Source organism: Centrocercus urophasianus, unplaced genomic scaffold (genome assembly GCF_019232065.1).
Source record: "Centrocercus urophasianus isolate 14NV4802_14NV808 unplaced genomic scaffold, USGS_Curo_1.0 seq_14, whole genome shotgun sequence".
In the NCBI taxonomy this organism is placed as follows: domain Eukaryota; kingdom Metazoa; phylum Chordata; class Aves; order Galliformes; family Phasianidae; genus Centrocercus; species Centrocercus urophasianus.
The window spans coordinates 47,694,536-47,751,739 of record NW_024884586.1 but is presented as its reverse complement, the minus strand read 5'-3'; the positions used below and the strand labels follow the sequence as shown (position 1 = coordinate 47,751,739).

General features: G+C 40.9%; 1 protein-coding gene across 3 annotated transcripts; it reads left to right on the top strand.

Moving 5' to 3' along the window:
• Positions 1-15,493: 15,493 nt before the first annotated feature.
• PPM1A (protein phosphatase, Mg2+/Mn2+ dependent 1A) lies at positions 15,494-47,309 on the top strand. 3 transcript variants are annotated; one of them, XM_042813548.1, is made up of 6 exons: positions 15,494-15,547; positions 27,874-28,725; positions 30,360-30,477; positions 35,388-35,496; positions 37,586-37,643; positions 39,591-47,309. In XM_042813548.1, exons 2-6 carry the CDS (start codon positions 27,892-27,894, stop codon positions 39,618-39,620), a joined length of 1,149 nt encoding a protein of 382 aa, XP_042669482.1. In that variant the 5' UTR covers positions 15,494-15,547; positions 27,874-27,891; the 3' UTR covers positions 39,621-47,309. The 3 variants fall into 3 exon arrangements, with proteins under 3 accessions (XP_042669482.1, XP_042669481.1, XP_042669483.1); XM_042813547.1 differs by having other exon boundaries at positions 39,519-39,606; XM_042813549.1 differs by lacking the exons at positions 35,388-35,496; positions 39,591-47,309.
• Positions 47,310-57,204: the final 9,895 nt, after the last annotated feature.

Below are 57,204 nucleotides of genomic sequence, written 5' to 3'. Positions count from 1 at the left end.
CAGCAGCTCAAAGTGCAGCACTGAGGCCAACCCCACCCGCATCTGGCAGCTGATGTCATCTGTCTGGAAAGAGATGGGGTTGAAGGTTGGACTGTTACTAGGTGGATAAAGAATTGGCTGGAAGGTCGCAGCCAGCGGGCTGTGATCAATGGTCCAGGTGGAGGCCAGTCACAAGTATGTCTCACGGAGGTCTGTCTTGGGACTGGTACTCTTCCAACACCTTTATCAATGACAAAGATTGAGGGATCGAATGTACTCTCAGCAAGTTTAATGATGAAACCAAGCTGAATGGCGCAGTTGATAGATCAGAAGGAAGGGATGCCACCCAGAGGGACGTAGACAGGCTTGAGAAGTGGGAGCACAGGAATCTAGCGAGGTTCAACAAATTCAAGGTACTACTGTTGGATCGGGGCAATCCCAGCTGTGGGTACAGACTGGGAGAAGAACTCATTGTGAGCAGCCCTGCGGAGAAGGATGTGGGGGTGTCAGAGTGGAGGCCAGTCACAAACGGTGTCCCTCAGGCGTCGGTCCCGGGACCGGTGCTCCCAGGGTCTCCCTTTAGATGATCCCAGTGATCTTTTTCAACAGGAATGATTCTACGATTCCGTGGTTATCTTAATGATAGATAAATATAGTTAAGAAATTATATTAATTATACCCACTCAAGTCTGTGAAAAAACTTCTTCAGAGAGCTCCATCAGCTGAAAAGCAGTGAAGTGACCACTGTCTGTGGCTTTTATCTCTGATTTCTGTAAACAATTTACATCATGCCCAACCACAAGATTTCTTCTCAGCATCAAAACAACAGGCAAAAGATTGACAGGAGTCCCAGGCTGCCAGCTTCCAGTCTTACCTTGATGGCCAGGGGTGCTTTGGCTTTCCTTCCTGGAAATACAGCTTTGAGTACTGCCAGTAACATACGCTCTTTGTGTTGCTTCAGAACCAGCAACTGCTTAGAGAAAAGTTGCATGACAAATTATGAAAGCAAAATGAAAGATTTCTTAAAGATTCGTGTCAACAAAAAAGCCCTTGGATTTGACCAACTCTAAGTTCTCAAGGAAAACAAAAAAACTATCTTTCTAAGGTCTGAGCTCAGTTTCCACATGAGAAGCTAATTTTCACTTTCTGAAGAAGCCATTACTGCTAGCAGTTTTTAAACATGGTTGAGGATTACAGACTCAATTTACCGAAGTCAGCCTGTCCAAAAGAATGAATGACAGACCTATTGCACTTTGTGCTGTGATTTACGCAGATGATACTTTGGAGTCCAGTAAACATTCTGTTATTTGTATGTACTCAAGTACGCAGTGAACTGCAAGAACCAAATGCAAGGCTGAAGTACACGGCTCTGAAAAGAGTACAGTTACCTCTTCAGGAGGTCACAGTCTTGCTCCACACCCTGCTGCCAGCCTTGGTGAGACTCCCTGTGTTGACTATGTGGCAGCAGATAACAGATCAATTGAAGTCTGAACATAGCATGGCAATGTGCTCTATTCCTGTTAGTGCCTGTTACACCTGTGATATTGGCAACAATGGAAATCACAGCAAAATAAGATGCCATAAGCCTCCAAAGCAGTAAGACAGAAATACGTATTTGACTAGATTGCTTTTTCTACATACTTATATGTATTCTGCAGTCATGAAGTATTAGGAAGATCTTGTGCATAAGTGCAATGATACAAACTCTCAAGGGATCTCTATTAATGAATAATGAATGTACAATACTTTTAATGCTACTAAATTAAAAATGTGTCAGTAGACTGAAAGCGGACTCTGCTTGTCCTCTTCAGCTTTATGATTCCAATTAGACCTATTTCTGTAGGGCTTTTTATTTAATACCTACACAGCTTTTTCTGTGTGACAATATTTATAGCATTAGAATTGTTAGGAACAAAAAGAGTAAGAGGAAAAATCAAAATGTTATGCTTGAAAAGTGCATAAAACGTACAAGTTTCAGCTTCACAATAGAAATGAGAAAGTGACATGCCAGCCTCCCGTAAATCCTCTTCCTCCTGCGATGGCTAAGGAGTATCAATGCACATGTTGCAAACAGAGCATTATGGGAAGGACATCCATTCACGGATGGAATTATTTAAACCATGGTTGGCAAGGTTCTTCAGCATCTGTTTCAACCCATCCTTACTCAGCAAAGCACGTAACTAAGCTTTAAATAACATGCGTGCACTTACATGTCTTTGGACTCTGTAAAGTATACGCTTAGCTTTTAATTTTTTTAGGCCTATAACAGTAATTTGATTAAGATGTTTAGCTTTAAGAATCAGTTTTACAGCAGTAAATTATACATATAAGGTTCAGGTAATCTAGCCAAGTTTTACAGTTTACAAGAAGACATAGTTAGAAGTTGGTTGCATTTCTGAAACAGAAAGAATGAATTTTGGTCTACCACCAAAGTGATATTTTTTTTTTGTATGTTCACTACAAGAGACTCACAGAGCTGTCTAATTGTCTTATGTCACTTGGATACATAGGCACTGCCATGATGACAGATCAAGGCTACATGAAATTATTTCTATTGAGTAATGGCTGGCAAGAAAAAAAAAAGAAAAAAGAAAAAAAGAAAAAGAGATTGGAATTTTTCCGTGTACTGCTTAGAGTTGGGTCTTGTAATCCACATTTACATCAACTAGTTGTCTCAAATTCTGAAGACCTAAACATACAAATTCTAATCTGCTCCAATGCACAAAGTTCTCTACTGGTTTAATTAACTGCTTTCCTCTCTGGTTCATTTTAGGTGGATCAAAGTTTTCATGTTTATAGACTTGGAAGTGGAAGAACTAAGGCAAAGCCAGTCGTCAACAAGAATGGCTTGGGCTGGGAGAGACCTTAGAGATCATCTAACTCCAACCCTCTGCCATGCTCAGGGACACCTTCCACTACATTCAGAGCATACAGTATACTATAATAGGTAAGAGCAGTTAGGTTGCCTTAAACATGAGTTACAGCCGACACATACAGAAGATGTGCAGGGCTTAGGGGTTAGTGTGCTTAAGGCTCCTATTTTGTATGCTTTCTGTCTGACAGCAAGGTGCTGCACTTGGGCTGGGGAAATCCCAGGTATTTATGCAAACTGGGAGAACTCCTTGAAAGAAGCCCTGTGGAGAAGGACTTGGATGTCCTGGTGAATGAGAAGCTGGACATGAGCCAGCAGTTCGTGCTTGCAGTCAGGAAGGCCAACTGTGTTCTGGGCTGCATTAAAAAAGGAGCAGCCAGCAGGGAGAGGGAGATGATTGTCCCCCTCTACTCAGCTCTTGTGAGGCCCCATCTGCAGGGCTGCGTCCAGGCCTGGGGCCCCCAGTACAGGAAGGATGTGGAGCTCTTGGAGTGGGTCCAGAGGAGGGCACTGAGATTATCAGAGGGCTGGAGCACCTCTGCTATGAGGAAAGGTTGAGGGAACTGGGCTTGTTTAGCTTGGAGGAGAGAAGGCTCTGGGGAGACCTCAGTGTGGCCTTCCAGTACTTGAAGGGAGTGTATAAACAGGAGGGAGAGCAACTGGTGGATAGTGATAGGACAAGGGGGAATGGTTTTAAACTGAGGCAGGGGAGGTTTAGGTTAGGTATTAGGAGGAAGTTTTTCACCCAGAGGATTGTGACACACTGGCTGTGGTGACACACCAGCAGGCCAGGCTGGATGTGGCTCTAGGCAGCCTGGTCTGCTGGTTGGTGACCCGGCACACAGCAGGGGGTTGGAACTGGATGAGCATCGTGGTCCTTTTCAACCCAGGCCATTCTGTGATTCTACATTGTTAGTTGTCCAAGGTGGTGCAAATTTTTTCCAGTCCAGCTTTTCTTTCTTTTCTCCTTCTTTCAAAGGTCTAAAACCACTTTCTTTGTTAAGTCTGCAAGATCAAGTTTCCAGCAGTACTGACTAGCCAACACTACCAAGAGATCCTCAGTATAAAATGAATAAACTTTTCACAGATTTTTGGGTGAAGTGCTTCCTCTTTGATTGTTCATAAGGGGGACTCAGAAGACTTGCTGCCAGCCCTGGGAATTATACCACAAGCAGGGCGGCGAATATTTTTTGCAGTACTGTGATGCAATTTCTTTGATCCACGTTACAGTAAATAAAGCTCCAGTGCAATTAGCTGAGATTATTTCAGTGTCTGTCTAAAACATGAATTTGAAAAATGCTCTTGCTTCACTAAATTATTTATGCAGGTATGGTAACATTAAAACGAATAGCAAAAAACAGAGAAGCACTGTATTCCCTTTTTCAGTATTTCCTCTTCCACTTTGAGCAAGACGAAACAACTTATATAGATAAATGTTCTTTGTTTTGTCCAGACTTTGTCCACAAGACTTTAGGGTGAGTCCATCATAAAATGAGTACAAGTGAAGTGAGGCCAGCTTTCATTCTATGCTTTTTGCTTCAGAATGTTACCTACTGCATATGCTTAGTGTTCCTAGAAGAGACAAGCAAATGTACATCAAAGCAAAGACCCCTCCATGCAAATGTAACTGAGTGCTGAAAATATTTCTTACACAGGTCTGTATGGTCAGACAATAGATATATCCACTTCTTCCACAATTTCTTATTTATACCTGTTTTAGCTGCAAGTTAATTTAAAGTGCGTTCTTTCTTTTCTAATAAAGCTTACTGAAAACTTAAAAATATACCCAGTGTAAGGGACATCCATTTGAATCTTCTAAATATGAGGGATCATTTATTTTATTCAGACATCAGTTTGAGGAGCATTTCTGCTCTTAGTGTGTCAGTTATGGAAAGAACAAACTCTCTCCTTCCTGGCTCAGAATTATCTTCTTGAGTTAAGTCTCTGATTTTGGGGGCATTTAAGCCTCCGCATTCCTAGCTACCCTAATCTCATTTCAGTTTTCAGTATGTTGTTCAATCTTAATGTTTTGATACACACAGCTCCTTTTCCCTGCCTTCTTACTCTGGCCACTTAGAAACTGGAAGGAAATAACATCCATCTTTTCTTCTTTCTCCTTAATTTTGCTTATTCCTTCCATCTACTTCATTTCAGTCAGTTTAGTTTATGTTTTATGTGGAAAACTTACATCCGTTTAAAACTTGAAGTTGTGGAGCCAGTTCTAAACAGGGCACCTTGAACTACTGTGTCTTTTACTCATTTTTAAAACAAACATTTAAACTGTTGATGCTGTCTTCTTGGCCACTGCATTACAGTTTTGTTCCCAAACAATAAATGGTAAACTAGAGAGATCACTTTTTTTGCCTGTAACGGGTATGGTTACAGGCATGAGCTCTGCCAAGGCATGAGCTCTGCACTCACCCATGACCATCCATAACTTTATCATGGCTCACAGTTTGCTCAGCCCATACACATTCTCCCAAACAGTGTCTGAGGACACTGTCCCAGACAGCATTAGCTACAGGCACAAGCCAGGTCCAGCCCAATGGCATCAAGACTAGAAAGTCAAAAAGTTGTTCTGCCTAGTAGCAGACACAGCACAGATGGTTACAGAAGTCTTTGCAACCATTTGTTTAAGCAAATCCAGCCTCAGACTGATGAAACTGTTAATCATTTTTTCCCTCTTTCTTCGCCCTGTACCTCATTGGTTTCTCTCTCAGAAATAAAAATACGTAGCAAACAAAACATCTGAGAAAGATACAAAATACAAAATAGTCATATAAAATACACAGTGGCAATAAGAAGCACAGGAAGCATCTACAGACAGAAGTAGGTGACTCCTGGTTATTGGTCACTGACTTTTTGTGGCATCCTCTGAGATGGCATCCATACTGAGAAGGAGTATCTCAGCATAAAAACTAGAGATGTTTTCTAGAGTGTGATACTTTCGTTGGAAGCTACAAAACAAAGCAGGGATCCCAGTTACACTTGGCCCTCCCCTTCTTCCAAATTTCAAATCTATGACTTTTCAATTAGATTATGAACTGCTTGGCTTTTTGTTTGTTTGAGAAGTGCTTGGTGTGCTTGTACTAACATCTATATCACCTATCGCAGTGATATCTCCTAAACAGAATATCTGCCTCCAGGCAAAGAGCTCCTGCACATCAAGTTGCCATCACTGCCCTAACTGGATATCTGAATGTGACTTCAGAGTTCTAGGTGTGTTATGCAGGTTCTTCACGTAACAGTGAATTTTATTCAGAGGCTTAAGATCAGGACTGACTGCCTCAGCTATGCTCATTCTTTTAGACCACATACTTTGAATTCTCTTTCTGTTTATTGACATTGAAAGTACTTTTACTTAGAGAAATAAAGAGAAATCCAGGAAAACTCCAATCTCTTCTCCAAGAGATGAACCATTTATATGAAGATTTGTTTAGTATGGTGGCACACCAATGGAACTCAGAGTCCTTATGCTGCATTATTTACTATTCTTAAAATACTTCCTTTAGTTTACATTGAGGGCTGTGACTAAATTGCCTACGTTTATACAAATACCAAAAAACCAGAATGTGTTCAGGTTAATTGAAAAAAATATATCTTTTGTTAATGCTATTTTGTTTCGTTATAACATTAAGTGAGAGATGGCAGGAGGAAACAAACAAGAGGGGCAAATTCTGCAGAGCTCAGTGTCTCTGAGCAGCCTGCTGTAGTCAGCAGAAGCAAACTGTTGTGGGGTGGCCAGGAAGCGTAAATGAAGAAACAGCTCTGAGTCCTGCACTGAAAGATTTCCTCTATCTCCCTACACAGAGGCACCTATGGTTAGTTTTCCTTAAAGTGTGGCACAGCTAGCATTTGAGAACGTCTCCCAAATCTCACAAACAGATGGTTCAGGGAACCTGTCCTTTAGTAACTATTAGCCAATGACTCCATCAGATAACCAAAACTATTTTTCCTAATCAAAACTAATATTTTTTTCTGAATTATTAGTACTACTTTTTTGATAACATCTTAACATCAAAATTTTCCTGGCCAATTATTTTCCTTCTATTTTCATTAACGTTTTGGTTTTCATAGAGCACTAAATTAAAGTTTACATCTTTTTTTACTCCTCTATAGTCAGATTTCAGAACAAATCTGGGAATAGGGTTTGCTTTCTAACTCAGGCACCCTCTGCTGGCCTTCCCAAAGCAAAACACAACATATCAGAGGCACTTCATACACAACAGTGGCTTTTAAGACCAAAAATAAAATAATAATAATAAAAATAAAATTAAAAAAAAAAAAATAAATTGTTTCTAGACCTTTTACTACCAGAATATAAGCTACACAGAAGATCAGCTTTAGGGCTAGTTTGTTTGTTTTTAAAATGAATTCAAGAAAATAATTGCACAATCAAGCATGTGAACCTGTGGAATTTCTCAGGCAAAAAGTCCAAACGTGAACATTGCCTAAAAAGTTGATCACAGTTCGACTTGGCTCTTTGTAGAACGCTGTGATTGGCATTTTAATGAAGGTATTACGTAATGAGCTCCAGAAGTATATTCTACTTGTGGGCTTTTCTTCTCTGTGGATCCTGTTTAGCAAAAATCACAGATAGATTTCCACAGATAGTACAGCTTCTAAGGAGAGAACGAGCTAAGGAAATGCAGTGATTAAATAGCTTCTATTCCAGTGAAACAATAAAACAGAGATGATATAATTATTCATCTGAGAAAATCCCTGGATGTCAGAGAATCACATTGGAGCTCTGTACTTTGTGAACCCGCTGAAGGATAGGATTTACTGATGCTGGAAGAGGACAAGTGTGGTGCACCCAGTACTCCTAACAGTCATTTGCTGTAACCAAACCCAATAAAAAGGTGGCTCTAAGACTGCTCTGACTAGTACCAACATCTAAACAAAGATTGCTGTGCTTCTCAGGATCAGGCAGATGTGTTTGTCAGGAAGATGACAACGTTCCTCTCTGGCACTGTATAGGGTACTGTGCTGCAAGAAGCTTTGAATAAAATCTATAGGAATGTAAATCCAAGATGTACATTTGATCTGATGAATATTTCACCCATTCCACTTTCTGAATTCAACTTTTACTTGACATTAAGCTTCAGAGCAAGCATTGTGGTGCTTTGTTGCAGTTCAGCCTTCTGTGTATGACAAGTGTCAACCCGGAGAGGATCAGCAAGTCACAAAAGACAGTAACATCTTTTGAATAGTAGAGTTTGTAAATGATGTTAAAAAGCATTTTAGAAGTCAGAGCAATGGGCAGGATACTAACCTAAATAAAAGCTCTGTAAGCAGTCTCCTGCTGCCCTTCCTGGATAAGTAATTCTTCAGCATACAGAAGAAAGTGCAGTGGATGAGCAGCATGATGAAGGAAGACAAACTTAGAGAGCCAGTTTTGTTCAGCTGTAAGAAGAGAAGGTTAAGGACATTTTATTGCTGCCTTCAACTGTACGGCAGGAGGATACAGCGAAGACAAAGCCAGACTCTTCTGAGAAATACACAGTGATGAGACAAGAGGCAATGGGCAAAAATCACAGCACAGTAAACTCTGACTGGAAACACTGAAGCGCATACCTAGAGAAGTGGAATTTCAAACCTCAGGGATACCCAGACCTCAGATGGACAAAGACCTCAGCAAACCCATCTTGTAGAATCTGCTTTGAGCTGAGGGGATTGGACTCCCTCCAAAAAGACCTCCAGAAATCTCTTCTAAGCAAATTAGTCAGTGACTTTATGCTAAATGACCACTGTATCGTTAATCCAGTTTAGAGTGATGAAAGTCATTTTGGCAGTGCTAATGCTTCCCCGGGCAAATAAGAAATTTAAACTCAATCCAGGCTCACTGAAGTCAGTAGGAATCTTGAGTTTAACTTGAAAAGCATTGGATCAACTTCAACACTTTTAAGGCTTCTTTCAGAAAAGATCTTAAATTTTAGTTTTGAATAAGCATTAAAAACTGCACCAGGGTGTTGTTTTTTTTCACTGTGGGTTACTCAGTAGGTTGCTGTTGCAGCCAGATGAGATTGAAACATTCCACAACCACTATCTTTGAGTGTTCACAAATTTTACCTAGAGAATGAGTAGGAGAATCAAGTGTTTGCTTGGTGCTCTGAAGGTATGGTACTGCGTTTTTCAGTTTGCGCTTGCAGGAAAACTCCTATTTGCTAACTGTTACTGGTAATGAGTCTCTCATCTAACTTGGGTTCAGCTCAGGTCAACTGCTACATTCATATTGAAAGTGTCCATAATTAATTGAAATTTATGTCATACAATGGCAATCTTGAGACCTCTGCAGAGTGAGCTAATGATTCCAATCCAGTACTCAGCTGACTACTGCAAATTTGCATCACCACTGCTTTCCCATTTTTACCTAATTGTTTTTCTCATCATTACAAGACAAGCTTTTTGCCTCTTCTATACCTTGTCTCTTACAAAGGGTTATATTACATATTTTGAACACATACCAGAGTACAACACCACAAGGAAGGAATTAGAATAAACATGACACGTGTCAGCTACTAGCCAGTTATTTTGCTTATTCCTACAAAAGTTTGTAAATAAATGTATTTATAAAAACACAGCATAATCTTTCATACACACAAATATAATTCAAATACATACTTATCTAAATAAATAGCTAGGTGGCATACTGCAGTGAATGAAAACAAGCAAGAAAACAACTGTATTTTGGGGGTTGGAACTACATGATCCTTGAGGTCCCTTCCAACCCGGGTGATTCTGTGATTCTGTGATTCTGTATTTCAAACACCTTAAAAAAAAATCAGATTACCAAATCTCTTAAGAAGCAGCTGGACTCCTAATCTATTGGATGCACTGAAATTCCCTGAGAAGGGAGAATACCAGCTGAGCAGGGTGGAGACTCGGATCATCTCCAAGTACCATCCATGTTGTGAGTAATACTTTGATATGAAGCTGCACCGCACTGTTTGCAGTAGATATCTTAAATGCTTGGCAAAAGAAAGATAAACCAATGTGTCCTGGTTTATGGGATCTTCTTTTTCTCATAGATTTCTCCTGAAACTGAGCTTGAACTGAACAACATGGAGCTGTCGGTTTACTTTTTTAATAACTGCCTTTATTGCTTTGTTAATATTTCATTCTGCTCAGTCTCAAAGAAATACAACACTGGCACAAGGCTAGAAACCAATACTAATAGAAGTCATCATCACATATGGCTTTGATCTCTTATCCATTTTCATAATGGCCTTCATGCCTGTAGGCATGAAAACGATGTCTTACTTTTTACAGACATACTATGTCTATGCTTATGTAATGAAACTAAATTTAAACCTTAGTTATGCTATCAGTTAAAAAGGGCCTAAGTGGCACAAATCAGATTATCATTTAACCTTGGATTCTCCAGAATCCTTGGTACCACACAAAACCTATTTTGCAGAGCACTGAGCAATGTTCAGATTTCACTGTCTCCAAATGTTGGCTATTTGATTCTGACATATTGGTTTTAGATCAACTGCAGTTTAATGCAGCTAATTAAAACACACACAGAAGAACCTTCTCAGCTGTGCTTCAGATTGTGTTATTTGTTAAAAGGGACAACTGATTGAACAGATTTATGTGAATGAATGCAGGAAGAAGTAAGCTTTTTGGTTGTGCAAAGAAGGCAGCTAGATACGGCTGTTTAAAGAACAAAAGGACTAATAACACAAAAAATGGAGTTCACAGAATATGAATTTCCTTCACATCTGGAAATTCAAATCTTTATTGAATTTCAGAATCTCCTGCTTGAACATTAATAATTATAAAAGTCTAAGAGCATCATTAGAGTCCTGATGACTCAGTATGATGTATTCCTACATATCAACAGTCTGACATGTAGTTTCAGCTGTAATTGCTAAGCTAATTTTTAGGTTAAACAATGAACAATTGTAGCCAGGCCCATTGAAATTGGCTGGGACAACAGCCGTTTTTACAACATGCTAATGACTAAGGGTTTGATCCTGCAACACTGAGGTCAATGGAAGCTTTGTACTGACTTCAGTGAGGATGCAGGCCTTCATGCACAGACTACTAATAGCAAATGAAAAGAGCAACTTACGTGTACCCTTACATTTTTAAAACAAGAGAACTATCCAACAGATGAAATGGCCTAAAACCTAGCTGGTAAAACATTCTGATTGTTCTGTAACTCGCATTTTTGTCTTATAGATAAAAAAAAAATCATCTCAAGAAAATTAAACTTTCAGCAACTAACAATGTCTTGTCCATCTTGTACACTGACAAATGAAGATTCAATAAAGCATGACCCCTTCAGACTGAAAAGAACTGGAGAAAAGTATCAGTGCTGGAGTCCTGTCGTTTTTTACTAATGTCGCTTTATGCCATTTCACGGTTTCTGTGTTGAAGAGTGATGATCTCAGTAGGACCATTTACATCCTACTATCATGAATTTGGCACAGTGGCCTTTTAGGGTCCCTTCCAACTCCAATGTATGAAGCCAGGCTTAAACCTGGTCTTTATATAGTGTAACAAAAATGCATTATTTCGGAAGTTCAGAAAATGTGTTACACCCTGAAAACTAGTTCTAGTTAAGGACAAAGATTTGGAAGCACAGCTGCCACTCTGGCATCTCCAGCAAGATTCTTCTCCAAGTAAAGGAAATTGAGGGAATGTTACAAGACTTCTCAATCTCATCTATTCAGTCAGTTCCCAAAGTAGTGTCCAATGCTACTATTAAATCTGGAAAATACTCTACAGAGCAACTGAATTACAATTTTCAAGAGCAAATCTTTATTATGCAGGTTTCCTACACAAGGCCATAGCTCCCAAGCTCTTCATACCCAAGTTTTGTTGGGAAAACCAACCACATTCCATATCTCAGCACAATCCTCCGAGCAAGCACAGGTATACATAACTTATCAGCCTCGATCTGCCTTACTGGGTAGTAGACACCAATTGATAGCTAAAATGGAAAAGATATTAAAAATATGCTTTTTATTTGCATTTGGAATATCATTGTAAATGTGATGCCTAATGAGTACTGACAAATGAGAAATCTACAGATAGAAAATGAAGATTTGAAGGAAAAAAGGAGAGAAAAATAATTGCAATATTCTATAATAAGCCTTCATATTAATTTTCAAAATAAAAATGGTTTTCCCTCTGTTGACATTTGGGTCTTACTGTGCTTTGCTTTGGCTGATTTTCCAGAACAGCATGTTACTCTTATCAGTAAATTCTCAGTAGAAGAACTGAATCAGTGAGAATTGCTTTCTTTCTGTTAAGCTAGAACCAGAAAACCACAGAGATGCTGTAATGATTTTGTAGACTGCAAAATACAAGTTTTTGTTTTCACAAATGTTTTTTTTATTAATTAACAACAACAACAACAACAAAACAACCCCGTAAAGAGAGTGTAATTTTTTTCTCTGAGCAGGCAAAGTGTGGCAGTTTGTTTAGCCCCCTACAAGAATCTAGCAGAGAGCAAATTCTATCCAGAACTGTGGCACTTCAAGAACACAGGACTTTTGTACACCATGTTCTTAAAACATTCACAGTCTTTGTGACATCTTTCAGATAAATTCAGTTTGGATACAGGATGGTGTGCATTTGATGATTTAAACATCATGTGACTATTAATCATAGCTACAGTACTGGCACTTTATGGAGTTCCCAATGGCACAGCTGCCTGAGCAGGTACCTACGGACGTCATTACTGCAGGGTGTTGCAGCACCAGTACTAAGAAGACGTAAAGCCTGCAGCACAGTCATCCTGCTGGCTTTTACATTCTAAAAATAGGCAGAGCCCACTGGAGAAGACATGAGGTAGAGCCAAGTGTAAGTACCTGGCAAGTTCAAGATCACGGTATTACAAGCCTTATATATTAGTATGAAGATTTACATTAGACAACACTAAATAATTTTAGCCATCAAAAAATTTAAGAATCTAATCTAGGTTGTCATCTCACCTTCTTCTATATCCAGAGAAACTGTAGGAGAGAAAAGTCACCTTCAGCAGGCAAATTGCTCAGCCTGCTTTAGACACCAGGGTAAGCATGGGAGGAACGTTTATCTGGACGTACCTGATTTCCTCCACTGACTGAAGACATCCTTCACCTATATGTTTGATCTTTAGATGAAAATTATTGATACAAATCCTATTCCAAACAAAAATCCACAATCTATCAGCTTTTTAGCCTGCAAAGTAACTTCAAATGTGTTACTTGGAAAAAAAAAAAAAAAAGAAAGAAAGAAAGAAAAAGGAAAGAAAGAAAAGCAAGTTTTCAATTCTGAGCTGCATCGAGAGTATAACTAATTGAAATTCAAAGTAGCGTTGATTAAGGTTACAGGAATTTGTCTGTGACCTTCCAAAAATGTCCATTTCTTTGTGTAACACACTGTGTATCTTCTGTTCCCACCTCCAGTATATTTTCAGAATATTTTTCATTTGGTTTTCCCTAAAGGTCTTCTTCCAACTAAAGAATTAGTCGCATTTAACTGCAATTTAAGGGCCTGAAAGAGTTAAAACAACATTGAGTGCTACTGAGTGTAGTTCATGCTCACACTAACATGACTGGAATGAATACTATAAGACTGAGTCCGAACATACCATTCCATCACAGTCAGCAACGGGAACTGCAGATTTTGAATCACAGAATCACAGAATGGCCAGGGTTGGAATGGACCTCAAGTATCATCCAGATACCTGAGGTCCATATACATAGATGGAGGTGCTCCAGCCCCCTGATCATCTTCATGGCTCTCCTCCGGACCCTCTCCAACAGCTCCCTCTCTTTCTTGTACTGTATTTTGAAGTCATACTGAGACACAATAACTTCATCTATTACAGGAATCCTGAAACCAGGCAGTTTTGTTACATTTATTTCAGCTTTCCTAGACTGCTCTAGGTCTTCTCTGCTTTTATAGGTCTTATCTGTATAAGAACCCTCAATTTATTGCCTTCTGCTGCTGGCACACTCAGGTGGAAGCTACACTGATAATTATAGGAATGGCAGCAGGGAAAGAACCAGCAATTTGAGCACTTTTCAAACATTCAGTTGAGGGAAACCTTACCATGCAGCTGTGCATTCTGATTATTGTCAGAAGCCACCTCAACAACCTTCCTGATTCTTTAGCTAAGTACCTACTTCAACGATTCCTTTTTTGGCATGAAAGGACAGAGCACAGTCCTATAGAAAAGGGCCTGGGGGTACTGGAGGATGGCAAGCTGGATGTGAGCCATCTGTGTGTCCTTACAGCCCAGAAAGACAACCACACCCTGGCTGCATCCATAGCAGCATGATCATCAGGGTGAGGGAGAGAATCGGCCACTCTGCTCTGTGCTGTAAGACCTCACCCGGAATACTGCATCCAGATGTGGAGTCCTCACTACAGGAGTCATGGACCTGTTGGATCCCGGGGATGGAACCTTTCAAGGACAGGCTGAGAGAGTGGAGAAGAGACCTGAGAGCAGCCTTTCAGTATCTCATGGGAGGCTGTAAGAAAGAAAGGGGTGGACTCCTTAGGAGGGTCTGTTGTGGTAGGATAACGGGAAATGATTTCAAACTAAAACGGGAGATTTAGATACAATATAAGGAAAATTTTTTTTTATGATAAGGGAGGCAAGGCACTGGCACAGGTTGCCCAGAAAGGTGATGCTTGTTCTGCCCCTGCAGACAGCTAAGGTCAGGCTGGACAGGGCTCTGAGCACCTGCTGGAGCTGTGGGCATCCCTGCTCACTGCAGGGGGGTTGCACCAGATGGCCTTTAAGGGTCCTTCCAACCTAACTGATTCTATGATAGTTTCAAATGAGTCTGGTCCTAACCCGCTTCTTCCAAGCAGCAATTCCCACATCCGCTCCACTTCCGACGTCCTCAGCCCAGGATGAGAGCCAGCTGCCCACCGCGCCGCCCGCAGAGGGACGTGGGCCCAGCGGAGCAGGGTTTGCCTCAGCGTCCATCGCCACGAGCATTCCCGCCGTTCCTCTATCAGCAAGGCAGCCTTCATCACAATGCTTCAGTTTCCTCCAGCAGGCAACGAACGCCATCAACCGCCACGAGCAGCAGAACAGATACTGCTACCGCCCGGCCCAGCCCGAACGCCTCCCCTCAGCGCGGGGGGCGGAGCCCGATGACATCACCATCCGAGCTCACGCCCTGCGCATGCTCGGTGCGGCTGCGCGGGTCGCACACGCAGGGTGATGTAATACCTCCCCGCCCCCACCTTCGCAGCCCCAACATCCGGGCACTGCGCGCGCGCACCCGCCTCTCCCTCCCCTCACCGCCGCGCTCTCGGCGCCTGCGCAGAAGTGAGGAGGAGGAGGAGGCGGCGGCGCAGTGCGTGCGCGAGCGCGGCCGGGAGACGTTCCGCGGCGCTGCGCGAGTGGGCGCGGAGCTCGGGCGGGCGGGAGGGGGCCGGGGAGAAGGGGGGGGAGGGGGGTCAGCGGCAGCGGCCGAGAGGAGCGGAGCGGGAGGCGAGATGAGCGCTGGGCTCCCCCTGGGCAGCGAGCCGCCCTCGGCAGCCGCCGCCTGTGAATGAACTGAGGCGAGGCCGCCCCCCTTCCTCGTCCTCCTCCTTCTCCTCCTCCTCCTCCCCCGTTCTTCCCCCCCCCCCACTCCCCCATCCCGGCCCGCCGCCCGCCCTCACGCGTCGCCGGGAGCGCGGCCGTGCGTCGCCGCCGCAGCCCGGTGCCGTCCGCGCCGCGGCCCGGAGGGGGTAAGTGGTGTGGGGCCGGGCCGAGGGGGTACGGCCGAGCGGGGAGGGCTGTGAGGCGCCATCCCGGACGGTGGGGGGGAGCGGCGGGGGGCGACCCGCGGCCCCGGAGGGCGGCCTGGCGCTGGGCGGGGGGCTGAGGCGGCGGCCTGGCGCAGGTAGCAGCGCTGCCCTCCTCCCCCCTCCCTGGGCCGCTTCAGAGTTCATTTAATAATGGCTATAAACAGCCTCTTCCTCTCCCATCGCCACCCAAACGCTCGAGGCACGACGCTGGGAGGGGAACGGAGAAAGAGAGAGAAGGAGGAAAAAAAAAAAAAAAAAAGCATCTATTTATAAAGCACCCCACCCTAACGAGGGTCGGAGCACCGGGCGCTCCCCGAGCGGTGCCGTCGTTTCGGAACCCGTTTCGTAGGCATCATCTGTTAGATATCTGCGCGTTTGTTTTGTGCACGTTGAAATGTTTCAGCGCTGTGCCACGGCTGTGGCAAAACCCCGCTGTTGCAAAACCACCTAGAGCTCGTGAGGAACTTATTTTTGCGCCGTACCTTTCCTCGGATGAGGAAATGGTGGCTGTGTGTGTGTGTCACGCTGAAGAATTATTTTCCTCCTTTTAAGCAGATGGCAGTCTTAAACGAAATCCTGTGAGCAACAGGCTTTAGCTCTGTCCTCTTCAGGGGTAGGTGATTTTCCATAGACGGTGATGGGTAATGACAGAATAAGTAGAATTGTCTTGTAAAACAGGGCAGTTCTAACCCTTGTGATTCTAGGAACTTACTTTCCAGATAGGATCAGTGTGACCTTTTCCGGAGTCTCTACATGTACTGCTTCAGTGCCCAGGTGGCTGCTGAAGGATTCATGAAGCCCTGGTGAAATTAAAGATACTGCTGTGCTCAGGGCCCTGTGTGAATTGCCAAATTAACAGGAATTAATTGTGCAAGTTCTACCCTTATTTCTTCTCTGACAGTTTTCTTTTGATGCTATTCATAGGTTTTCTATGAATAAGATCAGAGACAGGGAAGGGGTGGAGGAAAACATGGGTCAAGGAAGTTGTACTCTTTCCCTGTGTGATCAAAGGAAAGATACTGAAGAAGAACAGTTCTGATAGCTGTACGAGTGTTTTTCACCAGGGCAGAGAGAGCTGCTCCGAGAGCTTTTCCCTCCAGGCCTGTCTTCCTGGGTGTGTGTGTTTTGTACATGGGGCTGCTCTAAAAGTAAAAGTCTTGCTGATGCATTATGCCAATTACTAATGTTTTCCTCTCAGTCACATTTATCTGATAAAACCCTCTGATAACTGCAGCTTGTACTGGAGAGCTGGTCGGTGTTCTCTCTCTCTTCAGATGGAAGAGTTTTTCTAGAAGATAGGCACGGCGTTGCTCTGCTTAATACTTCTAGTCCTTTGGTAGTCCTCTGGTAAACGTTTCCCCTTGAGGTGTGGTAGAAAACTATACCTGTTTTCCAAGTACTTACTTAGCTGTCTGGAGCTAAGCTTGAGACACTTTGTTGGAAACAAGAAGGAGAGATGGAAGTGCCAAAGGAATGGCAGAGCTTGCAGGTCTAAACAAGCAGAGCTCACTTGGTGCAATTTGAATTAAAGCAGAATACAAAAAAGCCTTTTCTGTAAAGTCGAGCTGGTTGCTTCTTATCTGGAGTGCATTTTATATGGTGAAGTTGAGTCACTCTTGCTGAGAGAGCATTTTAAGAACTATCGTTAAAAAGCTTAGATACCTCTGCACAGCATGATTTGCAAACTTATGTAACTGGTATGTTTTTGAATGCAGCTGTCAATAAGAGATCTGATTGCACTTTTCCCTTTCTAGTGGAACTAGGAATATAGAGGAGCTACTTTCACTTAATGACCTAAATATAAGTGATTTAAGAACAGCGCGTTTCATACTCAAATATCAACTTTGATATTGGCTTTGTTTTTGCATGCTCTGACGCTAATGTAAAAATATTGGCCAATGCTAATGTAAAAGTACATTTACATAATTACAAGTTATTTACAAACAAGCGAGTTTTGGAATGGGAAGTACTGCGGAAGAACTGTATTTGTTTTGTCTCTGCAGACCTGCAACTCCTTTTAATAAGGCTTGAATAATATTGTTTGAAGTCAAGACAACAGCAGCTTAGCAGAGCTACACCTGAGCTATGCAGCATGCCTTGTTACTATTGCGTGTGGCTGGCTGTTGCTCCTCCTTTCTCTTAACCATACCTCACTTCTTTCCTTAAACAGATCCTTGGTGGATCTGTATAATCTGTAGCTCGTCTTAAATGATTAAACCTGTGGTCAGATCTATTCTTTTGAAAATTGATCTATTTCTGAATGTTGGATTCTTAACTGGTATTGTTTGTGTTTGTCACGTGATCCATATTTCAGTTAAAAGTAGTAGGACAAGAAGAAAACTTCTAAAATTTGAGTACTTTAACTGCAGTGTTCTTCATTGAAAGAATGACAAATTGCAAACTACAAAGTATAGATAGAAATGTGATGGGTCAAAAAACCTGTTCTTAAGATGTTTAGGAAGTCCAGTGTATGTACACAAAGTTCAAGAGCCACTGTATAAAAAGCTGTTCAGGAAGAATTTGTGTTTGAGCCAAGATGTGGTGTGGATCTGTGAGGGCAGCGTTACCTCCTTGGGGCTTCTTGTTGCTCCCTTTCCTGCCTGTCTCTGAAGGAACAACTTCATATTTACAAAGACTTAATACTGTTAGAGTAAATCATTTAAGTCTTTAAAACTAGAAAGAAAATTGTGGTTGGGATAGGAGAACAAGTGAGATACCATGCTAACAGAGGGAGCATGCTAGTTTTTGTTCCTGGATAGAGGCAGTGTCCCACTGAGTGCTGTAGGTGTGAAAGCACTGCTGTAAGGTCTGCCTGTCTGTACTCCATCTGCCAAGCTGTGCTCTTGTTAAGCCACATACCAAGTTCAAGGTATCTGTCGAGTCTGTTGTATTTCTCTTCGTGTGTTTAAGCTGAACAGGCCTTTGTTTAACTGAGTGTTCATTTAATTTTTTTTGTTGTTTTCACATACCAGTAAAATTAACTAATGGTTATTTCAGCTTGCTACCAGAGTCTGCAGAACAAAGTGTGTTTATAAATACATCAAACATCTGCTCTGGCTTTTTTAACAGCTCTTCTAAAAAGGTGTTCATTTGTGACCAAAACAACAGAATAAACACTTCCTCCATCTATAAATCATACAAATAAAGTAGGCTTCTGCTGTTTAGAGTGTAAACTTCAGAGCAGTGTATTAGCAGAAGAGAACGTTAGGGCTAATATGAAGGAAAAACAAAGCTGACCGACCAGGTTTCAGTATGGAAATTTGGAGAAATGCTAAAAGTTTGCACATAAAGGAGAAAGTCTGTTAGCTTCTCGATTGCTAACACCTCAGTTCTTGGTTCAGGTGAGGATATTTTAATGGATTAAAAACATAAGTCTTAAATCTTCCAGGAAAATCATTTATAAACCCAAGAAACTCAAGTATGATGTGACTGTTCTGATAGCTGCAGTTTAAATAAAGCAAAGCACTTAAATGTGCTTACTCTGATATGCAATGTGCAGCTGAATTATGTGGGACTGCTTGGATGTGTGATGTAACTCTCATACTTACGTGCCTTACTGGATTGTGACCCAGGGGATGAAATGTGCTTTCGTGTTTGGGTCTCAACTGTGACTTGAAAGATTTTCTGTAGCTATGCTTACCATTTACACTGTCTGTACTCCTGGTATGGAATTTGCATGGCAGTCTGATTTCTCCTTGGCCACGTATTGTGGCTGTTTGTAACACTCAGCTGGTTTTAGATTAAGGAAATACCCTAAAAATGGGCGGCCATGGGAGCTGTGTAATCTGTGCATAAGCTGTTTGTGTTTGGAGATGATTATAAGGAGTTTGCCAGTTGTCTGCTAAGTTATGTAAAACCAATCTTTAGGAAGGGATTCAGAATACAGAGAAATGTGGGCAGGTAAGTGGTTAAGTATTAAATTGTAGAATATTGGATGAAGGGAGAGTCAGTTTCTACCAGTAAATGATTTTCTTGTTTTCCTAATCAAATACAGTAAGTGTTTGGACAGATCCTCTGTCTGTAAAGAGCTGTTCTGAGGCTGTCAAGTCAGGCCCACTGAGCTTAGGAAATGCTGCTGTTCACACTGCTGGAACTTCTGGCAGCTCAATTCCTCAGCGTCCCAGCTCAGTGAGCGGGGTATTTCAACCTGCAGCCAGCTCAGCTTTGGGCTCAGGAGAGCGACACCTCCCTGCCTCCTTCATCACAGGTAGCCCTGTTAGCTCTGGCTGCGCTAACTGCCAGAGGTGAGCTTGGTAGGCTGCTGGGCTCTCAAAGGAAAGCCTTTCTGTCCTGGAAGTTCTTGTCTGCATGGAAAGACTACAACTGAGTTTTTTTCCCCTTGGATTTCTTTTGCTTTTTTGATGTAGATTTGGGGAAAAATATCTTTATTCTAGCAGTCATTTGCTGTCCTTTTAATGAGAGAGGAATGCTGGGGATGTGAGGGCAAAATGGCTTTGTTAAATGAAAGCTCTCTGCGTGTGCAGATGACAAACTCCAGCTTTTCCTAAGCTTTGAGGATTTGACTTCCAGGTCTTAATGTGCTTCTGGCATCGTTTTGATGTAATTTCCTTGCAAGCAAAGCCAGGTTACAGCTGTGCACTTCAGAACATTTCCCATTTTATTCCCCTTTTATTCTGATGTGTAGTCAGCAGGTTTGAAGTCTCGTGTGCTGCTTTTCATTTATCCTCACCAGAATAGTGGTAGTGTTGCTGTGATTACAACCGCAAATATTTTCTCACAAAGTGAAGAGTCTGGAGAATGGTATCTTACATTGAATTGTTTCGTAATATTGAGTGCTTGGCTTAGCAGGAAAACTTGTGGCCCTCATGGAAACATCTCCTAATCACGAGATGAGTACTCACTGTGTACAACTAGAGGTACAAGGGCTGAAAATTCAGGAGGAAATGTTGTAATGATTCAATGCATTTGATTTTTTTCTTTGTGCTGTATACAACAACTATAACACAGCGTCCTTTGTGGTGAAGGTATCTGTTAAACGGGGCAGCAGCATCCGTGACAGACGAATGGTGGGATTCTGCAGGAATTTGCCTTTACATTTACATAACCACAACTGGCAGTGCTGCACGGCGCTGACTGTAAACGAAAACAAAGTGCTGGTTTCCTGAGTAGGAAACAGTTTCATCATGTGTGCGTGTGGGTTTGTTTTGCTGCATTTCGGGAGCGCTTCAATTAATGCATTTGGTGTTGTGGTGTCTTTTAAATTATTGTTAGCCTCCGATTAGCTGCTCTGGTCTATAGAGGTCAGCTACCCAAGAATTTCACTTTCCTCTTTTGGGGAATGGTGGCATGGGCTGAACTCAAACCCTCTGGTTGTTCTGAATAGGGTTAGCTGAAGTTGATGAAAACAAACGCTGTTTTGTTGTGTTTTGTTTTCTTTCTGACTCAGAAATAGCAGTGAAATAGTGCGGTTCTTCCACTACAGAAAACATTCCTTTGTAGATCTTCGATATATCTTTCTGTAAATGCCAAGTACTGTTTAGATGATAATACTAGCAGGGAACAAAGATGCTGAGACTTCAAGCTGTGAATGAGAGGTCGAAAGAATGAAGTTTAAAGGACAGTTTCATTCAGCTGTTACTTGAAGTGTTTGATACGTTCAGATGTGTTCAATTCTTGGACCAGCAATGGGCTATTTGTACCCAGGTGAGGATTGGATGTTAGGCCCACAGTGTATAGGAATGGGGTAATATTCCTAATGATGGTGGTAGGTGACAGTGATGTTGTGTTGGTATTATAAATACTGGAGAAATTGCAGTTCAGCTTATGTGACAGCCTGATTATTTTTCTGCGTGCTGTCTTTTTCCCTTCCCTCCCCCAGCTCCCTTGTATGTGTTTTTGTTCTTGTGAAGCTGCAGTGCTGTGCGTGGTTCTGCTGCTGTAACCACGTAATGCTATGTGCTCTTCTGAGAAATCTTTGATTTTGATTGAAATTATTTTCACTTTTTTGCTTTGCTATTTCAAAACTGTGGATCTTGCTGCATCTCATTGATTGCTGCATAAAGTGAAGTAGGGCTTTTCTTTCTCCTGACTTCTGTCTCCCATAGAGTGTTGCTTCCTTGGATCTCGCAGTTCCTTTCTACAGTGCTTTCCTCAATGGGGCTTTGAATTTTGGCTGTAGTCTGCAGGAGTTTGTGTGCTATTAACAAAGCGTTTGTTTAATCTCTGTGCCTTAAATGGGTGCCTTTTGTTTATCTTCCAAGGCTTTTCTTTAAAAGAACTCTTTGAAAAACGAGGTATAACCAGAAAGGTGCTGCAACTAAGCAGCGTTTTCTGCTTATTATTTTTTTCAAACGAGAACCTGGGGGTTTTCATTCTTCTCCTGCTGTTCAGACAGCAGCCTATGAATTTATGCAGGACTACTTCATTGATTTTCAGTGTACTTGCAGATGCCATTTTGGTTGTCTATGCAGTTTTTCATAGCGATTGGTCTGCTTGTACTTTGATAATGCTGCTTTTTATGTTGTCCTATCTCTGCTTCGTAGCACAGATGTTAAGAAGGAAGTAAGAATTCTTTTTGGGCCAAGAAATATTCCCTTACTTGTGTTCTGAGGGTGGCAGCTGTGCTAGGATGGTGATGGTTTATGTGGGTACAAGTTGTATCTCCTCTCAAAATCAATTTAGTGATTGTTGTATTCACAGCAGTGGTCCAGGTGATACTGAGAAGTAATTTTCTTAAGCAACTGATAGTAGAGAAAAACAACTCCATAAAGAAATCTTGAAGCTACATCACTCTTTCATAATTCAGGAGTGATTTGTAAGGTAAACTGTTTTTGTTTTTGTTTTTTCCATGTTAGAACTTGCTTTTAGGAAAACCAGATTACATACAGCTTCTGAGAGAGTCTGGACTTCAACCAGTATTGTAACAGCTCCTAGTTGAACCTTGGAACTGGTTCCATTGTCTGGAGAAAGGGTAGATAACAGCAGAAGATGATGTCTGGGGGTTGGGTGTAGATGTCCTTACCTCTGAAGGCCTGTTTCTGCAAAATATGGAGCTTGGCGTTTTTCTTTCCTTTTTGTCACATTAACCTTTCCAGCTGTCTGCCTTCTCCTGCTCTGCTTTTCCACCATATGCCATAGCATGGTGACGGCATCTGTCCTAAAACAAGATAATCATTAATGTTCTTAATTCAGTGGGAAGTTTCCACTCGCGTATTCCTATCTGCAGTTATCTTACCAAAATTTAATGCAGGCTGCAGTTTCATCTCTGAGAAGAAAGTATTCTGGTGGGGAAATAGCGTTACTCCTTGTTTACTGAAATACCCTGTTTCTGTATTTTTTTCTTGTCCTGCTTCTTTTTCAGAGACAATTCACATCTCTGAATTGGCCATCTATTCCTGCATTTGAAAGTACACATTCAGAAGCATCAGCTCAGATTTTTTCAGTGCTTTATTGATGTTGGTGAGCCGTGAATGCCAGAAACTCATCGTACGGCCTCTGATAGTTCTGAAATAGTTTCATTGGCATAAAGCTTTTTCATTACTTCATTCAGCCCATGACTGTGGTGTAATTATGTCTCCTCATCCACGTGTTCTGTTTTATTTTAGTCATTCTTCTGATCCTCTGACATGTTATTTGGTAATGTTAATTGATTTGGTGCATCCAGTATGTTCTCGTTTTTCATTCAGCAGGAGCTAACTTGGGAAATGGTTCCATATTTGCACGATGACGTGCTGACTGGTTACTGCATCCTGCCTGCTTAAGGCAGGGGAGAAGTGCCACAAATCAGGTTGGAGCTGAAAGGATCGAATGCCCCTTTTCTATTCAGTAGCAGTATGTATAATTTGGTGACTTTTTCTATGTCCTTTCTGTGTAGCTTAAGTAAAGATTGTAATCTTTCTTTGTGTGCTCGTTCCAGCATACAGGGCATAATGTCACTTGGAGAATTGTTCCAGGAAATTGTAATATGGGGACATTTCTTGGCTTAGTTAGAACAAATAGCTCCAGCTTCAGTGTGGTTCGTATAAGCAGCTTATCCTAGTGGAAGAAATACAATTCAAACATTGTTTTAAAAGGATTATTAAATTATGTATTGTTAAAGTACAAATTTCAGATGGTGAGGTAGTGGTGTTTCTGGGATAAGACACTCCAGTCAGTGTTCTTTGGAAAAATAAATAGTGTTTCTACAGGGATATATATGGGGTTACGTCAGCTGTCCTCTGTGAACAATTTAAGACGTCTTCATTTGAACCCTCAAAATAAGCAGAGGTAAAGTTTACCTTCTCATGTATCAGGAGGCAGTATAGTTGCACTGACTGAATAGTGTAATTTGAGGGACAAATGAAGGGGCAAAGGGATTTCATGCATTCCAGTGATGTATCTGTGGTTGTCCATGGATGTCCGTGGTCTGGTATACTAATTACCCTCCTTTTCTTTGCCCCTCTGTTCTCCAATTGCATCTGTTTTCAAAGGTTTTAGCTGCTGACTCTTTAGCATGCTCCATTCATTGTTTCAGTTTTGTTTCTAATGCTGCAGCCCTTTGAATTTTGGTACTCTTGTGTTTTCTCCAAGGTTTTGTTACTTGTGTTAGTTTTCTTTTCTAGGCCTGTACAGTTCTCCTGCTTTCCTGTCTGCAAACTGTGGCTTGAGTTTTTCGAGCTCTTGCTTTGGAGGCTGTCCTTCAGTTTGACCTCTACGAAGTCAACATTTCAGAAGTCATGCTTTGGATGCTGTCATAAATGCATATGGATACATGCATGCATATTCATATCTATGCAAAGAATCCATTCTCAGTTAAAATATATATAATTAGACAAGCTTCTGAATATGTGTTGTTGGAAGCCAGAATTTAGGGGCTTTGATTGCAGAAAGCTTTCTTTATGGGGGGAAGTCACAGACAATGAGGTGGTGAACCGAAAGTTGATTTAGGTTAGAAATGGAGTTTGGTTGACCGTTGCAGTGCTTGGTGGTATTTCATTTACCTCTTCAGGAGAGGGCCTTGTGCCTCATGTTTTACACATCACTCTGCTATAGTACCTGTTCAGAATCATCTTCCTCTAAGAAAAAACAATGGGTGTTGTAGTGTTGCATGTTTGTCTGTAAGATTTAGGATTCAAGTGCATTTTCTCTCCCCTTTTCCTTTAGTAGGGATAGGAAGGCCATCTGGCTGCATTCTGTACGTCAGTCAGGCATCCTGAAAGCCAAGGACTCCAGAGCAGAGGATGAGTCTGTATCCCACTGTCAGGCTCTAATTTCCTACTGTTATTGCTGATTGTTCACAGAACTGCAGCTGGGCTAAGAAGGATGAGGAGAAGGGTTTAAAAAAAGTGATCCTATTAATGAGAAATGAGAATGACTGAAGAAATGTAAAAGAAGACTCAGCTGAGCCACATTTGCTGCTTTATTGCAAATCATGTATGCAGTCTGTTCTGGGTTTGACTTCTGTCTTTCGTGTTATTACATAACAAAGTCATGCTGCAACTTGGATGCTTGCTCTGCTGTAAGTTAATCTGATTTGCATACAGGGTTACATGTGCTTAATTAAGGTATCATTCCAACTCCAAGCAGTATTGTGCTCGGAACTCTACATGGAGGAATGTATGGGAGAGTGGTGATTTAGGTAGGCAGTAATGTGTGAGAGATGTCTGTGTGGATACAGACTCAAGAACAGGACTGAAAGATGATTATTTTAGTAGGAAGGAGACACAGCTTTCTTACATCAGCCCCTTAGTGTTTTTCCCCCCTTTATAAAACTAAAAATAAATGTTATGACTTAAAGACTACATTCCTCAGGTTGCAGCCACATATTGGTCATATTAAGCTCACACTCTTCCAGAACTTCCATTCTTGTTCAGAAAAGCTAGATGCTTGCTGTATTCATCCTACATGCAGATATACTATACTTTCCCTTCAGATGTAACAAGGATTTTGAAAGTCTGGCCTACATGCTGAGAGGTACAGACTGGTGTTAGGGTTGGAAAAACAATTACCTAGAGCTTGGCAAGGAATGTGACTGCAGGCTCTTGCTATCCTTCTCAGGAGGGGAATACTTTACGCCGTGGGCTCTGAATATTTTTGTAAGTAAAAGTTACACAACTGCATTGTGGTTATCCCAGTTGTATTCACATCTCTGGTGGGTTGCTCACATCCTTGAAGAAATGTGTCAGCACATCACCTTCGAGGCTTAATTTGGATGAACAGCAACAGCTCACACTTTGCCTTATGCCTTCCCAGGCGGCATCTTGATTTTCAATGGAGAGTGGGCTAGTGATTTTTGAAGTGTTCCAGCAGTTCTGTGTGAGTTACTGGAACTGCATATGATGTGTCTGGGGGTACTTTTAATCGTGGTTTGGGTGGCAAAGAGTGATGAACAGCTTACAGAGCACAACTCTAAATATTGTGTACCTACTTAGGAAATTTGCTTTTCCTAGTCCAAGCTTAACAGTGCTTGTGTCCAGTTTAACTATCTTCTTTCTTAATGCTTCTGTATTTGGTTACTTTTTAAACACAGCAATAAAACAATGTAGAATCTTCACAAAAATGTGGTATTTGCCTGGGTGCTTTCTGCTTTTTGAGCTCTTGAATTAAGGAGAGTGATTTGAATTCCACTTCATGATTTCTTCGACAATGAAAGTATTATACATCAGTTCAAACTCTGCTGCTGACACCGAATAAGAATTACATTCTGTGAAATAATTCCCTGTTTGATTTATGGTGGCATTCAGTAATTACTTTGATCACGCTGACTTCATTAGAGCTGTATGGCAAGATAAAATTGTGTAAGTCATTTTTCCTAGCAGTTGCAGTGATGTGAACCTCGTGGACATGCTGTAGCATACAAGACCAATGTCTTGTTCTGTTTTGTTGGCTGGTTATGGTTTGCATGAGCGTTGTTGTGCTGTGTTCACTTAATCCACACAGCTGAAATGTGGGGCTTTTGGTTTTGTGCACGTGACCAAAACAAGTGTGCCTCCAGAGCCTCTGCCTGACATTGCAGTCAGTTGTGGTGAGATCAGATGTAAACATTCTGGACTGCTTTTATTAACACATACGGATGTTTCTAACAGGTTGATGATGTGTTGGAAGACGCGTGCTTGAAAGGCTTTGTTAGATGTGTAGTTTCATGTATAGCTGGGGATCTGTTTGAATAATAATGTTATAAAAAATAATGCTATCACATAGGAAACTGATCTAATATATTTCACACACACATTAAAACCTAAAATCCCTAGAAAATAACCTGTGCAAGTGCAGCAGATTGGCTGGGGCTTTGGGTAAGATCTTGCTTTGGGATTTGACTTGCAGTTGATCTGTCTGACATCTTTGAATTGAAGGTCTTCTGTGGTTATTCCCTTACCCTGTGTTGTGTAACAGCAGTTTGCACTCTCTCTAATGCTGAATTTGCAAGTATGTAAAATGTGTGACCTATTTTATGTATTTTTTTTAAATATGTAATGAATGCACAGATAAACTGATGTGATTAGAAGGGTGGGTTGAATGCATAGGGTGTGAAAGCCACGAAGATCAACCAGTCCATTTCTGCTGCCTGCAGATGTTCATCCCTTAAGCACGAATATTTGCTGCATCACATCCCAATGATTGCAGGTGGAGGAGGGTAGGGTGTGCAGTGCCTTGGTCTGGCTTGAACACAAAAGCAGCATGAGTTGACAGTACATGTGATTTTATTTCCAAACAGGTTTCCTTAAACTTGTCAGGGGTAGTTGTCTTTCACCAAAGCATGCATACGTTAAGGTTTTAAGTAAATCTGCTGTGTGGACATCTGAGAAGCTTGCTGTGTGATATAACTGAAAATCTAAGGATGGACTTTCATGAGATGGCTGAGCCATACTAATGGCTGCCTGAAGGGACAGCTGCTCTCTTCCCTCCGTGTCTTGCTCCTAGTTGTCCAGTTTGCCACTATTTTTAATGCAGACTCACATTCATCTTCACCCTTCAGATCACTTTACCTGTTTTAACCAAACAAAAGCAAAACCTTATCCTCCAGAATAATTTTCCTTTCATTTCCACGCCACCATCATAAAACCAGGAGGACTTCATGGCCTGGCAGTAGGGACCTAGGCAACACTGCTGTCCTGGAAACATCAGCTAGTAGCAGTGTCCTTGTTTAATTTAGACCAAAGCAATGCTAATTTTACTTTTTTTTTGGGGGGGGGGCCCCAACTTTATATCTGTTGAGGGTTTTAATTGTCTTTAGCATTATTTGGACTACTGAAGTTTCTAATAGTGTAGTTACTACTTATTTCTGAAGTTCTAGATCATCTTAATAACCCTTTTCTCTTTCTTTTTAGACCTGAAGGAAAGGCATCATGGGAGCATTTTTAGACAAGCCAAAGATGGAGAAGCATAATGCCCAAGGGCAGGGGAATGGGCTTCGTTATGGTCTGAGTAGTATGCAAGGCTGGCGAGTCGAAATGGAGGACGCGCATACAGCTGTGATTGGTTTGCCAAATGGACTTGATGGATGGTCGTTTTTTGCTGTATACGATGGGCACGCTGGATCACAGGTTGCCAAGTACTGCTGTGAGCATTTATTAGATCACATCACAAGCAACCAGGATTTTAAAGGGCCAGATGGGCCACCATCTGTGGAAAGTGTAAAGAGTGGCATCAGAACAGGTTTTCTGCAAATTGATGAACATATGAGAGTCATCTCTGAGAAGAAACATGGTGCAGACAGAAGTGGGTCAACAGCTGTGGGTGTCATGATTTCTCCCCAGCATACATACTTCATCAACTGTGGAGACTCAAGAGGTTTACTTTGTAGAAACAGGAAGGTTCACTTCTTCACACAGGATCACAAACCAAGCAACCCACTGGAGAAAGAGCGTATACAGAATGCAGGCGGCTCTGTAATGATTCAGCGTGTGAATGGCTCTCTTGCTGTTTCAAGGGCACTTGGGGACTTTGATTACAAATGTGTCCATGGGAAAGGTCCCACAGAACAGCTAGTCTCACCAGAGCCTGAAGTTTATGAAATTGAGAGATCAGAAGAAGATGATCAGTTCATCATACTGGCTTGCGATGGTATCTGGGATGTTATGGGAAATGAAGAGCTGTGTGACTTTGTAAGATCCAGACTTGAAGTCACTGATGACCTTGAGAAAGTTTGCAATGAGATAGTTGACACCTGCTTGTACAAGGTAGCAAGGCTTGAGAGGAGAAATTTACTATGTTTTTGCTATTAGAAGTTTATAAACAAGTTAATGTTTTGATTCCACTCTATATTTTGTTAATAATTATTATCATTATCAGAGAAATGGCAATAATGGGTAAACAAGCATGCAACAGAAATAGATGGATTAGATGGAAATAGATGGATTTCTGGGTACCTTTGAAGAGTTAAAAGTCGTGAATAGGTATGTTGTGATACCCGAGAAGCCAGAAACATATGGGAAAGCCAAGGACCATAACAGTCCTTTTCTGGTTCACAATGTACTTTACAAATTCTCAGCTCTTTAATCAGAGTAGGAAATATGCTTTTCCTTCCTCTCCTGACCATGTAGTAACATTACTGCCATGATCATGTCAGGATGAATGCAGAGTGATTCAACTCTGACTTCGTATCTTACAGTTTAAAGTCTTGACCATGTGAAGATCTGACTTCCTAAATCAGGTTTTGTTCTGGTTTAATTACTGTACTTCTCATTCAGTGTTGTCATATGGCTGTGAAACTAGCACTGTTTTGTTTAACAAATCTCTGCAATTTTCTGCATGGCAACTTTCCACCTTGTTTCAATGAACTGTAGGATGGCACAGTTAAGAGATCGGAAATATTTAGTGTTGTAACTTAGCACTTAGTTCTCTAAAGACAGGCTGTAAGCTGTAGTGTAAATACACAGTTTTTCTTATGCTATCGAGGCAAGACTGTGCATCAGCTCATGCCACGTGGCTAACAAGGTCATAGTTTCCCATTTGGAAAAAAAGAAATTTGCTTTCCAGCATTGTAGAGGATTGATAAGGCTCATATTTTTGTTTACAACTTTATCTGCTAGTCTTGAAAACAAATGCTGTGGAATGAATGCTGTCTTATGGATGCTGTAAATTTTGCAGTAGCCAGCTGCCAGCACCTTCCCATATAGCTATAGAAGCTTGTTTTAAACATTTGTTCTTGATCTCACTAACTTCAGTGCATTCAGTTGTTGATGTTAAGCATAGATGCACGTCTGTAGATGAGCACAGGGTTTGTGAAAGCAAACTAAACAGTAAGTTTTCTTAAGGAGAATGTGATTGTATTTAAATACATGGTATTAGGACTGTGTTTAGTCAAAGTTCTAAATGTTTCCATTTCAAAGAATGTTTTTGTAAAGGCTAGAGCTCATTCCAGCTGGTCCCTTAATAGATACTATAACCTGTAATTTCTTTATTTAATGTTTTTAAAGGGGAAAAAAAAACCTCTGATCAGTAGCAGTGTTGTTAAGTAAAAGTGCTGTCTGACTTCAACAGCTTCTTTTGTACTGCATTTAAGCAGTGAAGGCTTTGCTTACTGATATAATATTCCATCTGTTTTCTTGAAATAATTGGAAAATACTTAAAACAAGTAATTGTACAACTTTGTACATCACTTATTACTAATATCATTTTAGAAAGCCCATGGGCTGTCTGTAATCGATTCCAGGTAGTCTTCAGAGCATGAAGGTGGAAAAAAAACAAAGTGACTTAAAGGTAGTTTTTACGGAATGAACAACTAGAATTTTGGAAGAAAAAGTGAAAATGCTTTGATTTGGTTTCTGTCTGGTGTGTTTGTGTTCTCAAATCATTTTTTTTTTTCCACCAGGGAAGTCGAGACAACATGAGTGTGATACTGATCTGCTTTCCGAATGCCCCAAAGGTATCACCGGAGGCGGTGAAAAGAGAGGCAGAGTTGGACAAGTACCTGGAAAGCAGAGTAGAAGGTGGATCATTTAAAAAAAAATAAGTAACTTTGTTTCTAAACAGACCCCCTGGCCCCCTTCCCTTTGCAACAACTAAACTTAATCCATACAAGCTTTTTGATAGACCATCAAGTGCCGTTGGCCATCTAGTGTACATCTCTGAAAAAGGCACTCTTACAGTCCTGCTGTATGACCTGGCAGAATTCTGCTATGCAAGTGCAGTAGCCCATCTGAAAATTGTTCAGGATGGCAAAATTTTCATTTGTGCTCATGAGTTGTTCCTCATGAGTCCATTGCAGCAATAACTACAGGCCAGTAAATCACTGTTCCCGTTACATGGAGTTAAATGAAATAGAATGTCCTGCAAAATGTGTATGAAGATGGTAATTTGCATATCATTTCTGCGTAGTTCTGCCTGCAAACTAGTCATAAAAATATTTCATTATGCAATTACAGCTTGATTACTGTTACATTGAAGGCACCTGCTGACGTGTGTATTTATTTGGAAGTATGTCAGAAGTTTGCTAGAGCTAATCTTTAAGCGCTCCTGATGAGCAAAATCTGGGAGCACATCCTTGATAATAACTTCAGAATTTTGTTTAAATTTGTATTTCTGGATGATTTAAACTTTGAGCTCAAACTGCAAGTCATGGGTGCTCTGGATCATCATGATCAATTTGGATCATGATATTTGAAGTCAATTTAATTTCAGAGATTTCTCATTAAAACTGGATTTTATCGTGCCTTTTGATATTTAAAGATGAGCACAGCTTGGGTTTTGTTTCTGAAACGTAAGACTTGCTGTATGCATTGTTTGCATAGGCTAAGTCTATTTTTGAAGTGGACTCTTTGGGTCTGTGTGTTACCAGTCTAGTTATGTGTATATACTGCAAGAATCCCTAACACACACACAGCACAGTACACAGAGTACTTAGCAACGATGGTATCAGTGATTAATATGTTACAGGAATATATTGTGCACTTTTTTCCTCCTTAACTTGCACAAAGGTAATACAAAGTGCAGCTTTGTAAGCTTCACCAAGGTCTTGTCTACGTGGGAATTCTGGGTTCAGATAAATTAACGTGAAGTTCAAAGCACTTACTTCTGGTCTAAGTGCTCCTTAAGGAAGGAGTTGCCTATTTCAAAGACCTTGTCCCCAAGGTCGTGGCAAAGTACAGCTGTTCTGCCTCTGAACTAATGACCAGATAGAACATGTTTTCTGGTTTGATCCAACTTTCCTAATAGGAAGGGTTGATGCACACCAAGCTATGGTGTGGATTTATTTGACCATGTAGCAGGAGTACCTGTGTCTATGGTAGAACTGCATGAGTTAAGTGTCACATAGCTTTCTCCATTTCAGGCATTCAAAGAGCTCATTATGTAGGCCCACTCACAAAACTGCTGAAGAGCAAGTATGCTGTGAAGTCACACATTAATTTATAGCATTCTAACTCTTTCTAATCTGGACGAGTACTGCCTTCATACCTTACCTATTTTGCCTTACTTCATGCCAACCCGTTACCTGCAATATGAAGGTATCTTCAAGTTATGGCTGCATCTTCAGCTAGCACCACTGTACCCCCTAGAACATTAACAGTGGGGAAAGCTAACATTTTGTACAGACACCTCAGTAAATGAAAAACCTGTCACTGCATCTGCATGTGGTTATGGTTCATACAGTGAATTTGGCTGCCAATTCTTTCCATTTATACAAATAGAAGATTTCAGTAATGAGTGAAGTGTCATACTTGAATGGAAGCTAACAGATTCTGTATGTAGTTGCAAAGCACTTTAATACTAATTTAATGACAAGTTGTCTGAGCTACTTGAGGAAATGATTTGTACTTCCCCTCAAGGGTCTTTGCTTCTTTTTAGTGTTGTTCTCAAACTTTTGTCTCTTGTTGTACAAAAGTATTATTTAAACTTACGACTATGTAGTAAACACTATTAAAACCTACACTGGTTTATATCAGCTGTAGACAGAACTTCCCCTTTTAGCTCTGACTGAAGAGGGAAGTTGAAAAGCTGAACTAAAACAAAACTTCAAGAGCAGGTGACAGTTGTTACATTTAACTAGATAATTTTTATGCAATTACGTTGTTTCTTGCTGGAAATGGATCATGCGGAGTTGGCTAGCAAAGTAGAACTGCTATGCTATCTGAAATGTTCAACACTACAGTAACGATTTTTCATTAAGATGCTTTAGGAATAATCATGTTTGACTTTAAAAGCCTAATATGTAGCTGAAGGAAGTAGAAAATGCAAGGACTACTTCGAGCCTTCTAGAATTCTCTTGCTAATTTGTAATACCAGTTTAAAATTAAAATTCAGTAAAATGGAAACCTGGTGAAAATGCATAAAATAGACTTTTATGCACTCCAGTACTCAATGTAGTCTCAACAGGTAATGAGATTTGATGCTTGCTAATAATGTGCATTATTCCTAGTCATGTTTTATCCTAGAACCTGTTTTTACACTGACAGAGTAGTACAAGTTTTAAGACTGAATGATGCTTTCTACTGATGGTCCTCTGGAACAAGAGGGGACTTAGAATTAGTGGATCTTTAAGGTATCTTCCAAATGATTCTGTGAACAAGCAGATATTATTCAGATTTAAAGAAAAGAAGCTTTCTACTGACTATGCCACCATCAATCTCGATGTGTTTGTGGTCCAGATTCACAGCTGTGATAGCAACAGAAGAGAAAGCAAGTGTGGAGAAGCGTCTTTTTTTTTGCCATTACTTGCAGTAAATAAGTGTTGCTCATAAAATGTTATGTGATCTTCCTTGTAGGAGTAATCAGTCACTCCCAAATGCATTGCTGTTATTTGCACTAACATGTGAGTTATTGATGTGTTTAAAATGACACTTGTCTAGGCTGCTTCTTCTGTTCTCAGTTTCTTACATATAAACGTTCAGTAATAGATAATGTAGCAATATTTTTATCTACACAGAGGTAAATCATTTTCAGTTAGCTGCTACATGTTCCCTCCCTTATTTTCACAAGGTTGCAAATTTGAATTTTCTTAATATCTGTGTGGAATTCCCATTCAGAGAATGAAATAAGCAGTTCTGTTTTAATCCTTTATTTGTAGGGTTATATAAGTACGATCTTCCCATGCTTGATGCCATGAAAATGTTTAGAAGGTTTTAAAGTAAACTGAATAGGTGTGGGGCTCATAAGATGTATTGCAAGAAAGTAATTCCAATAAATTAATGCAGCTAGCAGACCGACTCCATTTGTTCTGTCATCAGTGTTCATTCAGTCTGTATTTTAGTTATATCAAAATATAAATGTATTCATTTAGTGGAGACTGTATGTTACATGTACTGCAGTTACAGGTTGTGATACTGTGTAGTATAGGTAAAACACAAAGTCCTTATTTTTGTACAGCAGAACTCTAGCTCTAGCACAATGTAGAATATACTAGATGTTCAAAATTGCACAATAAAGGAACTTGGCAAACCAAAACTGAGATCTTGCTTCTTATTCAGATTTATGAGTGTTAGATTATTTCCTCAATATTAGATGGTAAAATGAATTTTAGCCATAGAATTTCTTGAGGAAACTGCAAGTTTCTGAAGTATCTGGTGTGTGTGGTGTCATACATCTAAAACTTAGGTTCTTATTTGAGCAGGTTAAAGCTTTGTGTTACAGTCTGACACTGCTGAGGACTAGACAGTGCTTTCATTGTACCTTGCAAATAATTTGCACAATCTGCTGGCAAAATAAAGCTGATTCTTCCTGTAAACACATACAGCCCTGAAAAACTACTGCATGCACAAAAATAATTTGCTATTTATTTATCTGACCTATTTTATACAAAAAAGGACTGGGGACCTGCTGGTTTTAAGCTTCATGTGCCATATCTCACTGATTAAATTACAGAGTGGAAACTTGGTATGTTATCTGCAATTATCTGTTAGAGTAAAAACTAAATGCTCAAGTATTCATTTCAGAAATGGTACTGATGAATTCCAACTCTCTTCAAGTTGTATCAATACATAAGGAATAATGTGTGTGTATAGACATACCTATTGTATATGGGCTGCAGTATTCACTTGAAGATCAATAATGCTGAGTCTTAATAATTCATCTCTTTATTTTCTAAGCTTGTATTTACAGACAATCTGCAGAAATGCATTTTGAAGAAATAGATTGTTTTTGAATTTATTAAAATTCCTATAAAAAGAGAATACTTTCAGAGGTGTTACAGCAAAATCTCTTGTGATTTCCATTGTGCTTACTGCTTTAAAAAGGAAAATAGGCCTAAGAATAAAATTAGAGAACTACAGTGCAAGGCCTCTCTCCCCAGACTTTGGAGGAGCTCAGCTTTAAGTAACTGCCTAATAGTCACGTACTGCGAGTTGAGGGAAGGGTGGAGCTGCCCCTCACTCCAATGTCCCTGGCTTTTAACTTGTACATGATAGCTCCTAACATTTGCATGTTGCAGTGATGTGGTAAGATACAGGTATTGCCTTATAGGCTTGCAGCCATGTATACTTCTGCTGGGGGTCATTTGTGTCTGATGATGAACTCTGTTCGGTGAAAATACCATTGCTTTCTAGGATGGTGATAATCTTTAACCTTCTGTTGCAGTGATAAAGCTGATGTTAATCTTTGCTTCATGCCCAATGCATTTTGTTAGGAAAATAAAATAATGCTATAGCAGGAAAGCCATTAGACTTGGAATCGTTAGCTGTGTATTTCTGAAACCTGTGTGCATGTTAACAGCTAGCAGGGCATCTTGTGTCAGATCCATCACGGGTCTTTTTTGTTATGGAATCAAGTTAACACCATGTTGAGTATGGTCTGTCATTTATTTCTTATATTAACAGAAATTAAGCTGCCTTTTTATAAAACTGAGTATTTCAATCTTTTAAAGTTAAATTTGGACTGCACTTACAAAAAAAGTACTTCTGATTCCCAGAGATCATAAAGAAGCAGGGTGAAGGAGTGCCAGACTTAGTCCACGTGATGCGTACGTTAGCAACTGAGAGCATCCCAAACCTCCCGCCAGGGGGTGAATTGGCAAGCAAGTGAGTTCACATCAGTGTAAATGTGTTTTTATTATTATTATTTAAATCAAACTTAACTGTAAGGCCACTCTTAAAAGTACGGGGAGGGAGGAAGGGTGCAGGACGAATGTGATCTGTTCTTCAGTTGTTATTACTGAACTGTTCTGAATGAAAAGGAAAGCACAAGAACAGAGTTAACTATGAATCACTGTTAAAAATTACATGTCAAAATGTAGTTTTGAGAAGGATCAAGGGTGTTTTTTTTTTTTAAGGGTGGCCTGAGTGTCTCTGTTTTTGTAATTAATTGGGTTTCATTGGGTGGGACATGGTTTGAAGGTACAAAAATAACATACTGACTGCCTTTAGTAGCTACTTGGACATATGGTTCTGCTCTTCAAAAAGTTTTGTGCATATCATGTTTTGCTTGGCAGCTTTCTTTTCTTGTCTGTAGCTAAGGCAATGTGGTAATGGCTTAAAATTTTGCTTATGCACCTCTCTGCTTGTGTCGAACACAAAACCAGGATAGAAGTCTATCAAAAAAGTTAAGTAGAACTTTAAATAGGCTGGTTTTTGTCCTTGAAGAGTTCAGCGCTGTGCTACAGGGTCTCAAATTGATGTTTAACAGTTAAGAAAGAAATGCACTTGGCTTTTTTTCCGCAGCAAGTGTTTTTTGGTTCAGAAGGTCATTCATGAACTTGTACTGTGTATATTGAGCACATGTGATGTGGACAGTTTATTTTTAATACTTCAGTGTGTAATTTTTGTCTTGTTACATAGGAACTTGAAGTCTGTAGGCACGTAGAGGAATAAATGATAAGTGGGCTGTAAGGATGACTTCTACATAACATAATTCTTCCTTTATGATGTAGGAAAAGAAGAGATGGCTATTATATATAAATAGTAGTGTCTATTTAGGATGTGTTACAGTCATCTTGAAGCACTGATGAGTCAGTTACTCATAAAAGATGGCATACAAGTTGTTTATCAAGCTTCTTTGGCTGGCAGTAGCTTTGTGGTTGTGAGGCAGTGCTGAAGTCACTGAAATGAGTGACTTTGGTGGGATTATGTGCTTTAGTGATGTTATCTTGAATAGTGATTGACAGAAATATGGATTTAATTGTATTATATTGTAACTTGAAGCAATAGTGACCATTTGGAAAGCAAACAATGCTTGTCAAGTAACTTGGCTTTATTTAGAATCAGCGATGGCTGTCTCTGAAAGATGAGAACAACTTTGTGCATTGTACTTTGGGAATAATTGCTTATTTTTATTTCTTTAAATTCATCCTCTTCTTCCATGCTGTATGATCATTCACCAGATTTGCTGTGGTGTTTATGCTGCTGTATGATAGTACCCAAATTTTGATGTTACAGGAAGATTATAAAGACTGCCATCTGCTTTTTTTTTTTTCCTGCTTCGAAAGCACTCTCGTTTTTTCCCTGCATGTATTCATGAGCAGTTAAAAGGTGGCTTTGAGGTTGTATCCAAGCTGTAGTGTGCTATTTTGTCATACTTGGTTCTGCACATTAGGGTATCTGGAGGAAAATTGCTTTTGATGTCCAGTCTGTTTTTCCTTTCCTTTATTCCTCTCTTTCCTTCCTGCTCCCCTTCCAAAATTCTTATGTGCTGGGTAAGGTAGAGGCTTCCTTATCCTTCACCCTCCCTTATTTTTCGTGTGTATCATTTTTCTTGGAAAAACCTCTTCTTTAAGCCCTCTGGAAGTGTCCTAATGTATGAAGGTTCTACTGCAGTGTTCATTGGGCACACAAATGGCCATGGCATTCAACCTGTATCAGGTTCTCTGATCCTCTTTTTTTTCTTCTTTAAGTATGAGAGACATACCTCCAAACAAAACAGCACTGCAGACTGTTTGGTTGTGCTTCTCTTCTGTTGAATGCAAAGTGCTTATTCGGCTTTCTTTTTCTTGAACTTGAGGGTTTTAAAGGATTGGGATAACTATGGTTGGTGTGTAATGGCACTTAAGACTAACTTGCAGTAAACTTGGTTCTGCAAATGTAAGATCTTTAAAAGTTTGCTTTTTAAATTACAATTTTACCTAAGGAGTTTGACTTTAAAATATTGTATTTTTTTTATTTATTTTTGATCTAGACGGAGTGTAATAGAAGCTGTTTATAACAGACTGAACCCCTACAGGAACGATGACACTGTAAGTATCTCTTCTATGGCATTCTTTCCTCCCACCCCAGCAATTGCATTTGTTTTGTAAAGCAACATATTTCCAGTTCTTCTTTCCCAAAAAAAAAGAAAGAACCTTTTTGTGCTTTTGGGACTGTTTTTGGATGCCTTCTGCTGATCATAGGATTTCAGCACTGTTTACTTGTTGGTGTTGGAATTCCCTGATTTGTATCTTGCAAATGTAGCATAGAAGTGAAATGCCTTCAAACATAAAGCTGTGCATCGGCTTTGAAACTGAGTGCTACTGTTTGGCAGTTCTCTCAATACCCTTAGCCTAACAATGCCTTAATGCTATCTGAAAAAGGATGCAATTTGAATGTAAAGCATTCTGTTTAAGTTGCTGTTCCACAAATGAACGTTAAACGTCTTCATTTTATGATGTTGTTGGCAACTAGGATACAGGAATTTGCATACTGAATAGTTGGCATGCAGCTCCTGCATTTTTACTCACTACTGCTTTTATTCTGCAGCCGTACACTTGGAAAAACATAACCATTTTAGTCTCTCATATAATGGTGCTCCTTTGCTCCTTCTGGTTTTGAAGAAAAATCTGGGGGTGGTACTCTCACAAAGAGTAATTCTAGTGATCTTGGCTTTTGTGCTACACCTCCGTGCCAACTGTTCTTCTTTTTGGTTTGTAATGAATTCTGTGTGCAGGTTTTGAATGGAGGGTGCAGAAATTTAATGCTAAGAAGTTGTCATATGTGGCGTTGCTAAAGACTTAATTAGCCTCTTCCCTTTCAAAGGAATCTGTAAGACAGTACTTTCAAAGAAGAGTAATACTTGTATCTCCTGCAGTCTCAGTAACAATAGGGGTGTGCAGCTGTAGAAGTACCAGCTGAGAGCATTGTTAAAGCCCATCATGTCTCTGCTATTTAGGGGAAGATAGTACTTAATGCTGAAACAACCCCAAATTGCTGCTGTACATAAGCAGTTTGCTCTGCTGGCTGTGCTGCTGATTTAACTGTTGGTTCAGCTAGCAAGCTGTGGCCATGCTTAGTTAACATATATACCCAACTTTGTGGAACAGAGAAGTCAGTTAGCTTAAACCAAGTGTAGAACAATCTCAGTGAGGGGAAAGGAAATAGATACAACGTAAAACGATTAAACACCACTAGAAGTTTACCATTTGGTGTGTGTTAAGATGTGTTTTCTTTTAACTGGTAGCAGGAATTAAACATTTTTTTCAGAGTGGTTCCATTTATCAGCTATACAAAACTCTCTGTTGTCTGTGGGCCTAAATGGACCTAATTTAAGGGTTACTCAGATACTGGATGCATGGATGTAATGGCGTGCAGTGTGGCCTTGTAGTTATGATTTAGAGCCTACTGTGTCTCTGATTCCAATTCTATATTATGGAATTCTTTTTCTCCTTGCAGATTTATTCCAATTCAAAATTAAGATTTCTAGCAGTTACTGAAACTACACTTCTCTGTTTAACCTTAAATTATTAGAGGTAAAATTGATCTGAATTGCAGTTAGATATTGGTTAATGACTGTCTTCCTGTGCCGTGAGAAAGGACTGAAATACCAAAAGGTGCTGGTAATGATAGCAAAAAGCACAAGGCTCATCCTGCTCTTAGTGTACCACTGTAGAAAATACATGCATTTGCATGACTTTTAACTATTCTGGAAATGTTTTGTGAGTATTATTCCTGGGATATTATTGTCAGGATCAGTAAGCATTTGAGACAAAACTTGATCTGATTCTCGAATGTTTGCTACTTAGTGTTTCATTAATTAAGCATGCATGTTTTCTAGATGCCTCTTAAATGTTGTTTCTGCTATTTCTGAAAGGAGAGTGAAAACAGGCTCCTAAAATGATTCAAGCTTTTTCCCTTTTCAGTCTGGATTATCCAGAAACTGCTGTAACTATGGGCACTCCAGACTTTAAAGGGCTCCTTCTTTTTTCTTTAAGGATTCTGCCTCAACTGATGATATGTGGTAAAACTGCTCATCTAGCTGTGGAGTTCACGTTTCATTCTTCAAATGAAAGTGCAGCCCAACCTCAGTGACCCTTCTTAACATCCACCCTCAATATTAATTAAAGAAGGGAGTACGATGTGTTGGTGAGAGTGACTGCAGCAGAAAACTACAGCAGTACGACATCTAGCCCAGGAACTGATCTTTTTTTGTAAAACAGACTTCTGTAAACGTGATTTCAAACCATAATCCATGTTGTAAATCAGACTCCATCAATTTATGTTGTATGATTTTGTTTGTTTTTTTTTTTGTAAAGTGCAATTGTCTTTGTACAAAATGCTCATATTTAATTATGAACTGCTTTAAATCACTACAAAGGTTAGAAGAAATGTTTGACTTGTGTGATGCAACAATATATATCCCTTTACATTCATGTTGTGGTTTTGGATTGCGAGGAGCAGCAGCCTAGCCAGCTAGGTGCTCGAGAGGTGCACAAAACTGTAAAGGTAACATTTTTGTCTTCTATGAAAGCTGATCTTGAGGGTGACTTCCCCAAAATCACAGTAACGAATTTGCTTGGCAGTGGAAAAACAATGAGAGTAGTGCACATTCTTCAACAGGCGGATCTTGTTTTCTCAGAGGTACTCCTGCTCTCACACTGAGTTGAAGGGAGTTCTCATTTCGACTTTGGTGGGAGTTAAATCATGCCCTATTAATAGCATCATGTGTTCATAAGCATATGAACCTCGAGATTAGAATGCCTCGATTCTCTGCACCTCTTTTCATTAACCCTTACCTGAAAGTTACTAATCACTGAGCACAAACAGGCAGCTTTCTACATACCGTAGGAGTCTGCAGCATTTTTACAATCTTAATTGGCTGGATCTGCTGCTGTTCCAAGTGAAATACTTTGAATTCCATTTTATCAATAAAGCTTGGTTTAACAAACAAGAAATTTATCCATAGATGTGTAATTCCTTTTTTCCTGCCTTTTAAAATGTCAGTGCCATTGTAAATGATCTTTTACACGTGGAAGAATATTTTTATTAATTGGTAGCCCATTTTTAAAATGGGAAGAGTTTTGATTATTGCCCGAGACATAGCCATATGCTAGAGGACGAAGTGGGATAAATCTGTGACCCTGTTTTTTACGAGTATGGATTTGTTTCAGGCTGCTTCTGTTGTCCCCACTGAAGATGTGCATTGGTTTGAATTTGCCTACTGTTTGATAAAAATACATTTGTCAGAGCCTGACAATCTTTTACATTTTATGGTGTGTGTTTTTAATTGACCCACTTACAACGAGAGACTAGTGGTTAAACAGTACTTGTGATTAGAGATGTAGCATGTTGATAATATCTAACTGTTTGTTGTTTAAAATTCTAATTTAAATTTTATAAGAGAATAAACTGAGTTGATTTAAGGTTAGCTTTCTCCCACTGAACATGCAAAATTAAGTTTTAAAGTCAGTCGTGTTTGCAAAACTGCTGTTTTGTGCACCTTGTATTGTCTTTTTGTTTGAGAATATTGTATTTAATATGTAGTTTACTCATTTAGTAGGCAGATTCCCCAAAAGGAAAATCAGTAAAACAAGTAGATTGTAACATTTGCTACGGATAAACAGAATCAAAACTTGGTGTATAATTATTTTGATAGGAAAACGTAGTACCATGCATTTTGCTATGTGTCTTTCCCTAACTTTGAAATATACATATTTGTATATATAGCCTTAAAACTAATGCAGAGTTAGGGAACACTGAACAGTGAAAAAGTAACTTATAGTGTCTTGGAACTAAGTATAGTATATACCAGCAAACTTTTCTTTTTATCCCTCTTGTCTGTGTGGGGTGCTTAAAACGTAACTTCATTGTATTCAGTTTGTAATCTGTTGGAGCATGAATGAAGAAAAAAATAAGCACTATTTGTATTTATAAATTTCTAGCAATTTTTGCTTAAAGAACCAGTTCCTTACCTACCTATGAATAAATGCTTAAAATGTCTGATTTTGTTGTAGAGTGCAAAACTGTAATAACGTTAAGTCAGAGCTTCGCAGGCACCTAATGAACAGGCGTATTTAATAACACGTGGCGTGTTAGTGCGAGAAGCTGAATGCAATTTAGGACTAGGCAGATAAGGTTCTGTCCTTTTTCATGTAGACTGAAGTTTAGTTTTGGAAAAACCTTGAACTGGACTGTGGAAACCTTTTCAGTTTCAAACGTCTAGAAATCGGAAGCAAAACTGTGGTGCGTAAAGCCATACTTCATCATCGCTTAAACTGTCCCAGTGACAGATCTGTGTCGTTGAAGCCTCTTCCTATGAGGCCTCCTGAAGGTTAGGAAGGACCTCTGCTGTTGTGACAGGAGCTGTCACTGGCTTTGAGGGCAGTGGCAGAAAGCCTCTTTCAGGCCTTTCTCCCTCCCAGCTGCGTTCTTTTTGATGAGGTCAGAGCACTGAATCTGTTATGTGTGCATAAACACTGCCGATTTAGATACAGGTTTTGATTACAAGATACACTACTTACGTAAAGCATCCTAGAAAAGAGGCAAGCTGCACTTTTCACTGCTCTGAAAAGAAAAAGGCACTTTTGCACGTTTGTGCACTTCCTTCTTGCACCAGAAACTTTTCTTTAATGCTAAAAACATTAGCACCTCAGGGGTAAGGCAGCAATTTTTCTTGAAGTATTGTGTGCTATTTATTTCCCTCATGGAAAAAGTTTCCTGTGTGACAAAAATGAAAATTGTGTGATGTTAAAAGATGTATTTTTAAATACATGTTCAAATAGGGTGGTCCCAATTTGCTTGTTTTTTTTTTTTTTTTTTTTTTAAAAAAAGGAAATGATATTTGTAAAGCTTCTTCTCTTCATATGCCATGCAACTTTGTTTTCCTTCTACATTTAACAGCTTGACTGGCTTCAGTTTTCTGTGAGTTTTGTTACAGTCAGATTAAATGTTTCACTGGTCGTTCTGGGAAAATACCTGTACTGCTTTACTGACAGCTGTTTCAAATAATTCTCACTAATTCAGCATTGAAATATGTTCAAGACAGAAGCTGCTTCTAAAATGTGTTTTAAAACCAGTGTTGTATAAACTCAGTGTGATTACATTAAGCAGGGCCCCAGACTTGCAAGGCTTTGTAAATCTGTTGTCAGTTACATCCTGGTACCCACAGTGGGCACAGATCAGCAGGTCCTGAGCAAGCAGTAGCCTTTCAGCTGGCCTGCACTTATGTAGTCCGTAAGCTCTGCAGAGCCCCTGGTGTGTGCCCATCACTCAGTGTAATTTCCAGCAGAAGTCAGAATTGGAGATCAAAATTTCACCTCCTTGTTATTAACCTATGCTGAATTGTGGTAATTCTAGGTTGTTTCATGCTAGCAAGATGCCCACAGAATATTAAACAGCAGATGAGGAATTGCAGCACTGACCTTGGTGGCTCATGCAGGTGCCAAAGTTGTTCATCTTAACACATGCATGGGACACTGACTTGAATGACAATGAGATTGTTTACTAGGAAACTGATACCGTCTCAACTGTATGGGTTAAAATCTGAGCCATTTTCCTTAGTTCAAGAATTGGAAACTTCAGGGTGATTTAGTAAAACTGGGGAGCAGTTTGCACTGCAGTTGATACTCTGATAAGAATCTTATTTTGACTTGTTACACTGGGATAATGCAGGATTCCTATTGCATTTTGGTTTTTTAATAATTTATAAACTAAGGATATGGTTTCATGGTCAACTCTGTGTCAGCAGTAGTGCTTCTGTGGCTGTGCAGTTATGAGAGGGAGAGAAAACCTGTGCTCTTCAGCTTGGATAAATGGATACTGCAAGTACCTGGTGCTAGCACCAGGAAGGCAGGGCTGTGAGCAGAGGAATGGATCAGCATTCCTTTTGTCATAGCTGGGGAAATCAGAGCCTCAGTGCAGATAAATGATGGACCTACATAGGAAATATCAAAGCCTTTACAGATCTTTCTCCACACTATGCTTAAGACAAATATTTTACCTTGGTCAGCATTCTTTTTCTTGAAACTGGAGTCACGGAACTTTGAGTTTAATGTCTTGTATGGGAGCTCCATGGTGACAGATGGACTTTTTGTTAACTATCTGTATTTGTATGCAGCTCTGTCCCGAGAGAGAGGTAGCATGGCTGTCATAATTAGGTTAATGAAAAGGCTCTTAGAGTTTACCTTATTTCAGCGTACAGCAGGATTTCGTCATGTTAAGATGTTCACTTGAATTTCTACACGTGCATTCTTGAACTGCTGTATAGCCAAATGACTTGATACGTTTAAATTTCTTGATTATTTAACTTGGCCATTTCAGCAACTGGTGAACATTTAGTCAAACATAACCCTTTTTCTTCATCATTGGGCAAATACAAGATTTTAATAGAAACCTGATGTACCTGGCTTAGATTAAGAAACAGCAGATCTGGATAGAGCAGGGGAACTGTACTTTACAGCTGTGTTTCCTTAGGAATTGGAATTGTTACTCCGTGCCAAGCTTCTGGAGGTGAAAAATGTCTGCAGGATAACTGGTATCCCTCCTTGTTCCTGCAGCTGTGTCCATTTCAGATGATCACGACCTAAGCCTTCATATGACATTACAAGGTGCAAAGTCTCTACTTGACTGGATAGATTTTTAACTCTTTGAGTGGTAAGAAGGGGCTCCACGTGTGAATTTCTAGGATGTTGTAGCGCATAAAATGAATGCAATTCCTAGAGTGAGTCGTTAAAATAGATAAAACAGTGAAATCTGCAGGTAGCAATCTGGGCTAAGTATTTTGGATAGAGCAGTGTTGATGGGAGGATGCAACCTTCTGATGAGCTCTTCCTGAGTTGCTCTGGAGCACTTGCAGAGTCTGCAGCTCAGACATTGCCTCTGGAAGCTTCTGTACCCTTATTTGCTTCATACTGGTATTGCTTTGTGAATGAGGAAGCAGGTACCTGGGCCGTGGCATTTGGTTGCAGAAGAGGCTGCAGGAGGACTTCAAGCTTTTGCTTACAGTCATAGACAGCTAAATGCTTCCAAGCACAAAAAGAACATACAGCATGCTGAAAATTAAGTTTACATCATCTCCTGCTGAAAATGAATTTCCGGGAGAATCTTCCAGAATTTGTTTAGTACATGATAAAGTCAGGCACTTTAATCTGATTATGTTGTAGTTGCTGACTTACAGTGAGCCATATCTTTATCTCATTTTCCTTTCAGGTAGCAGTAAAACAGTTTTTTTCTTGTCCTTTAGGCACTTGTTACAGTAGAAATTTTTAGTTGCCAGCTGGGAGTCCAGGAGTGGTTGTGGTGTCTTAAGAAAAGGGCTTCTGAGGAGGTGTGCATCACTTACAACCAAAATCTCAGTCTTTGTGACCACAGAATTTGGAAAAGTGGGTTTAACTTAATGCCTTCTGTAGGATTAATGACATTGCTCCATTCTGAAGATTTCAAAACTTCAGTGAGCTGGGATGATAGGTCAGGCTTCAGGATTATGTATGTTTTTATGCCTAACCAAATTTTTATATTTAACTCGTATCGATTCCTGTCTGAATACTTTTTAAAGTATCTTTTATGTTGAAATAAAAAACAAAAAAAAAGAGAGGGAGAAAACTTAGTAAGAGGAGAAAGCTCCTTACTACTGCATAAGCAGTAATTTGTTTGCAAAGATGAGTGCTGTGTCAGACAGCAGTGTTTTGCTCTGAGAGCACTGTGTGCGCACTTCTCAGCTCACTCAATAGCACCGAGCCAAAACTGAAATTCATGTGTGCTTCCATTGACTGTGTGGCTCTGAAGAGCTGCTGGAACCACGTGTTCTTGATGGCTGAAGTAGGCAGGGCTCTTGACATATATTGTCAACGCAATGCAACCCTCCCCAACACACAGGAGATGCCATTGTGATTTTTCTTGAGAAGTATCTTTGTGAATTAAAATGAGAAAACAGGCTTGCGGGTCAGAAAGCGTTACGTACTTTTACTTCTCTTGATACCTGTAGACTGAGGTCTTCAGAGTTTAATTCCATTGGTATCGCTGAATTCAGCTCAGTTTGAGCAATGGAAATAGCAGTTGCCAATTTCGTTTTCACTGCTGGGTTTTCAGGCTGCAGCACAATATTTTAGTTCACACCACAAGGGAAAATTGAACTTAAGTGATCTTAGGAAAATAGAAGTGCGTTCTTAACAGCAGCCTGCTGATGTTGGTGGAGAGTCAATCCCAGTACATAGAGCTTGCACAAGTATTGTTGCAGCCTTAACTGTCCCACTTTTGTTGGAGTTGGTTTTGAAAAAGATTTCAAAGCCGAAGGGGAAGAAGGTGACAGACCTAAAGCAAAGCGGTGGATTAATTATAATTAATCATGTCCTAATTCTTTGAGTATGCGAGTCAGCAGTTTTTTTCTTTTAAAACATCAGAAGGACAAAATTGAAGAGGTTCCGGTCTTTCATGTACTGCTTTTGGCTTTAAGGATAAAAGGATGGAACCCAAAATGAATTACCTGGGATGGGAATGAAAAGAGGCCCGAAATCCCTAGGAATAAATGTGCTGAATATGCAGAGCATCTTTTCCATGTCTGTTAGTGGAACTACTGAAAACATCGGTGCTGGCATTTTAGGGAGCTTTTGTTCTTGCTGAGTGTTTGATGCTGGACTCTCAAGTCTGCTGCGTGTGAAGCTTTCAGCCATGTAAATGGGCAGCTGGGCGTTATGCGATGGTCCCCAGTCTGCAGGGTGCTGGAGGAGCCGTTCCCATGCCTTCTGTTGCTTGCTGCCATAGGAACAGCTTGATGCTGGAAATTGGGATTTCCTACTGTCTGTAAGTTGTATTTATTAACCAAATCTAACTTTTTGGTGCCAGGAATCTAGTTGGTAGAGGGAGTGCTGAGTTTTGCAAGTGTTGGTAGCTAATCGTGCCAGGCAGTTCAGTGCTCAGATAACTGAACCACTGCTGACAAGGGGTTAACAGGAGGCACAAGCCTAGGTTCTGCTGGCCAGGAAATATGGATAATTGAGAAGTGTGAGTCAATAGCATTTCCAGAACCGGCTGCTTCATTAACGTTTCAAAGCAAAGATTTTGGTTTGTAGCATCTGTCTTGTTACCAGGACTATGTACAGACATGCTGAATTAGAGAGTTCTCACCTGTCTCCTCACAGCGTTAACTCCTCCTCGTACCATGAAAGTCTCGTTTGTAGTGACATGCTGTGCCTGTCTTTTTAGAAAATTCATGACCTCTTTATATCTATTTTGTGGAAAGTGTAACTTTTTCATTGATGACTTGTATAAATGTGTGTTACAAATGGAGAGATTTAAGCTTGAAAAGCATGTTTGCAGAATACACAGCTTCGTTATGGAATTTATAAATTTAACAGAGTAATATACCAGAGCATAACTATTTTCCTTAAGTAGAATGTATAACAATATATAATAAATTATTCTCCACATAGTTCACCGATATTTACAGTTTTACACAATTCAAACTGTGTGTTTACAGAAAGTTCAATAAATGTATATTTTGTACTATGTACAGATTCCTGGTCCCAAAGAAAATGTGTGAACTTAGTTTCTAACTTAACTTTTGAGATTGTACCTTTTTTTTTTTGTTTGTTTGGAATCAGTTGAACAAACTGCATTACGCCTGTTGACGGTGGAGGCTTGCTTTGGAGTAAATGGGAGTTGGAAATATTTCTAATCTACAAAAGTGATTCCACTAAATAAAACAGGCAATGACATTGTGTGTGTGTATTTGGTATGCTCTAAACCATGTTCACATCTGCTTTATTGTCACTAAATTACAAACTGGCTATCAGGCCTCCTTCTGTTTTCTTTTTCAAATAGAATTTGAAGTGCTTATTCTCATCATTAGTTAATTACAGACGTAAAAATCCCCCTGTTAATCCCCATGTTAAAATTCCAAGACCAAGCAGTGTGCAGCTCCAGCACCGGTGTTCCTAAGTTGTTACCTTGTCTGGGGTTTTCAGAGCTGGGGATGATCAGGATGCCCAAATTCTGGAAGACCGACTCACAGTGGAGCAAGATATATTTGAATCTTTTGTTCTAAGTCAGTACCATAAAATACAGAGCAGACTGTGATAATTTGCAGAATGTAAGGATGCTGCAGGAAAAGTTTGAATGTGGCTCTGGGCTGCCTGGTCTGGTGGTTGGCAACCCTGCACATAGCAGGGGCATTGAAATTAGGTGATCATTGTGGTCATTTTCAACCCCGACCATTCTGTGAAAAGATAAATTCACTGTTTTTAGCCTGCATGATTTGAAGAGAGAATGGCATTATACGTTGTCTCCTTGAAAGTCTTTTCTCCAAGCAGAGAGCTGGTAGGGTTCTGAGAGTCGCAGCAGGAAGGGGCAGGTGGGCGTTGTGCTGTCCCTGAACTGGAGCGAGGTTGCCTTTCCTCAAGGTTCAGCTCCATTCCTTTAAGGATTAAAAATCAAAACTACTGGTTTTGCTACTTTTCTAGCAAAATTAGGGGATGTTTTCTGTGTATTAAATAACTGAAATTGCTGTTACAACTGAGTATTAGCTTTGGTTTACACAAATCGAGCAAGCATGGGAGACAAAGTATGTCCCTTTGTTTTCTAGTTGAAAGCTTATGGAAAGAATGCTTCATCCCATTGAATTGGGAGTTTCAGTTTAATTTTTCCTTAAATGAAAGGAATAATACACCTCTGACTAACATTGTTGGTTCATGTAAATGCTTTTTTAGTGCTTGTCATGCAATCATAATTTTGAATGTCCCGAGAGAGACATATTCATCTGACTTGGTTGTGTGTTGTGGTTGAGTTTAATCAGACAGCATTTACATGGGCTGATTTTATAAAGGTAGAACAGTGAAGTGCAGATAAATCATTTAACTTTGCCTTTTGGGGCTTGGAGAGTACAAGAGTCCATTCTAATGCAATGAAGTTCTTAAGGAAGGAAGGTGAGTTTGGTAAGGAGGGGCAAATCAAATCGTTTAGAGTTCTTTGAAATAATGGTGAATTATTGATTCACCAAATTAATGAAATAATTACCCCTGCAAATATGCATACACTGGAGAGTGTGGGTTGAGTGAGCTGGGTGCACGGCTCGTATCTGTGAGCTTGCAGGACTTGAAGTTCATGAGCATGAATGGAATTTGTATGTCGGACTATGGACTCTTCCATTTTATTGGAAAATTTGCATCATTTTTACTAAAAGTAAAAACTTAAGACAACTTAAAATTAGCCTCATCCTTCCAGAGATCCTGCTTACAAGCCATATTTCTTGTGACAAAAAGTTCTTCTCACCATCAGCAACTTTCTGGTGTTTGGCCCCTGCTTTATGAGGTTTGCTGGCTGGGTTTCTCATCCCGTTAGACAGGACTGCAGACCTTGCCATCACATAACACATATGTTATGTTAGGCCTGACCTGAATTAAAACTTTGCTGAACACACATTTAACCAGTGAGCTTGTTTGCAGGGTAGAGCAGATATGAATTCAACCGAAGTTGCTCTATGTGATTCCTTTAACAGTAGAAGTGTCTGTGATGCTACCTGGCATTCTGCTGCTCCTCTTTAGGAAGTATCATCTTGCTGACCTGCATCGTGGCTCTTCTCCTTTCCTCTGAACCAGTATGGCACAGTTTGCTGCTGGTTCATGCATACCAAGTACGACTTGGTGGGAACAGTCACCTTCCTCTGAAACTTGAGTCCTGTCCCATAAACTATAAAAAGGTACAGGATGAAACAGCTCTGTATCGTGTGCTTTGACAAAATCATTCCAAGTATGTCACAAGTGTGCAAAAAAAAATAATTACATGTAAGGAAACAACATCTTTTTTTTGGTCTGTTTCTAAAATAACCTGTGGTATCCCTAAGCTATGATCTAAACAGGAGGAGTAGGATATTTGGACATGGTTCACTTCCAGGTTTTTTGTAGCTGTGCTTTTCTGCATTTTCTACTTTCTAAAGGCCAGAAGCCTTTAGAAGCCTCTCAGTACTCCTTCAGTTGAGTAAGGGACTGCTTTTGTAGCGCCTGCTGCTGCCATTGGATGCACTGGGAGTCTGTTACTTAAAGAATACGAAGCAACGCAGCTTAATCTTACTCCTAATATGTTTTACTTCATGTTGTAATTAGTCTGAAGCTTACACTTCAGATTTTTTTTTATGTCATTGCAATATTTTGTTTATTTGGGGCATTTTAATGCTCACCTTCAGTTACCTTGCTTGCCTATTCCAACTTTACAGTCTACAGCCACCTTCCATTCCCAGTAATGAATTGGAGGCCATCAGTTCATTTTCATCTCAGATTTCAGAAGTCAGTTTCAGCAAAAAAAACCTGAAGGCTGATTTTAGAAGACTTTAACTGAAAATATTAGTAATTAAACATACAGAATGAATCAAAATAACGTCAGTACTGAGGTACAGATGTATATTAGTGGAATGATTTTATGCATCTAAAGCTTACGGAGTTCCAATATAAGAATATATTGAATTAATATAAGAATATATATTCCTGTTGGCAAACACTAATAGGAGGCCAGCCTAATTAGGGCTGAGTCTAGCACTAATTTCAGATGTCATAATGAGGGTGAAGATCTCGCTTTACCTGTATCTGAAAGCTGTGATGTGGGCATGAGTTCAACTGGAAGAAAGCTGCTCCAGGCCACAGCCCAGCTTTTCTTGTTCAATAGCTAATAACAAGCTTTGATATTAGAATTTGAACTGGGTTTGTTTGGACCAGGTGATTTTGGTGGTCTTTTCCAGCCTTTAAGATCCTCTGACTTTGATGACACCCAATTCATCATCATGCTTCTAGGTAGACTGTAACCTGTGGGCTAATTTTGAAACCCCCTACATAGTCAAATTGTTTGGGTCTTGTCCTGTGGTTGGTTCTTGCTTTGTGTGCAGCAAAATGCATTCCTTCTGCCACCTCTCACACACACCAACCTCATCCCTCTGATTTACCTTCCATGACCACCTCTTTTTGGCCTGAAGCCTGGACCCTTGTCCTTTTGCATGCAGCTGGCCGTGTTGACTGCATCCTGCAGCATCTGCTGAACATTCCGTCCCGGCTGAAGCTGGCGAGATGCTCGCGTGCTTAGAAGCAAGCAAACAGTCAGATGTTTGTGGCACCGAACCCGCAATTCATTTCCTCCACCGTTGCCATGGCTTTTTTAAAGATGAAAGAGAAACAAAGAAAAACACAATTGTGCTGTCTACGTCTGCTAAAGAGAGGAAAATTAATGGAGCTACGTTTTACTCTATTTTTAATGTCTTTTTATTAAATCTTCAGTATTGCTTGACTTCAAGTCTTCACAGTGTTGCCTAGAACATGCTTAGTGAGCAATACTGATGTATTGTGTTCTCCATGTTGTACGAATCTATTCCTTTGGAAAATCCCTGTGCCCTGACTTCACAAGCTTTTAAAATGTTCTCCAACCTCATTCTCAATTCCTTCATCTTTACCTCTTCTAAAATGTTTGTGTATGGTTAATATATTTGTGTTTAAAGCACTGCTGGGGACAGCAAACTCAACGCATGTCTGTGCACCAACAAATTCAGAAGTTCTTCTCTGCTGAAGGTAACTGAAACAGCTGGAAACACTCTCTCACCAGTAGTACCACAAGAATCTCTTTGCTGTGTCTATGAGGGCATTATAAGTCTTAATACTGCCATTCATTTGCTATCCAAATCACAATCAGTGGTTTTACCCTGTGTTTGAATGCTCTGCTCAGTGGGAACAAAACCCTTCATTTCCATGCTCTGGTTGTGGTCTCTAATGTCAAAGCAGAGCTGCTTTAATTGAGCAGCATTTACAAATCCTGATGGTTGTGAGTGGAAAAGGAAACGTCGGGTCCAGATGAAGCTCCCCCTTTTCCACCACTCCTAATTCCCCTGCACTTCCATCCAGAGAAAACCTGAAGACAAAGACACTGGGCAGCCCAAGCCTTGAGGCCAGCTGTCTCTTTTGACATATATTTCATGAGGCAGTTAGAGCTCCTGAATTACACACGTTCTTTGTCTGTAGGATTGTGACCCCTGGTGCAGCTGGTGATGTTTCTGTAGGGAAGACCAGGGATCATCTATTCTGATCTCATGGAAATCAGATCTCTGTGAACAGAAAGCCAGTGATTTCCTCACGTGGGCTGAGGAAGATCAGCTGGGAGAGACTTTCTGTAGCTCCCCTTTTGCCAGCCACCATGCACATCTTGGGCCAGAAGCCCTTGTGAGTATTAGCTCAGAGAAGATTTAGCTGTTTTCCCCTTGATACGCATGGATAGGGTCATTGACTCCATGCAGCTGAAGGCCTTCTGTAATCGATTTTCAGAACCGTCTGAGGTCGTTGCATTCTGTGCCCTGAGGCAACGCAAGGATTTATATATTGTGTGCTTTGACCTGATTCTTTTCTCCCCTCTCTCCCAATATCCCGAGGTAGATTTGCGATGCTTTGTTGTCCCTCACAAGCATCAGATGGGGGAGGGAGGGAGTGCAGATTTGATTTGATTCTTTAATTAATGCCTAGAAATCTACATGTAGAATTGCTGTTGTCTTTTCGCTGCCCAAGCTTCAGTGTTACCGCCTTGATGAGGCCTTGGCATGGTGTGTTCAAACTGCTGGGACCCGTTCTGGCAGTGCCTTCACAAAAATGTGCATGAAATCACGAGACCAGACCAGGGGTCTTTAGGATGTAGAGAAAATACACATCTTGAGTCACGTGCCTTGCTTCCTGGCACAGTATGGAGATAAAGGCATCGTGTTGCACAGATCCCCAGTTTCAACCAATTAACAGAATGTTCAAGAGAATCTTCTTCTTCATTATGCTCAGCTCACCGTGTTCTGATTTAATTCTATACTTGTGCAAGCTGACACGTTTATATGGGTCTGTCCCTGCGTGTGGCTGGTGCTTGGCTGTCAGACATCAACAGAAGATGCTAACACAGGACTTCTTGCCTTAAAAATACAGAAACAAAGAGATTTCACACGAGCGTAGGGAAAAATTTCAGGGAAAAGACCAGCGTGCTGTTTCTTTGCATTTAACATCAGTTGGATAGATTAACTGTACGCATTGCATCATATTAGCTCATATTTAGTAGGATGCAAAAATGGGGCGACTACTTAAAAAGCATAAGACCAGCTTATTCCTGTGCTGGTGTAGGACATGGTCTGTGCTCAGATGGAGTCACCCTGCCCTCAAGACGAGGCGCACAGAAAGTCTCAAGGCAGCACCCAAGCAAACACACGCCTGTGTTCCAGCCTCATTTAGGAGTACAGTCTCTAATTGCAAGAACGCCTTTGAAAACTGTACTAGGAATTTTCTCCACTAGCAAATCATCCGTTCTCTTTTGCAGAAGCTAACAATGGAGAACTGACCTAAATACACGCAATTATACAGGAAATTTTGCTTTGGGGCACAAAATGGAATTGTAGGCAGGGTATGAAAGTTAATTTGAATTTCAGACAGAGTCCCAACTGTTGCAGAATGGAGAGTCACAGGAAACTGGATTTCAGGGGTTTTTCCATCCAGCTGTGAACGCTGAATTTTCCTGCGGTAATTTTCTTATAAGTGAGACTTGTAAATGTTTGTAAAAGAGGCTGTCGCTAGTGAAGCTTTCTCACCCTCTTCCCTCTTATGCTCTAAATAATTGTCTGCCTGTTCTCAGGGAGATGTCCTAGAATAGGGTGGCCTCTTTCTCCTGGTTGGTGGTGAATGCTGGATCTGGGTTGCTGCCACCAAGCCTGGCTGCTGCTGGACTCAGCCATAGAAAATTCAGCTGATGTGAAAACACGGTCTGGACATCTCAGCACGAGCACTGCCCTTTCTCTGAGCTCCTAGAAGAAATTTGGGCAAATAAAAAGGGCTTTAAAGTGCTGCACTTGCCTTCTCTTGTGCTGCAAAGATCAAGTTAGCAAAAAAGAAAAGAATTGCATGTAATAAATGGGCCAGAACTGTCAGTTCATTTCAGCTGATTGTAATGAGGAGTGAGTAAAAAAAATACAGCAGAGGAACCAAAGAAGTCAGTAGAAAACTAGAAGCCAGTGGTCTCCTACTGATCTACATTTTAATTCTCTGGTAAGAAGATTGCATTTGCACTGTGCTTCAGAAATCTGGACGTTGCAATATGGTAGACCTACACCAGTGCTCTGCAGTAATGCTTCTTACTGAGGAAGATCCTTCATGTAGGGGCGTCAAAGCCTTCCCAAGGGCAAGCTGCTGCTAATGTTTCTCTTTGGCTGTGGAACAGCGATTTATCTTCTGGAAAAGTCAGATAATGAGAGCTGGTTGCATGAGGAGATGTGGTGGGACAGCCGTGCTGTTCTTGCATCTGGGGCCCACATCACAGTTTCCAGTGAACCTGCAGAGTGCAAATGTGCTGCAGCACAGCTTTGTATCCACTGGTGTGCTCTTAACCTTGAAGGTAAGGGAAATACTGGGAAAAACATGGGGAAACAGGCAAGCAAAAGCCTGGTGGTGACTGAAGTACTGCACAGAGCTCGTCTCACTGATGGTCCAGTTTCTTACAGCACTTGAGTTCCAATCCAACTCGGAGATGGGTAGGATTTATTTTTTTTAGTACTATTCATTTTCAAAGAACTTGTTCACACAAGAGTTATCCGCTGCTCCAAACAGCAAGAATGAGATTGTTATCTCAAATGCCCTGCAAGAGAAGTGTCCTTCAAGAAAACTGTTTTCTGAAAAGCTTTTGAGTTCCCCACAGAGAAATGGCAGTGCTCCTGGATTCACTTACTGATGCTGGTCTTGGTGAGTGCACAGATTGCCCTGGGCTTGTGCTGTCCCAGGAGCATACTCAGCATACCCAGCTCCCAGCTGAATCAAGGCAGGCTGCAAAGGCTGCTTTGGCAGTCAGGGTGAGGCTGTGAGCCGAATGGCAGGGGAGGATGGCAGCAGAGTTGTGCACTGATTGAGAGGTGGGAATAGAGAAAGGCTGTGGCAACAGGGAATACACGGGATGGTGATGAGGCAGAAGCACAGTCGCTGAGGCTGGAAGGCAGCTCTGGAGGTGGTCTAAGTCCCTCCCAAGCTCACAGCAGCATCAGTTTGAGCAGGCTGCTCAAAGTGTGTGGAGTTGTGCTTTTAATGTCTCCAAGGAAGAAATGTCTTTGCTCTGCTTCCAGGGCAGAGTGTGCCAGTGTTTCATCCCCTCTGCCATACATAAGCTTTTTCTTTTGTTTCTATGGAATCAATTCTCTGTAGTTTGATTTGTACCCATTACTCTTATCTTTTCATTGGGCACCACTGAGAAGAGTCTGGCTCTTCTTCTCCTTCCCACCACGTAGGTAAACAGATTCCTCCAGAATCCTTATATCTTCAGGCTGAACAGTCCCATTTCCCTCAGCCTTTCCTCATCAGAGGGATGCTCCAGTCGCATCTTCATGGCTGCTGTTGGGCTCAGCCCAGTGCATCCATGTCTCTCTTGCCCTGGGCAGCCCAGGACCGTACAACAGCACTCCAAAGGTGCTTCCCCTGTGAAGAGAAGAAGGATCATCTCCCTTGACCTGCTGGCCATTCTCTGCTTCATGTACCTCAAGAGACTGTTGGCTTTCTGTGTCATGGAGGCAGTTTCTTACCCCCATGGTCAACCTGGTGTCCATTGGGGCCTGCAGGTACTTCTCTATAAAGCTGCTTTCCAGTTGGTTGCTCCCCAGTCTGTGCTGGTGTTCCTCCCAGACATGGGACTTATCTAGGGCTAAGGAGGCAGCACTTAGACTCCGTCGTCGTTCTGTTCATCTATGCCTGGATGTGCTATAACATCAAATGAAAGGACAAGAGCCACAGACAGAAATGACCCCACTTCTCACTTTTCCCTCACTGTTGTCACTGTTGGTTTGTTTTACAGCTGTGCCTAGAGGCACCCCGTGTGACCTCTGAGGGCCCTGCCAGCTAAAATCTTTCCTTAATTCCAACTTTAAATAGCCACGGCAGCATTTAGTGCACAAAGCACCATCTGCAGGTGTATCTGTCCCCCAACGGTGCTGCCATGCCCACAGCTTTCCTATGGCCCAGGCCAGCAGAGACCTTGCAGCCTGCTCTCCTGGGGCTGGAGGCAGGGAGCACTCCTGCCCTTTGTTCCCCGTGTAAATTCTATTTCCCTTTCCATTATGCCCTGCTGCTTGTCAAGGTAATGTTACACCGAGGGTAGGGGACTTTGACAAAGAAACTTCGGTGAAGGCTGGCAAATTACAATCCTTTACTTGTGAATGGGGATGTTATAAGAGTTGGGTTGAAGCAAAGCACCTGGTGTAAATAATTACATGCTTGCAATAGGGGGAAAGGGCTAAAGGCAAGCTAAAGGCCAGGTGATTGTTTGGGATGGCAAAGGAGGAACAAATGCACTGCTCTAGGGTCTGGTGCTGGTAGAGCAATTACTCCTTTCTTCCTCATTCTTTCCCTTACTTTTAGAGTTTTGTTCATTCCCCACCACCTCCCCTTTTTGTTCTTGTTCCCAGAGCAACACCTGGAGGCAGGGGCTGTCCTAGGAGCGGAACCCCACTGCAGCACATTCCAACCATGACTGTATTTCAAGTCACCTGGGTCTTTGTTTCTTTCAACACCTCTTTGATCTACAAACTGCCCCTTAAATGATTGAAACAGGAACCTGAGCACTGGTGAATTGGCTTTACCAACCCTCCCAGATGAATTTCCCAGACCTGCAGCAACTACGATGCGGTCAACGAATGTTTTAAGTGGTGGTGCTGGTACTTGCATAGAGATGTGGAAAGCAACTGAGCTTGCCACAACATAAGCTCTCTTTGTGGTTATTTCCAATGCCTTCCTTCTGTAAAGCTGATGTGGGTAAAACATGAAATACAGAAGAACCTTTTCTTGGGAGGGTTGGTCCTTGAATAACTCCAGCCCACTTTGCAATCCTGCATCTCCAGAAGAGATCACAAAGAGCTGCTATGATACTTCATGACTCTCCCAGGCATAGTAGTACAGGAGGGGAAAGCACCCAGAGGCCAACACATGAGGCTGAGGCTCGCTGTGCAGTGCTGGAGTGGTGAAGGCGATGGTTAACAAGCCTCCGTGTTTGGGTGTGGGGAAACCCGCTGTGCACTGCTGCTCTTCCAGATGAATTTTTTGACCCTGAAATGAGCAACATGACAGAACAGGCATTGCGGAGATAAGACTAATGATGGGAGGAAACTCAGCCCATCAGCAAGGATTATTTATGGCCCTTTAGACAAGAGAAATGTAAATTCTGAAACAAAGCTCTTAATTTCCATCTTCTTTTCTTTGCGTGCTTCGTTTTTCCAGATTTTAATATAAAACATCAGAACAGCAAACATCATTGGACAGTTTCCCACTGCGTGACTTTCATTCATCCACTTATCTGTCGTAGCTCCTCCTTCTCCCTCCCCCTGCCTTCTCCCCCAGAAATCACTGTAACTGGAGGGAAAAGTGTCAGGATTCTGGCAAAACCTGTTCCTAACTAAACAAGTGAAGTCTTGCCCCCACTGACACTACTGACGCATTCACCTTGCCTTCATTTGGGCCAGAACCCGGGAAAGCAGAGCAGCTGGTGAAACCTGGGCAGTTCCCCGCTCACCGCATGACTTGGCTCCTGTCATGCTCTGTTTCTTAGCGCTGCCCCTACGAGTCGCTAATGCAGCAACACAGCGCTGAGCGTGGC

Coding starts and splice junctions, on each gene's coding strand:
- PPM1A (XM_042813547.1), top strand. CDS start 27,892: ATGGGAGCATTTTTAGACAAGCCAAAGATGGAGAAGCATAATGCCCAA. Junction 30,478..35,387: donor CCTGGAAAGCAGAGTAGAAG/GTGGATCATTTA, acceptor TCTGATTCCCAG/AGATCATAAAGAAGCAGGGT. Junction 37,644..39,518: donor CCTACAGGAACGATGACACT/GTAAGTATCTCT, acceptor TTCCCTTTTCAG/TCTGGATTATCCAGAAACTG.